The sequence below is a fragment of the Myripristis murdjan genome, chromosome 16, assembly GCF_902150065.1.
Source record: "Myripristis murdjan chromosome 16, fMyrMur1.1, whole genome shotgun sequence".
Classification (NCBI taxonomy): Eukaryota; Metazoa; Chordata; class Actinopteri; order Holocentriformes; family Holocentridae; genus Myripristis; species Myripristis murdjan.
The window spans coordinates 19,836,269-19,902,500 of NC_043995.1; the positions used below are offsets into that span (position 1 = coordinate 19,836,269).

Sequence of the window (66,232 nt, forward strand, 5' to 3'; positions counted from 1 at the left end):
CCGGAAAACAGGAACTCTCCAATTACCTGTGTGTGTGTTTGTGTGTGTGTGTGTGTAGAGTACCTCTCCAAGACACACAGCTCTAAATGGGAGCCATGGCCACACATCAGGCTTGGGTGTGGTACTGAACGTGGGTATGACTTTAATAAAGCAGGAATTTCATTTTGAAAAGAAAGAGATATTTTAACACTTCGAGGTTTTCAGCTAGCCAGTGACCCTCAACCTATAGATCTGTTTCTTTAGACTTGGGTTACAACCTCCAATCCCCCCCCAAGATATTTTGACAAAGAAAAGTCATGAAAGCGATGACAGACAGGGCAGCGGCGCAGCCAAAAATAAGTGAGAGGATACATATAAGATTTTCACATTAAAATATCACTGATGAATTACCCGTGACAGCTCATGCAACTAAACCGACTACAAGAACAGTAAAGGTATGAAACACTAGTAAAAACAGTACCCCTAATTTTCCCTCAAAGCTATAATTTGCCCCATTTTGCTTCTCAAAAAAACCCTTTTTGGGAAGTCAGACATCAGAGGCAGATTGATGGGGTCCTACTGAAATATACATTTAGAAATCAGCACAGATAAACAATGACATACACGACAACTGTGATTATAATCAGAATTTATTTGGATCGCCCAGTGTAATGATTAAATTTAGTATCAACTTTGCATTAGTTGACTTGTAGTCTGTATGTAATGTAATCTGTAATGTAGTCTGTGTAGATACTTAACTTCATATCAGCCTGTCCACCTTTGTATCAGTTGTGTCAGGATTAGATACTATTGATGTTTTTCCATAACATAATATCTGCTCTACTCGCCTCGGCTCTATTTGCTCTACTAGTGCTTCATTTCTGGGCATGTTGACTAGTTTTTCCTCCCTTCTCTGCAGTGTCCCACACAAGAGTTTTTTTTTTTTTTTTTTTTTTTTTTTTTTAAATCAACAAGACTAACACATTCGCTGAGAAAAATATATTTTTTTACATGGACAGATTAAAAACTATGACACAAGTTTTGCGAGTCTCGGGATAGCATCTGGCACCAGATGCTATCCCAAACTTTGGCCTAATGGAAAACCAATAAAACAGGTAGATTCGAGGTTCGAGCTGATACCATGGAAAGGGGATTGATTTGGTACTAAATGGTACAACTAAATGCAGTGTTACCAAAAAACCTACATATACAGTTGTCCCTCGCTATAATACGGTTCACCTTTCGCGGCCTCGCAGTTTCACGGATTTTTTTAGTGCAATTTTGCATGTTTTTTTTTTTTTTTTTTTTACATCACATTGTGTTCTGCGTCCTGATTGGCTAAGGGACTGTAGACCATTGTCAATCAATCTCCTCCATGCCGTGTCTCCTGTACAGTACAGAATGCGTTCATTCTATAATACTGGACTTATTTTTCTACAAAGGTTTGAACTTGGAGAGTGTTTAAACAAGAGAGAAAAGTGAGAAAATGTTAATGCCTGTCTGAGAAAAGTGTATAAAGTGTGTAGTGAGGGGTTTTACAACCTTAAAACATCTATAATAATTGTAAAAAAATAAAGCTGACTACTTCGCGGATTTCGCCTATTGCGGGTTATTTTTAGAATGTAACTCCCGCGATAAACAAGGGACCACTGTACTACACTAAAAGCAAGTCAGTTTGAATACCAGGAAGTTATCAGTTTCTATATCAGTCAGAAAGACAGGAGCAACAGTGATTGACAGGCCTACCAGCCCATGTGGATGGCGTAAGCTGTGCGCGTCTCTCGCCCCTCCTGCCGGCTGATGTTCTTGGCCGCCTCCACCACCTCCTGTGTGGTCTGGTAGTCTTTCAGAGACCACTCATGGACTGCTACCTCACCATACTGCAGTATACCCACCTGAACGCACACAAACACAAACACAAACACAAACACAAACACAAACACAAACACAAACACGTTGCCACTATGTCACATGATTGTGGCTGCACTGGCACACGCAGCGTTTTGGCAATGAGCTTCTGACAATGTGTGTTTCTGGAATGAGCTTTTGTCTTTAACTGCCAGCCCTGTGCCCAAAAGCAGACCATGCATTTGGGGAATTTCAGAATTCGTCCAAAGACCAGAGGTATTTCCTTTTCACCTCACATTGCCTTCTACCCTCCACCCCCCCACCCCTCCACCCTCCAACCAAACCGAAGCCCTCTCAGTCATTTTGTTGTTTTAATCAGAACGATGTCTCTCTGTTGCTGCTCTTAACCCACATCTACTCCTCCCCAAACATCAAGCAAGCCTACTTCATGTCCCCTAACATTACTACAGTCATTCATCCTGGTCATATTTGCCAAATTTTGTACGTGTCGGTCTGTGCATGTTTCCGCTCAAGGAACTGGCTGTGCATGCAAACCCCAGCGTGCATGGCTCAGAGGGGCTCTGGGTAGCTCGGAGAAGAAAATCCTACAGTCCAAAACCACAAGTTTCCATCACCAGTGTAAATATTAATTACAGGCTGTGCAAACACACATATTTTACCTGCATCTGGTCTGGGCTGATGTGAAACTTGCTGAGGATGTTCCTGAGGAAGTTCTGGACCTCGTACCAGGGGTAGATGCTGTTGGAGCCGTCCAGAACGATCACTATGTCCATGTATGTGGAGCATCCTGACACATATTGGGATTTTTAAAACATTTAGTTGGATAAATCAGGTCTGAGAAGCTCGATTTTAACTCTGAGTGAGTGTGTGTGTACGTGTGTGTGGGGTTACTTTGTGATGTAGGAGCGATTGTCTCTCTTGGTTCTAGGTCGTCGCTGACAGAGGCACAGATCCCAGTGCTGAACATGGATGTACCGCACTCCTGAGACCACAGAGGAGCACATGCCTAGCACACACACACACACACACACACAAACACACAAACACACACATTAGCATCTGCCTTATGAGTGCAGCAAATCCAGTGGCATGCTGTCAGTTTGGATAGTTTAAAGCATTTGATCTAGGAGGTTATTTGGTTGTTGTCGATAGGCTTAAACACATATACAAATGTGGCTGGCCGACCCATATATAAACATGGAGAGAAATAAAAAATGAGAGCAGAGAGGGAACAAAGAGAGGACAAGTCATGAGAGGGAATAAGTCATGGAAAAACTACAATCGTGTGGTTTGGGAGTTTTGGGACAGAAAGCGAGGCAGAGGCAAAAAGAGAGAGAGGGTTTGACTATTGTTGACATGTTGGCAGTCACTGCTGTCATGAGCGGTTTAAGAGAGCTGGAACACACTAGACCAGTAAAGCAATTTAAGTGTGATTGTAGTAGATGGGGGACTGGAGGGGGGCGACCAATATTTCTGTCTTCAAAGCATCCCATTTATTTGGCTTTCGTACCAAAGGGAGAAAGGGGGTGGAATGGGGGAAGAAAACGGGGAGAGAGGAGAGCTGCCCCAAAGATAAAAGAGAAATTCATGCATATAGAGAAAAACAAAAGAAAGAGGGGTGAAATGGGGAGAGCGGGGGGGGGAAAGAAAGAGAAACATCCTGGCTTTACTTGCTCTGTCGTTATGGATGGGCCTCTCCGAAGACACAGAGACAGGCAGAGAAGGAGGGATGGAGAGAGGGATGAGAGAAAGGAAGGAGGGAGGGAGAAGGAAGAGGACGAGAGGTGCTATGGCTTTTGGTAGGTCTGTCATTACAAAGGGCCGGAGACGCATTCCGATCCTGTTATAGACCTGACCACTGGGGTTAGGATAAACACACACACACACACACACACACACACACATACACATATAAAAACGGAGTGAGCTGGCTGGAGTTAGTGAACTGTACACGACTCCACACCCGGGTAAAGGAGCAAGGTTCTGGCAGACACAAACACACACAAGCGCACTTGCATAAGACACACATATCCATACACACACACACACACACACACACACACACACACACAGAAACATAGAGACAAACACAGAAGCAGACTGAGTTGTGTGTACTCCATGCACACACTCACTCACACACACACACACACACACAAACACAGAGGATCCGCTGCTTGCTGGCATGGCCACCTAGTAATTCCGCTGTAACCAAAAAGCCTCAGAACTGGAACAATCTGGATCAGAGAGCAACAGCAAGACAGGCATGCATGCGTGTGTGTGTGTGTGTGTGTGTGTGTGCGCGCGTGCATGCACGTGTGTGTGTGTGTGTGTGCATTCAACAGCAACAGGCCACATGAGTGTGTATGCAGGCCTGTTAATGGGAGCCGGCCTCCAAAAGGTATCCAGCGAGCGGGGGATTTGTGAACCACACACGGCCACTTCCACAGTGAAACAAAAACATGGCAAGTGAGCTGATTCATTCAAAGTCAGTCTAACAAACACAACCTGGGCTCAACCACATCCCCTCAGGCTCTGACTAGACCCCGTGCCCACAGAGTAAAAATAGGAAGCCTGCCGCCCCAGTGTTGAGACTGCAGTACGTACCAGGAAGCCGTCAGGTGAGTCCGGAGTGAGGGTCATACCCAGATGAGAGTTCTTCAGGTTCTTCGACACGTTCTGCAGAGCGATCTCACCTGACAAGATAGATCGAAATTGCTTGTTGTGTCGCAGTATAATGTGGAATGATTTGTGAGGAATATTCTCCAGAGTTTTACCAAGATTCACTTTGATGCAGTCTGAGTTCTTCTCTTCTCCCACGATGCATTTGTACACGTCTCCCTTCCTGTTGTTGGGCGGACCGTCCCAGGGAGCACCGACAAGCATCCTTCATGAGGAAAATATGGTCTCACGTCAAGACCGCAGTTTATCACCAAACAACATGATCCCTTCATCATACTTGTATTAATCACACTTTTATGCCTCTTTCTCTCTCTCTCTCTCACACACACACACACATACACTACTCACAAAAAGTTAGGGATATTCGGCTTTCGGGTGAAATTTCAGGATGAACCTAAAATGCATTGTAACCTTTACAGGTGAACTTAATGTGACCTTCTGTAAACTTTTGAATGCACATGTCCAACTGTTCAATGTTTCAGTACTTTTTGCACAAGTTGCTGTTCTCTAACAAGGAGTTTAACGGCAAAATTCACAACAGGTGTTTGATGCTCCAGCTCATCGAGGTCGTATCATTAGGGAACGGCTGCTGGAGACTGGGGTACCTCAAATGGAGTGGCCTGCACTTTCTCAGACCTGAATCCCATAGAAAACCTATGGGATCAGCTGAGTCGCCGTGTAGAGGCTCGGAGCTCTGTACCCCAGAACCTCAATGTCCTGAGGGCTGCCCTTCAAGAAGAGTGGGATGCCATGCCTCAGCAGACAATAAGTCGACTTGTGAACAGCATGAGACGTCGTTGTCAAGCTGTAATTGATGCTCAAGGGCACATGACAAGTTATTGAGACACTGACATTTTTTGTTATGGTATATCCACCACTGTTGTTGGCTTTTGTTTCAAGAAATTGTTTGAGATGAGGAAATCACCAGTGTATGCTTCTACTTAAATGCCCTACTTTCATGATATAATATCACTGTAGCGTGAACTTTTTATATTTTCCATAAATTTCACCCAAAAGCCAAATATCCCTAACTTTTTGTGAGTAGTGTACACACACACACACACACACACACACACACACACACACAAGGATGCTTACGATTTCTCTCCGTTTGCCTCATGCTGTAAAACAGAGAAGCCGAACAGAGCGTCCTCTGGGCCAGTGAAGACGCGGGGATGCTTCACATCGATGTTGAAACACACACACAGCTCTGCGGGGGTGAAAACAGGCAATTACAATGTGGACATGATGAGCAAAAACAAGTCATTTTGGACAGATATTAACTCAGATGTATGTCACTCTCCTCCTACAGAATATAACCTGCTATCAGTGCCTTCATGAGATATTGAAAATTTAAACTGGGAGCAAACAAAAATGGTAATTGACCCTCCGTTAAGTCAGAGAAAAAGTCGCGAAACAGCTGGAATAGGTGGGCGACTGTACACCTTGGGTACACAGTCAGATTATTTTCTCTCTCACTTCCCACACTCAGCCTTGGGGGAAGGAGGGAGAGAGGGAGGAAGATTGAAAAGATGGATAAACAGAGTGACCAAAGACGACCTCTGAGGAAAAAGGGCGTTCAGTCTGGGGGGAAGGAGGGAAAGAAGAGGAGAGAGAAAAAGCGAGGCAGGGAAGGGTGTGGGTTATAAAAACCGTGGAGTATAGTAAGCCCCCTGTTATGATACACAAGCCTGCCCTTTATACAGAGAGAGAGCAAGAGAGAGAGGTGAAGGAAGGAGAGGTGTATGTTTTATAGGGGAGACGGAGAAAGACAGAGAGCAGAAGGATGGCAGCAGGACAGTCAGGAAGCTGAAATACTGAAAAAAAAAAGCATGGAAACACACTGCAACAGTCAAAATAAAAGCCACTCTGCCTCTTACTTATTCACATTTTTTCCAGTAAAGTCTAAACAGCTTCATGCAACACCTGAAAGAGACTGTACATAAATGAAATGCTTCTGTTTGACTAGACTCTTTCACATCAGGTATTAACAGAGGTGGGAGTAAGTAATTACATTCACTCACATTCATTGAGTGGCTTTTTTGTGTAGTTATACTTTTAAGTATTTTTCAAAGTCGGTAATTTCACTTCTACTTCAGTGCTTTTTTTTTCGCTTGAATTTTTTTAATTCACTACATTTTAAATCACATTCATTACAAGAGAACAAATGATCAATGACAGATTGCGGAACCTTTCACAATAAAAGCTCAGTCAGCACAGAACCTGATTCTGCTTTGTTGGTTCTACTTTATGTCGTTTCCACATTTCCAATAAAAGGTGCACCACGAAAAACTGCAGTCAACGGGCAAAAACGTGGCATAAGTGTGGACAAAAAGGGAATAATGTCAGTGAGTTGGCCGGACGATGAGAACCATGTAGACTCATCCAGTGTCTACAGGGTCCTCACTTCAATCTATCCTAGGCAGTTTTGCACAATGTACCTTCAAAAGAATGTAGTTTCAACCTTAAGTACTCTCACCCTTTTATAGCTGCGTGGAAAAGGTTTACTTAAATAAATTCTGGCAGCAGTACTTCCACTTGTACTGAAGCAAAATATCAGCAAATTAACAGATTAACTTTTGCTTGAGTAGCAATTTGTGGTACTCTTTCCACCTCTGGGTATTAATGAGTAAAAATGTTGATTTGTGCGTTTCTACTCATTAACAAAAAAAATCAATCTGGTATTGTTAAGGTTAGTGACTCTGGCGGCACCGTCGCACTTCAGAATAATGAATCACTAACCAGTTCAGTGCATTTAGATATTAAAAAAGTGTTGTGGTAATGATTATGGAATTGCCATCTTCTGTTAAAACAAATCCCAGTGGTCCTTTGCAGCTCAATTGCAAGAGCATGCCATCAATATTGCCAGTGTTTTAGTTCTGCTTGGTGCAAACGTTGACACTTAAACACATAACCTGTTGCACATTGCTTTGTATAAAGCATCTGTCAAAATGCGTCTTTAAAAACCCTATACTCCTCTTTGACAGTTGGTGTTTTACTTGTCCCACTTGTGTATGTATACGTGTTGCTCCGCTAAACAGTTTGTGTTGCCTCTGTTTGCTAAAATGTCTTTCTATATAAATTTAACTTGACTTGATGTGTAATTTAGGAGCACTCAGGGGGCATCTGACTCCGACTACTGTACATAACCCTGTGGATAGTTTTCTGTATGAGAACGAAAGCACTGTAGGACCAGGAACAAGACCAGAACACACCGCTCTGATTATACACCAGCTCCTCGCACACATTCAGATGCTTATCCGCAAATACACACTCATACATACACACACAATTACCTCAGCCAGGATAATCAGAGGGGGATTCCACTTGAGGGAAACTAGATATCTTCGGTCTTTCTCTTCCCTTTCTCCCTCTCTCTCATTGACTCTGCCCTCCTCGCACTATTAGTTTTTTTCTACCTGCTGTGTTTGGCATCTGTCTTCCCTTCTGAGTTTTTTCCCTGTAATGCCACCATGCTCTTTATCTTGCCTTTTTTTCCCAGATACACATCACTAACTGACCATCTATGTCAACAAAAATCTGGCTACCGCCTTGTTTCTTCTGGTTTTACAGATAGGCTTCTAAAAATTGCTGGGTCCATAGACCTCCAGTGGTCTGTGAGGAGCTTCAGCCGCCTATCTGATTCTACACAAACCTTTAACATATTCGCCGATGGAAAATAGGCCAGGCTGGAGCGATTCTTAGATTTTCCTTTACATTCAGCAAACTTTATTCATAGCCAAAACCCACATACGCAACCAGTCTGTTCAGTGTCATTACAACAACTTATTTTAATCTTTTTAATAACGGTCGTCCAACCTCCATTTCACCCCAGTCTCACACTTGGCGCAGTAAAAATATTTGGCCTTGTTTTTTGTGGCAGAATCACGAAGCCTCTCCCATTCCAAACTTCAAACCAGACCTCCAACAACACCCCCCTGGTCCTGAATTTCTCTTTTGTCCTGCTTTTGCGCTCATTCTTTCTCAAACCATAAATTGCCCCTCTCCGCAGTTCTCCTCTCTCTATTACAAAGCCATTCTCCCGTCTCATCCAGTCCCACTCCCAGAAACTGCATCATCCTTCACTGTTTCCTCGTCTTGTGCCGTCCTCCCTCCTCTGGTTCCATTTTTCATTGAGGTTTATATACGGCACAATCCCGCAGCCTGTCTGGCCACCCATCACCATGACAACTGGTGGCAAACATTTATCAAGCCAAACTCGGTCCAGATTCTCTCGACCACAAGTTCGGCTCTGGGCGCTACTGCTGCTAAATGTGTATGGTTATGATTGAGTTGTTTGTCTGAGTGAGTGTGTGCACATGTGTGAGGGAGCGACAGTATCAGCGGGGTGATGCTGCAGCGTTCTGGGTGCTATACAGGAACACGGGTGCTTATAGCAACATGAAGCGACATTGATGTATGCTGTTTTAATTGGACAGCCACATTAAAGTTTCCCTATTCGCTCCCTGTTTCTCTGCCCCTGTAATTTACCTCCTCTGACTTACAGCACCTCTGTGAAATGTCCTGCAGTGGAGATGTCTGATGTCTGTTTCTACCATCTTTGTTTAATTCACTTACAATGTTTCCCACTCGCCGATGCTCTCCGTCACTTTTTCTCACCGCCTTTCACAGATTTTCTCTCCATTATCTCGATCATGTTCTGTTCTCATCCCTGTCATCCTCTCATGGGGAACAGAGGAGATGGAGGAAGTGGAGGAGTGACAACTTAAGTCAGCATTTGGGAAAGGAAGAGAGAGGGAGTTGATTGGGAGGATAATAGCAAGAGTTTATGGATGCCTGGTGTAACAGAGGATGGACGAGAGTGTTTGTGCCAAAAGAGAAAAGGATAAGTGATAGTGGTAATGGTAAAAACACACACCTGTGTTCTACATCTCAGTAAAAGCATAACAGAGTGTGTAACAGACATAGGATGCCTGATGCACGCACCAGGGGAGCTCTGCAGAAACCATTAACATTAAACACACATGCACACTCACCTACATTCGACCCATGCAGAAGCAAGCAAACTAAACACACACACACACACACACAGAAGCATACAAACACAGGCATATGTCAGATCACATGCATATCTCAACTTTGCCTATGCAGTGGAAAGTGCTCTGTACATGCTTGATTCAAACACATAATGGAGTGTAATGTGTAGAACCTAACCACGGGCAACGCTTGGCTGCTGGCATGTGTGTAGGGGGTTTTGTGCATGTACTGCATGTGTGTGCGCGCGTTTGTGTGGTGTGTATGACCTCAGTGCATTCCTCATTCATTCCTCAGCTTGTGGACGAGAGGCACTTTGCATGGCTTGAAAACTAGCTGCTGTGTGGCCATATGCACGGATAATTTTTCTCCGGCTTGCACAAACACATTTGGCGTCACAAAATTTGCCGGCGTCTCCATCTATAGATTAACTTCAGAGGGTAGGGCGTAAAATTTAAAGCAGAAATGAATTTAACACGCCTTGAACAACATAATTTCTCTGCCTCCTATAATCTCACCCTATTGATCTTTATTTGCTTGACGACTTCATCCCCTAATGCACCACCTTAGCCACCACTTATCAGCTGCACAAACACTCAGTTTTTGGTAGACTACAATGGGCTTTTTCTCCTGGTTTCCTGCTGGTGAACAGGAATGGCTCAATGAGGTGTGTGAGGCAGCCCTGCCTGGGAGAACATGAGTAGCTGGGGAGAAAACACGCGTGGCAGAAACGCCTCGTTACGGGAGCTCAGACACAAAGTCTAAGAGGTGGAAATGGCTGATGAGGTCGTGTTACACAGCTGCCACCACTGTAGGGTCAGAGGTGTCAGCTGTAAGAGGAGAGCAACCAACAACCTTTAGGTGGAGGAAACATGGCTGCCTCTCTGGTAGCTCCATCTAACAAACATCTCCTGGTAGCTTCACACAACTTCAGGCCTCCATGTGGTGGGAATGAAATCCCACCTCAGGACTGACATCACCAGTAGATTTACTACAAGAACAGACTTCGACTCAAAAACTATTATTCAAAGGACTCATGAATAACTTTGTATACCTTTGATCTCCTTGGCAAGCAGAGCGTGGCCATGTGTTTTAATATGCCTGCTCTCCTAGTTCACATTATCATTCTAGGAATGTCTATATGCACAGTCACTCACTGTCATACATGCTAAAGCTCCGTGGGACTTGGAGAGACACGGTTTGGACTCATGGATAGTTTGTCTGTGTGAGAGGGCTGTCCAATGCAGAAGCTGCAAGGGTTAATGACCATGTCACCCAGTTGGTCACCACAGGGGAGCAACTGGTCAGTGAAGAGGCATCACTCATCATGCCCAAGAGGATGGATTTACACACACAGGATCACAAGTCAAGATTTAAACCCAGTGACTGAATTTAGCCTCTGTTTTTGACCCGCTTGTACAGACTCCCAAAGTATTTACACCTAAATTACAAAGTGGCAAATGTGTCAAAACTTTTTGATTGAAAAAAAAAAAATGATTAAATTGAAAATGTAAAGGAAAAACGCACCAAATTCTGAGACTGTAAAATAGCTCTTACCTTTGAGAAGGACGATGAACTCCAGGCACAACAGGTATTTTCGCAGCTCCATTTGTGAAAGTGGAGACAGTCTCTGGGCTGTTTTTCTTGTCTGTCTTTCTTACTGTCTTTCTTTCTTTCTTTTTTTCCTCTGTTGACAAAGTGGTTTCCCCTGAGTTGGACTCAATGCAGTGTAACGGGCATACACACACATACACATTCACACACGCACACAGGCGCGCTCTTTCAGCTCTCTCTTTCCCCTGGAGATCCGTAAAATCTGTTCAAACGGGGCTCCAATGGCATTTCAGGTGTGTGGGGGGCAAACTTCAGGATAGGTTCATTTTCAACAGCAGTGTGTTGCAAAGCAAAAAAATAATACTTCATGTGCAAAGACAAGCATTCTTGACTGTGAATATGACTTTTTTGCCCTTCAGCTCACCCACAACTACCGAGGCAGAGCCATAAATCCCTAGATGAATATTATAGGAACATTTTGGTGATGGAGATAAAACACAACACCACGCGGCTCGCTACAAACCCAGAGACTCTGTAAATCCTTTTATCAGTGTTTTAGTGATATTACATCGACCCTCGGGGTAATAAGCGTGTAACAAGCTGTGTTGTTTGTGCCAATAAGTGAGACCTCAGTGACCCATAATTTGGGTGTGATATCCCGGCACCTGTCCCGCGCAACAAAAGGCCAGTTCAGAGTCATTAAACCATCACTAATGAGAAACACCTTCACAAATATGTTCCTGACGCTTGCTCCTGTCAGTCAGCACCCACTTTATCCCTCTGGCTCCGTAACGCTCCTTTGAAAGATTACACTATCCGTGAAAGTGGATCTCCGAAACTTCATCAGCTCAGCCGCTTGGGGTGAACTGCTGTGCGCTTTTCTCCTGGCAAATATGTTCCCATGATCTTGATCCTCTCCGGTGATTGTTGATCGTGGTTCCTTACATTCATGGCCCGTGTCCCGTCAGTTTCTGCCCGTGAAGCCCATATGTGCCCCCCGGTGACGGGCTCCTCTCACTTTGAAATGAAAGAGCGCATTTATCCTCAGACCTCCCCTCTCTCACAGCGTCCTCTTCCATCCAGCAAGCTCCTCTCTGAGCGCCTGGTTCACATCGAGAAAACCTCAAACCCATCTCTCTCTCTCTCTCTCTCTCTCTCTCTCTCTCTCTCTCTCTCTCTCTCTCTCTCTCTCTCTCTCTCTCTCTCTCTCTCCACTAGTTTGACAAATAAGGCCTGGATGCTCATATAACATCTTGAGACATGGGCCTACGTGTGCATTTTTGAATTACTGTGATCTCTAATTATCTTATTTTACCAACCCATAGTTGTGATCACTTAAGAAAGAGGACATGAGCATTTCATGCGCCCATCTATACTCATGTCTCACATTAAGCACCATACCACTGTAACGCTTTGCTTGAGGGATTCCCATCTGAGAACACAGTGTTGTTGTTGGTTGGTCTATGTCGCAGGCCATGAGATAAAAGTAGGGACGGTGAAAACTAACGCATCAAGTGAGCGATAACCTGTGTGTTGGTGAAAATACTTTTAATCACTAGTAAGCACTGGTAATCACTAGTCTCATGGTCCGTGTTTAACTTACTTGCAGACTGCTGCACAGGTCTTGGACGCCCTCTTCAGGCTATGTTGGACGCCTCACATTAGCAGGAGCTGAGAGGGTATTAAAAGTGATTGGGACAGTTTTTAAGTATCTGTCTTGTGTACGCTGCCTTGCCAGTTTATCTATCCATTTGAGGAGGAAATTGTTGTAGGCTAATGGTTGGGGCAGAACGTTTGGGTGATTGGGACGACACATCCTGTCATTGATTTAGGCTAGTTTAAGCAAATTTATTGCACAATTTAATTCAGACTTTGATATAACTTCGCATGCACATTTGTCCTCTGTTAAACTTTATTATTGAATGTTTGAAAATCAGTTCAATACATCCAGGTTATAGTTCTGTGCAGCAAGGTTTATCATTTATTTCATTAATTTCATTAGAAAACCCTTTACCACTGTCCCAGTTACTCAGAATCACGGTTATTCACCAAAACCATGCTTGAGTAGATGAGACAAAATAAAAACAACCTAATTCCAAAAGCATGAACATGATATTAACACATTTTGCTTAATTTGATGCAACAATATATCATATTCGTGTTTCCATCAAAGGTTTGTGCATTACATTGACTATGACAGTTTTGTGACCTTGTGATGAAAAGGAGCCAAGGCTTATGTCGTTTTCCTAAGCTCATGCATTACAGCGTCAAGCTCCTGCTTGATGCGTGCCCCGCCCATCTATGTGATGTAGCATCACTGACGGCATGCAATTTTTATGATATACTTCTATGGTGTACTTTCACAGCTATATGTACATGCATAGCCTATATATACTCATCGGGTGAGAAAATAAACACTGTCCAGTTATACTGTCCCATTTCACCTGATGTCCCACTCACCTGTTTCAACCAGCAGGCCCGCAGATCCTTACCTTCCCTTTAACCCGCGCGAACCCATGTCTAAACCCAGTCATCTCTAACCAGATTAAATGCACTGGATTAAGCATTGGAGCTCACATTATTACTGACCCCTAAAACAGTGGATCTGACTGTCTCCGTGCCTGCAGCTCCATTTATCATTTAATTCTCCAGATGTCCAGAGGGCGGCGCTACATGAAGCTGCACCATGTCAGCCTGTTGCAATGCCAAATGTGTCCGTTGTGTCTTTAACCACTAACCAGCTTTTCTGTAGGGTATAGACTTAATATAATACAGCTGGATGATTGCATAATATCAAAAGACATTTCCATCTGCAGCTTATTTAAAATGCCCATCACTTACTCGCTTTATTCGTTTTTTTTGTTTGTTTGTTTGGTTGGTTGGTTTTGGTTGGTTGGTTTACCAGACCAAGAACTTACCAAGAACTTTTGAAACTACATAAAGTGACAAACTGATCACTGGGCTTTTTTTTTTTTTTTTTTTTTTTTAGAAAAAAATAGCCACGATAGAAGTGAAGCAACAAGAACTTTGGATTTTGTAGATATTTAAAGGATATGGTGTAACCTGCTGAACTGTACATAAATAAAGTGAAGGTGGATTGAAAATCACAGCTAATGCTACTTTGATACTTGTGATTTGATACTCTGTCATTTCTGCTATTTCTAAAACTATTTCTTTTGCTCCTGCTGCTACTGTTATTACTACCACCATTAGTGGTAATGCATTTGTATATTGTTTTATTATCTCTGTACATTTGTACTTATAACTTGTAAAGCACTTTGTGAGTTCTCTCTGGGAAAAGTGCTATATAAATAAATTTTACTTTCTTACTTACTTAATTAGTGACAATGCTACTGCTGTATGCACCTGGGTCTCTTTTGCTGCTAAAACAGTTTTCACTTGCCACCACTTGGGGTCACTATGTTTTAACTAATGTGTATTTCAAGCCTGGCAGCAACACAACCATTGTGAAGCCTTGAACAGCGGTTAACCCCGGGTTGTGTCCCTTTGGAGCTAATTAGAAAAATCATCCACGGTCAGTTTTCCATGTCCTCTAATTGCAAATGTTATGACTGTCAGCTGATCAGCTGATCTTAGAGGTGGAATTCATGTCTATCTTATTTGTGGAAATCTCGCCTTTATCTCCTAAATCAAGTTTCCCAATCAAGAGTAACAGTGTGGTGAGGGATTTTTGCCAGGACCAAGAAATAGCGACTGGTTTTGTTTTAAAAACTTAACCACGCGAAGACATCTTGAAATGAGAAAAGCTCCATTATCGTTGATTTATGACTGGTGGAGAAAAAGGAAAATGGCAACTGGATAATTTACCAGTAAATTGGCACAATTTGTGCTATCACCATAATTACCCCTGCTCTCACCACCTTCCTCCTCCACCTCCTCCTCCTCCTCTTCTTCTTCTTCCTCTTCTTCTCATTCATTATCATCATCATCATTATCATCATCTTCTTTTTCTTCTTCTTCTTCTTCTTCTTCTTCTTCCTCCCACTGCTGATGGATCTCTTTTCCATATCTCATCTCCTCTCCCCCTTCAGTGCAACCACAGCAAATCCAGTGAGCGGCATGTGATTGTATGGTCAGCTGATAGCAATGTACAAAAACAATCCAAACAGACACACACACACACACACACACACACACACACACACACACACACACACACACACACACACACACACACAAAACACTGTCTGCAGCATGCAAACACAAACATTTTGTAAGCACAGATGCACACAGGAATGCTTTAATGCAACAAATTAATGTAATGTCAAGCAAAGTTCATGCAAGCAAACACACACACATACACATACACATACACATACACACTGGTTTGCAGTAATCCACATTAGCATTGTTTGGCAGGTGGCTGTTAACTAGACTGGCAGCATAGTGCTGACTGGCAGCCTCGTGTAAAGTCAGATCAGTTAGTTCACACGCAACCAAGCTCACAGTATAAAACCACAGATTCCTGCACAGAGGTAGAACAAGTGTCAGAGCCAAGACACACAAACACACATGCACACCCACACACACAGCAATCTCTCCCACACTGGTGGAAGCTATACAAGAGCATTCACGTCAAACATAAAGGTCAATCACGCACAGTCAATCATCTGTCAGAGCGTACATCAACACAATGCAGAGTACAAAGGATTAATTGCTGCACTAAACCATACAATAAGAATGCAACAGCATACTTGAGTTCTCTGTGCTCCGTCTTCACTGTCATTTACATGATACACACTATACGCATTTGAATACGGGGTGTAAACGGAATGCCTGCTATGCCTACTACAGTAGTTGGCATGTCTGTGGGATATTTTGTCTGTTGGATGACCTGTAAATCAGCATCAGCCATAGAGCTTGGCTGTGCAGATGGATAGACAGGGGCTATAGGAGCCCATAGCACCAAGGTGTTACATATTATCAGCGTAGCAGGTGTGATGTATGGAAAACTTAGACGGTAGTGGCAGTGCAGTGTTAGTCCAGTAGTAGACAAGCCTGTTCTCTTCCTGTCACTCTTAAAGTGTCACTACTGTTGGGTTTGGCAGGAGATACAGCCTACATTTTATACCTGCGGTTACAGTGATGGTTTTCTAGGCTATTAACGCACAAGGCCTCGCTCTGTTCCCACAGATTGTGCATTGTATTGCTATTTGTTGCAGAAATGTTCCTTTTATTGCCTTGTGCCACATGTACTAACCTGTGGGTAGCAGCTTTTGCTTTCAGTCTTTGGCTCTGTGTGTGTGTGTGCGTGGATGAGTGTATGTGCGGGCTCAGTAGTCACACAGCCAGTCGTTTTTATAAGGTGTGCGTCCTCCACCCCTGTTCCCGAAGTGCAGCACACACTGCACCCAATCCAATCCCACCACAGCACACCTCGGCCAGTGCTGCAGCGTCCTTCCAGCTATGACATCCTCTTCTCCGGTATGCTCTGGCCTGGCCTCTGTCTGGAGCTGGAGAGAAAGGGGGAAAGAGATGGAGAAAGTGAGGTGGAGGGAGAGAAGAGGAAAGGCAGAGGGAGAGAAAACAATGAAAGAGTGATAAACCAAACCTCATGTATCCAGTAATCAAACGCAGACGCTCTGAAACTGTAATTGTCCCACTCCAGTCCAGCTATTATTTTCCCTCTGTCTGGAATTTCTTCTCGTATACTCTTGAGTTTAGAGTTTCTTTTTGCTCTCCCCCAAGTCCGTCAGTGTGTGCTCAGCGCCTGATGGATGCAATGAAACAGTGGGCTGTGTTTATCTTGAGTTTTTTATGTGTGATAAAACCATTGATCTTTGGAAGAAACATAGTAGCTGTGGAGGAAACGGTTATCTTATGAAAACATGCCGTCTGGGTTTTGACTTAGAATTATGTACATGCATGCGTGTGTGTGTGTGTGTGTGTGTGTATGTGTGTGTGTGTGTGTGCATTCGTGAGTGTGTGTGACTTTAAAGTGGGCTGATCCTATAAAAACAGAATGAGTCATGGAGTTCTGACAGTTGATCACCCTGTAATGCCTGATGATCCTCCTGGGCGCCTCCCTCCCCTCCACACCACCTCTCTCTCTCTCTCTCTCTCTCTCTCTCTCTCTCTCTCTCTCTCTCTCGTACTCTGCCACACTCTCCCTCCGTCCATCCAGGGGTCAGTGTTAGAGTCTGTAATCAGGTTTAGCGTCACACGGTTCATCACTACAAAGGCCTCATTCAGTTCATCTCTGAGGGACCATTGATTGGCCCTCACAGGGATGAGTATGATGCTCATTCAAGGCACTGACCTGTGAAGAGTGCGTTCACTCTCCCTACCAGCTGATGTTAGTGCCTGGGCCGCCTGTAAATCTGCAGCTCTCTGAACGCCGTGTGTAGATAACTTTCTCCCCGTTTATTCAAGAGTAAATCAAAACGAAATGCGCAGTTTTCATCCATAACAGTAGACAGGGAAGACTGGAGCTGCCACAAGGAAATACTTGTCGTTACCTCACCCATCAGTCTGTCTCTGACTCAGCCGCTCCATTCCTCTCTTCTCATCTTTGACTTTATTTTCCCGAATGGAAGGATTCTCTGCTCAGATAGACAGTTTTTGAAGGATGGTCTGATTTTGAAAGTTTAGGTGTTCAATGTGGCTGCAGACCGTGACTCTCAGTTTCCGTGGCTGGAGTCTCTTATGAATCTCCCACCACTTTCAACTTCAAAAAAAAATCAGACTTCCTTGCTTTTTGACAAAACACAGGGGTCTGATTTTTAAGATCATGTAGGATCAAATTTAAAACTTTGCATAAGAGAGTGTGCGTATGTGTGTGTGTATGTGTGTGTGTGTGTGTGTGTGTGTGAGTAAGAGAGAGAGAGAGAGAGAGAGAGAGAGAGAGAGAGGGAGACAGAGAGACAGAGAGAGAGGGCCTACTGGCATATGTACATGCATGCGTACATGAGTGCCAAATGTGGTGGTGATGACTACTTTTTGGTACTTTTTCCTCTAGGGAAGTAAGAGTAGCAGAGTGTGTTTGTGTGTGTGAGTGTATGTCTGTGTGTGTGTGTGTGTGTGTGTGTGTGTGTATGTGTGCGCATGCGGTATGCCCTTGTGTGTACTATTCTTGACCAACATTTTACAAGGGACCTCAAAGGTTCCTGGGTGGTCTAAACTAATGCACTTGCCACAGGAGATTGGTGTACCTTACCTCACTGTATGTGTGTGTCCATGTGCGTGTGTGCGTTTCTGTGCGCGCGTGTGTGTGTGTGTGTGTATTCACTTTTGGGTGGAATTGCTGGTGCTGCAGATGTAAATCAATATCTCTGACAGAAGCAGCACAGTACGTGTGGGTTTTGTTTAACGGCACTTGCCTATCATCAAACTGTCTCATGCACACACTGTCAGGGAATGTGTGTGTGTGTGTGTGTGTGTGTGTACGTGCGTGTGCTACTGTATAACTAGCTGCCATGAACACTTCGCATTGTGAGGGCAAGTACCCGTCGTGCTCTACTGCTTATAGCCACCTGCGGCGCATTTCTCCTCCAGGCCTTCCCACTTCTTTACTATCTAACCCAGAATGTACTTGACCTGTGTGTCAGTGATTGCTTCAGACAGAATGCAAATCATCCATCATGGCCTTTGTGGCATACTCTGACGCAGGCAGACACACACACACACACACACACACACACGCATGCACAGACTCCACTCCTCCTCCGTGCACATAAATCAAATATCAAACTGCACCTCGAGACAGCCATGACTTCAGGGCACCTAAACTAACCTGCTCTCACACAATCTTCACAGCTAGTTCTCTATTCAAAGATCTGCTGATTGCTAGTAGTAACCTTGTTAAGCAATAAAGCCTATCAGATTCCCATTGATCTTCTGACTGATTAGGTGCATCAGATGTTAATCTTGATATTGTGTCCAACTGAGTTATTTCCTCTGCTCCGTGTGTGTGTGTGAACTTTCTTGGTGAAGCCAGTGCCCTGCAGGAGTGACGGTGATGTGCTCCAAACATCAGCAGCAGCCCTCTCTTGGGACTTTTGTGCGCTTTCTTCGGGTGTTTTTTAAGGTGAACGCACGCATCGGGCAGTTTGTCGGTCTGCCTTTTGGGTGAACCAAAGGCGTGTTTTATGAGCTGCACGTACAGTGTGAGTGTTTGATGGTATGTGTGAAGAGTTCACAGAATGTGTGGATTTAGTTCGGTATGTGAATGTGTGTGTGTTTTTACGGGGGTCCGGTGCAGACGGAGCGTTTTGAAGGGGGCCAGACAGCTGCCTTTTACTGCCCCAGGGGGTAATAAACAGGGAGGGAGGGGTAGTTATTTACCCCTTTTATTAGGGCAGGAGGCAGAGGAGGGGACTTTATTGGGGTCACACTGTAACTACACACAGCTGCAGGGTGAGGAGAGAGAGAGAGAGAGAGAAGAGATAATGTCGAGGGAGCAGTTTTAGTATCCCTAAATTCCTCTGTCAGGTACCCCTCTATCTAGTTATTACTTGTTGTATCTCTGTGCTGTGTATGTGTGCGTGTGTCTGCATACCTTTGTCGTTCCTATACATGCATGGGTGTGTGTGAACCACAGGTCACCCATCTCTCTCCCCCAGTCCTTTTTCCATTTCCAGGTCCCTTAACAGCCCACTCCTTGTTAAGCACATCTGCTGTCAATCAACTGTACCCTGTAATCCAGCTGGCATTTCCTGCCTTTGGTGACACGCCCACTGACCCCAACTCTCTGGACATTTGCTGATTGGTCAGGCAGCCAGTGTCCGAAGCTAAAAAAAAAACAAAAAAAAAACTCCCAAGTTCACCTTCACTTCGCTCATCATCCTCTATGGTTACCTTAGCAACGGATGTTCTCCAAACGAGGCTGGGATGTTCCAAGTCTGGCCGCGTTTTAAAGGCCTTCCAGAGAAATATACGCAATCGCTGGGTGAAAAATGGAAATGAAATGTCGAGGGCAGAATCTTAAGCCATCATTTCCACAGGCCAACTCGCTGCTTCTGGCTTCACATGCCAGGGAAAGTTACAGGATGAGCAGATGCATATGAAATTGGAGATAAACGCGCACAGAGGGAGGAAAAATTGAAGTGGAAAGTCTTGCAGCAGAGAAATATAGCGAGAGAGGAATGAGAGGAAGAATGAGGGTATGTAGCAGCAAGATGATTGACAGAGAGAGAGAGAGAGAGAGAAAGGGGGGAGGGATGGGAAGACAGAAAAATGGAGACAGAGAGGGAGACTCGAAAGGGTGGAGGGTACAGACAAGTTATTCTAGTTGCAGACAGCTGACAGAAAGCCTAAAATAAGATGGAGCCGTCTAATGTCTGCATATTCCACAGCTACACTCACAAACCATAAAATGTATGCGCTATTAAGTGTTGTTTTATTTTTATGTTTCTGAGGGGTCTAAATGTGTGTGTGTGTGTGTGTGTGTGTGCGAGCAAAGAGCCAACATCAAGCTGAGTCATCATTGTGCTTTATTGTCTTCCCATACAAAGTGTTGTTTTCTATGATCACATTTCATATAAAAGAGACACAAAATAAAAACCTTAGCAGTACTGTATCAGGCTGTAGTGTAGTAATAAATACAAAACTTTGTCAAGAAGATAGAAAATGGGGGAAATTGTGGGGGAGTTGGGGTGGGGGGCTAAAGAAACAGAGAGCAGGGACACATCAAAACTGACCTGGACGTGGAAGAGCTCACAGATTGGTTTACACATCTACAAATATAGTCACATATTGACAAGTACGCACACATGCACACACACACACACACACACACACACACACACCTCCTCCTCCTCCTCTACAGCACACACAATGTCGATTGCATGAACCATAGCCTAGACGGCCACCTGTACAACACAACACACACTTTTATGTTTACAATCCTAGGGAGTCACGTTCGGTGGACTTGGAAAGACAGACTGATAACTCAGCGACTAAGAGCAAGATGTAGACATATGACATACTAGATCTGATGCCTGGACTAATTATATAGTGAAGCTAACAGAGATACTGGGGCAGACTCTAGACTCTATGGACTGCTATCACCCGGCACTGCCTTGACAAGTTACTGACATTAAGTGGTGGTGGCGGGCAGAGGGAGAGGGGGGCGGAGGGACGAAAAAAGTGAGAAGTGCTCATGTTCATTCTCGTATGTAGACTCTGGTGCATATCACGTCATCCGCACTCATGGTCTGAAAAGAGAGGAGAAGACAGATATTTAATATGGATACACATGTGTACCTTGCCAAAAAGTACGGATTAGGTATTGTGTGGAATGAAGCAGAAGAAGAGGCCCTCACATTTTCATTCTGTGTCAGCCTCCAGGTTATTTTTAATCAATGACTCCAGCAATGAAGACCAATTTAAGCCTCCAGCGCTGATACTTTTTTTAAAGTGCACCCGACTACACTCGCTGCTGGCTACTAAGCAGCTCCATGCTGAAGCAGTTGCAAGTTTTTGGTGCCTAGATCAACAGATTTTTAGTCCGCCCTAAATCCCCTTTTTCTCTTCTCTCTTCTCTCTGGACCACTTAGGTTCAGTCTCTTGAGATCACCAGAAGAGACGGCTCTCCCACTCAGAGTCTCCTCTCCCCCAGTTCCTCCTGTTTTCCAGCCTCCAGTCGACATCAGCCAATCATTGTACTCCTTGACCCCTCCATTCTAAACCCTTTTCCTTCCCTCATCCCTTTAACTTTCTCACTCCATCCTTTCATCCCCTAATCCTTAATTCTCATCCCTTCATCCCTCGAACCTTCATACCTTCATCTCTTGACCCTCATCCCCTCAGCCTTTGAGCATTATCCCCATCCCTACATTCCCTCATCCTTCTCCTCAGCACATCATCTCAAATCTCGTACAATAAAGTATTTTGAAACTGTATCCTACTGGCATGGTCTTTTGTTAGTGAAATGCCAGTGGTTTTTACTGTCTTGTCAATTCACAAATGAATAAATAGGGACTCTGCAGGATTGTCGGGTATGTGAGTGTCATCTCTGGTTGAACTAGTTTTGTGATATCAGGTGCTTTGGCAAACCCTTTTACAACCTTCAAAATACCACTGAAATCTTCTTTATTATTTATACTTGTCTCTCTGCTGTTTGTGGAATGCAGATTAATCACTCACTTGCATGACTTTGAGCTTGTGTCGGCACTTGGTAGGATGCCTCTCTGCATTCTGACTTTGTGAATTAAACAAGAAAAAAGGAGCCATTAGTATGTGACTTTTACCAGGATTAGCTCGCCGTCATTGGTTATCTCACGGGTCCAGGAGGTCTTAGGCCCCTCCCCTTTCTGCAGGGTCTGCTCACAGCTGATCTTGCTATCTGTCTCCCAACGTGGAAAACTCTGAAGGGAAAGAGAGAGAGGGGAAGGGATTGGGATAAAGGATAAAGGATAAAGGGAAAGGCTACAATTAGTAACATGCACAGTGCTGGTTAAGGGACCAAATAGACAGATGGGTGGATGAATGGGTGTTTGGGACTTGTGCTGTCTAGTGGGACAGAGGGATAATGAGGGAGTGGCTACTGGACGGAGAGAGCAGAAATGGGAATGATCCAGGAGGGGAATCACTGGGAGGTGATAACGTGTGATGTGCTCAGCATTAGTAGAGCAAAGCCCTGGCCGGTTGCATGTGTTTGCTTTGGAGACGACCAAACAGAGGCCATCTATGGGAAAATGGGGAGAGCAACAGGAGGAGAAAGGGAGGGATGCAGGGTGAGGGAGGGCAAGAAGGGGGGTGGGGGGCGGGGGGGTGCAGAGGGAAGTAGGGAGGATGAAAGAGGTCGTAAAGTGTGTGTGGGAGTGGAGCGTAGTCTGATAGGCCCTGAGAGACCATGGGAGGGGTAAAGATATGCTATCAGTCTAAATATGATGAAATGCCAAATTAAATAGATTGATGTAATGTGGACAGCCCACTATATATAATCCCATTCCCACTGTGTGTGTGTATGCGTGCACGTGTGTGCATGTAGTGAGAGAGGAAGAAAGACAACAATCAAGAGTATGTACATGTGCACGTATGCATGTGTGCATGTGTGCATGTGTACCGTGCAGGGGCGTCCGTCCACCGTGGCCTCGTTGAATTCCTGTCCCACAGTAAAAGTAACATGGGTGGTTCTGACCGAGGTCGAGGTCTTGATGGACAGAGTCTCTCCGTCCTGAGTGATCTCCACCGACGGCTTAGAAGCCGCTGCCACTGCGATCTTACGGAGCATCATGTTCACACCTGAAACACAGGCACACGCGCACGATAATAAGACACTTATAAAACTAGAAAAAAAAACATGCAAGGAGAAATCAAGGGTCATGAAAAGGACACCATGCACAAAAAAACAGGTAAACACAAAATATTGCGGTCAAATGAACTTTGATAGATTATACACACCTACACTGGGTAAGTCACGAACTCACTTAATGAAGACAGATCACTTTTGTTGTAAACTGCTGTTGGTTTATATGATATGGCCCAGAGGAGTGAGGCAAACCAAACCTGTTTTAACCAAATCGTGCGAAACCACAGGCTTTAGGCCCTGTGTGTGTGTGTGTGTGTGTGTGTGTGTGTGTGTGTGAGGCCTGGCAGTGTTCCTAGATGTGTGTGCTGGTGTAGCGTGGTGTTGCAGCTTGTACTCAGTGTGTCTGTGCACAGTCAGGGTAAAAGGAGCAATCTAGCTATGCATCGCTCTGTCCAATAATGATGACAGAGGAAACAATGAGGTCATGTGTCAAAGCTTGCCCAGCACATCTGCACTCTCCCCAGACTTCATCACTGCACGCGCACACACATACACACACACACACACACACACCAATATGAAGGTTTATACTTTTTCAATATAATCACCAGCACCCTCATCATCATAATTTGCAAAAAAGTCACATCTGTTTTGGTGAGAATATATTTGGCTGACTCCCTAAACCTCTCCCAAACACAGACACACACACACACACACACACACACACACACACACACACACACACACACATTCATATGCTAATGTTAAGCTTGCCTAATGACAATACAATATATTGCAGCCCCTGGACAAGAGACACACCATTAAACAATATTTTGACCACTGGGTGAGTGAGGGAGGAAAACAGTGACACCAGGAGCAGAGTGCAAAGGGGGGAAGTTATTAGATTTGCCCCTGGGGACAAAGTAATGTGTTACACCTTCCTGGCAGGAAGCAGAGTGAGAGAGGGAGGAGGAGGGAGGGTGACAGAAAGAGGGAGAAAGTGAGTAGGAGGAGGTTGGAACAAATGGAAGGAAAAGAGATGGAGACAAAAAGGTTAACAGACTGTGTTAGAGAGCAGAGGACAGGGACCTGAATCTTTATTAAATAAAGTCATGATATATATCAAAGTAAGCAGCATCAAACCACTGATGATGAAGCAATGTTATATTAAGATAGGGTCTTTTCAGGTGTAAAGTAATATAAATGAAGAGGCAGTTAATTTTATACGTAAACATTTAGGGTGATCCCCCTCCTACCAGCCACTACAATTATGTACCTATATCCTGTGAGTGTTAGCAGGCAGAGTGAAGAGTAAAGGATAGGAGCAAAGGCCATGGTAGAAAATCAGAGAGGAGAAAGAGAAGTCAAAAAAATGATACCTGAAAAAGACTTTGGGAAAAATGATGACACAGTGGGAGAAAAGGGGGTAGGGGATTGGGTTGGGGGGGGTGAAGTAGAGAGATGAGGGGTCAGTGTGTGTGTGGTGTGTGAGGGCCTCTGTCTGCCTAAGTGTGAGGGGAAGTGTGTGTATGTAGCTGCGCGTCGTTGAGTGTGTGTGTGTGTGTGTGTGTGTGTGTGTGTGTGTGTCTGCTGTCGAGTTGGATTTCACACTTCTCACCTCTCACACATTCCCACCTGTCACCAAGGGTAAATATATACACACCAAGAAATGCACAGTCACATACAGCATGCAGCGGGATATCCACGCTACACACACACTGCACACACAGCAAGGTATGTGCACTGTCATTCTCCCACAGCATGGAGATCAATTCTGAGCTGTATAGAGTGAAACTCAAGGGAAAAGCATTTTCCTTTTAGAAGAAGATTTCCTTTATTTTAAGACATAAGCAACCGTTACTGTCACATTCATTTAGTTTTTTTTTTTAACCTTTTATACTTTCAATAATATTTTCAGTAATATTTTCAATAATATTTTCCACTTTTTTTCTGCATTGATTTGTGCTACTTCTGTTAAAATCATCATGATTTTGAAGCACTTTGCAACTTTGTGTTGAAACATATTATTTAAAAAAAAAATTATTATTGTTTTATTACTTGTTTGTAAAAAAAAAAATGTGACAAATTGATTTTTAATTCGTTATTCTGGGGCACAAAAGACACCCTTGTGTTTGTCATAATGAGATGAAGTGTCTCAAGTGGCTGTTCCAGTTGTTATGCAGAAAATGTACAGATGTTTGTGTGACACTGCAGTGTTTGAGAGTAAAATGCCTGAATTCATGCGCAGACCTGGCCACACACACACACACACACACACACACACACACACACACACACACACACACACACACACACAGTCAGGGTCAGGGTTACAGGTCAAAGAGCAAAGGGCAGAGGAAGCATTTGGGACAAGGGGAGACAAGGGTGCAGGGGAGGAGAGCAGCAGGAGAGTGAGTGAGTGAAGGAGTAGAGGATGCTGGGATGGAGGAGGGTGGGTGGTTCTGGAGAGAGGGCCAGGTTGGAGGGGTGGGGTGAGGGTGGGGGTGGGGGTGGGGTGCTGACAGGCTGGGTCCAGCTGCGCTTTGCCCCCTAATGAAACCAAGGATCATGGGCCATTCTTCTCTGTCAGTCACGGCGATACAGAAGCACATTATAAAAAACCATGTGGGTCGGTGATACTTGTCTGTATGCGTGTGTGTGTGTGTGTGTGTGTGTGTGTGTGTGTGTGTGTGTGTGTGTGTGTGTGTGAGTGTGTGTGTGTTATCGCTTGGTTGGATTTAACTTGCATTCTTTACATACAGTTCCTGTTCAGTGGCACTGTTCTACCCCCCCCCCCCCCCCCCCCCCCCCCCCCCCCCTCTCTCTCTCTATCTATCTATCTATCTATCTATCTATCTAGCCGTTTCACTCTTGTTTAAAATTGATATGCACACATGAATGCAGTTACATGTACATGCAATTCTGTCTCCCTTCATGGTGCTCTGTTCCACTTCATCATATATCCCTCATCCCCTTTGCTGTACCTCTCTGCAATCTACCCTCTCTCTCTCTCTCTCTCTCTCTCTCACACACACACACACACACACACACACACACACACACACATTCACTTATTAACAAGAGAAAGACAAAGAGATAGATAAAGTGAGATAAAACGCTAATTGGTGCGTCAGTCAAACGGGAAAAGTGGAATGCGCGCGCGCTCCCGCGGAACAATGATGACGAGCCACGGGGACTCCAGTTATTCCAGCCGCCAATAGAACAATACTGGCATTTATATCTATTGTGCTAGACTAGGCACGCTCTACAGTACAGACAGAGAGAGAGGGAGGGAGGGAGAGAGAGAGAGAGAGAGAGAGAGAGAGAGAGAGAGGTCATACATCTCTCTGTGCTGATATACATGAATTCCAGGTGCGCAGTGGCAGTGCATCTAGTGATAATTGGCTACTAACGACAGACGGCTCTCCCTCTACACACACACACGCACACACACACACACACACACACACACACACACACACACGCACGCACGCACGCACGCACGCACGCACGTACGCACGCACGCACACGCATCCTGACGCATGACTAAACCAGATGAACAGGCGTTGTCTTTATGGTGCAGACAGTTGTGTGTTTTATCTGGAGAGAAAACGGTGTGAAACTGTGTAGAGAGTTTTTTGTCCCAATTTCTGACTGTCACCCCAGATAATGGTCCAACTGTCCTGCACTGTATCACATCATAACCCCCCTCCCTTCCTTCACCACACACACACACACACACACACACACACACACACACACACAATCTCAGTCTGGGACACAGACAGATGTGCCGCCGTTTGTCTCTATTGTGTTAGGACGAGAGGCCAACGGGGGAGAGATGGGGAGAGCGGGGTGAGGTTGGCTGGGGGCCAGGCACTGAGTTTTGGGTTCTGCAGAATGACAAAGACCCCCCACTCATGCGGTACAGAGGGTGAACCTCGCTGATGCACGAACACAGAGGAAGATCTGACCTATAATATGCCGAGAAAGCTATATCCTACAGTTTGGGCTGACACATCTGATCTGTGTCGTTACGCTGAGAGAAAAAAAGCTTTAGAGATCCACTCTTGCGCGTAAAATCAATCAATCAACCATAGCACATTAAGCATCGGAGAGGTTTTCATAATCGTTTTGGTCAACTCCCATCACTTACCCAACGCTTTCAAGAGTTCCTCGAAGTTTTCAGAGCTCTTCATCGTCCAGGTGCCAGAGAAGTCGGGGATTTTGCGCTCCATAGCTACTGCAGGTAGTTTGCGGCTGGATGTAGGTGAGCTGTCAGGCGTTGTACTCTCCAAGTCTGTGTGGTTCGGCTCCGTGTCCTTCTGTCCTTGTGTGTTTGTGCACCAGGAACTTTCCTGTCTGAAACGTGCTTAGCTTTGATTTAGGTGTGTATGCGCGCCGGGAGAGAGGTTTGCCTCTCCCTGTCCAGTTACTTCTGCCCCCTTATTGGGATGACTGGCCGACTGTCTGAACTGTCAGTGCTCTGACCCAAACCAGCGCCTTGTCTCGTTCTCTCTCCCGCTGCCTCTCTGAGTGATCCTCACCTCGCCTGTGTGCCGGCGCGCGTTATTAGAGGTTGCGCTACGAATGAATGGCAAGGACGGCAAAGTTACTTAGTTAGTGCAGGGATGCAAACGCCCCTTTCCATAGGGCCACACCCCTTAGGCCACCAGATTAAAGGCAAATGCCCCACAGAGCTTCATCCTGACCACGCCCCGAGACAGCATGTGCGCTTTGGAACCGCACAGCAAGCGTTTGGAGACGCCTCTGAGCCAGTGCGCACCTTGGATGAGTCAAATCAAGTGACCGCGCCCTGGCCATGCGCGCACAGGAGAAAGCCTCGTATGCTTGATGTAAATTCATTCAATTATTATTATGTGTTTTACTACTTGTGATGTTGTCAGTAATGTGTGGTCGACGGTTGTTTGCTGAATAACTTGAATGTGGTGAACTTTATTAGTGCAAAATGAGGTGCATGCCAGCCAGCCCAGAGTGTTGACAGAACATGTCGTCTTGGCAGGGCGGTGAGAAGGAAGAACCAGTCAACTGCCTGACTGAATCAATGGTTATCTGGAGAGAGGGAGAGAGAGGGAGGCCAAGTTCACCCCCAGTCTCCTGTGCGCCACGGCGTTGTGTCATAAAAATAAAAGCAGGGGTAATGGGATACAGCTTCTGGCCTCCACCGGTGGGCTCCATTTAACGGGGCCTGCGTCAGAGGAAAAAACATCCTGAGCCGATGAGGGAGGGAAAAAAGGAGAGAGGGAGATTAAAATAAGAGGCAATGAACGGTCCAGACCGGCTAATGCTCGTCATCTACTGCCTTTGACCCCCCCACCCTCACCCACCAACCCAACCGCACACACACACACACACACACACACACACACACACACACACACACACACACACACACACACACACACACACACACACACACCCCTGCTACTCAAACGGACAGACGGAAGAAAGGGGAGAGGGCGGAGAGGAGAAACCATGGGGGCATTTGGCACAGCGCGTCAGACGGGGCAGTGGGGCAGGGTCAGGGGCCCGCGGGGTCGGAGGTAGTCCCATAAAGGACACACGCGCGCCCGCGCACACACATACACACAGACACACACTCGAACTGTATGCGCGCACATGCACACAAGCACGCACACACCGATGATGGATGGCAAAGGGACAAAGCCGACGTTAACTATTGACTCTTGATGGATGATCCCATCCGCTACACTGCACGGCGAATTAGCGCGAGGTAACCGGGGCGACTTTGGGAGGAAGAAGGAAGAAGGAGGAGGACAAGGGGAGGGGAAGAGAAGTGCCTCCAGTAAACCATATACTTTACATGTAGTCTATAGGCACTTGGATCCCAGATTACACCTTCTGACTGTCAGATTTAAAACAAAAACATAAAGACTAACTTGACATGATATTGTGATCTGATCTGATATTAGTTGCTAGTGACAAGATAATATTAAGGGTTTTACACCCAGGCCCTAACCCTAACCCATATAGTTTGCTTTTATGTGAACATAGCTAGATGACTGATTTCTTCATTTAACCCACACACTCAAGTATGCACACACACATGCATGCACACACGCACGCATATGCAAAGGCACTGAGGCACACTGCCTGCTGGCCACACACACACATCATGCAGCAATAGCAACATGTCTTCACAAGTTCTTCCCGGTCCAGAGGTGAGCCATTAGCCAGCCATATCAGGGCTGTAATTTCCCCTTACATCTCCTCTTTTTCCTCCTCTCCCTCCCTCACTCACACTCTGGACTTATCAACTCTTGAAGGACAAGCTGATGATCGGTTGTGAAATTTGCCTAACCATAAGAGAAAATTACAAAAGCGCTATGATTGACAGCATTTGTATAATGCAAAAGGCAAGGAGGGCCCACATGTAAGCCGCAGTTTCCATATAAGCTTTCTGCTGCTATGGTGGTCTGTTAAACATGGCGTGCTGAACAAGAGGGCATTGATCATGCACCCTGTTGGAAAGTGACTGATGCACGCACAAAGGTTACAATGGAGAACTGTCCAGCTTTGAGAAAATTCATCTTCGGCCTCGCTGCAGGCCATTAGCATATCACCCTGACATAACAACAAAAGTATCAAAGGCCACTGAATCAAATAGGCAGGCATGCAATCTACCACAGTGACAGCTTCACCCCTTTCGCTGTGCGTGCTGTGCGGGAGGGGGCTTGATAAAGAGTTCTAAATGTGTGTGATGCTGCATGTCAGCACGTGATGACAAAGCACCGCACAGCATTCATAGGCAGTCAACCATGCACTGTTCCTCTCAACCTCTCTCTCATTCCTTCTCTCCATACCCCCTCTCCTTTTCTGCCTCTCCTTTACCTCAAGCAACCCTCCCTTCTGCTCCGGCTATCAAGCTTTTGTTCTTTTGTGCTGGTGTGACACATTCCTCAAGCATGTTGAAGAGAGGGAGAAGAGGAAAATGGAAGAAAAGAGGATAAAAAGGAGAAGGGGGGGTGGTTACTGAGAAAGTTAGAGACCAGGTCATTTTTTACCTCATTGTTCTGGAGAAAAGGATAGGGAGAGTGAGTCAGCAGAGAGAGAGAGAGTGCATGAGATCAAAGACAAATAGATGGTGACAGAGATGGAAAGGTAGAGAAAGAGAAGAGGGAGAAGGAAGGTGATGACAGATAGGTAAATAAAGACTCCTCTGTCTTCGGATGTGTAAAGAAGTATTACTTTGCTCCTCCACTGCCAACTTGTCATCACCCCTGTTCCTTTCAAACCGTTACTGTTCACGTATACTGTTCGCTCCTTTTGTTCTGCCATCTTCCTCATGCCTCTTTCTTTCTCTCTTCTCACCTATGCCAAGAACATTGTTGGTAACTGATATCCTTAGCCTGCCAGTGCTAAGATCCACAGGATCCTCCACGTGCCAGAACACACAATCACAGTAAAATGACTCTTGTGACTTGTTTACAGTGATGTTGCCAGTCTGGGTTCACAGCATAAAGCACACCCAGTGACGCCCGAAACAATAAGAAGAGAATAAGAGCAGCAATAACAATGCCATTACCCTCTATCTGCCTTCATAAGTCTTAATAATGTATCTTCTATATCCGTTTGTCTCATTCTTCTTCTTTCTCTGTATCACCACAATTTAAACAACCATTTAATGATAGTCTAGCACAAAGACACAACAAAGACATCCTTTTGAAGTGGTAACTAAACGGGAAGAGAATTTCAGTAGCAAGAGAAAGTTATTGGTTGTAATTATAAAGGGTGTTATTGTTTCTCTCTCTCTCTCTCTCTCTCTCTCTCTCTCTCTCTCTCTCTCTCTCTCTCTCTCTCTCTCTCTCTCTCTCTGTCCGGGTCACAGGCCCTCTGGCCTATTCAAATCAGTTTGAGCCTTGTGTCAACACTCTCACCGGGGTGAACTGTACCATATCTCTGCTCTCACTTCCTCTTTTACTGCATATTGTTTCCTATTTCCCCCTCCCTCATTCAAATGACACAGATTTGAACCCCAGGCACAGAACATCCAGATTGTCCACAGGCTATTTATTCGGTGTTTCCAAACAGAACTTTTCACATTCATTTTGCATTCATTATTTTTGAAAAAGAGCAGCTTGCCCTCACTTGTGGGTGTGTAATGTGTGTGTGTGTGTGTGTGTGTGTGTGTGTGTGCGTGTGTGATCAGCCTGTTGTAAAGTCACACTTCTGTGGCATTCCTCACTTTATCATTCAGATGACCTCCAATAAAACCACTCAACCCTGTAACCTTGGCAACCCCAGATGTGAACTTGACCCTGACCTTTCCTACTAGCAACCTCTGGAAGTGATTATCATTGGCCTTTACCCTCTCAGGAAGCCACTGGACAATATGCACACACATACACACACACACACACACACACAACACACACCACATGCATGAAGATTGCAAGCAAAAGGAATGTCAAAAATAGCCACAGCACCACATCCAAGCACCATCAGTGCAATCAGCTCACCACAACTTATGATGGAGGTGGAGGTAAGAGCGGAATTATAATTCAAAACATGAATAAACTGTGCAAAAAATGTTTACATGTACAACCAGCTATTGTTAGAAATTTAGACAACCGTCATGATTACGTCAGAATGCCACCAATCAAGAGAAAAGGCATTTCTAAAGCAGTATTAAAGAAGAGATACTGAGAGGTTACAAGTGCAAGCCAGCTGAGCGCACGCAGCAGATAGATGTGGTTTGCAGGTTGTTGGTCAGTTGTTCTACAGACAGGAGATTAAGGTTAGTAGAGACAGACAATGGAAGGGGTACAGGCAGACAAACAGTGCTGGCAGTTAGCACAGCGAAACTAGCAAGCAAGGCAGGACAGGTAAATAGAGACGCAGGATAAGTCAAGCAAAAAACATGCAGGTACCAGTGTGAGTAAGTGAAGCAAACATAAAGACAAGTAAATGAACTACAAACACATCATTCAACTGAGCAGCAAAGAAACAGCCCATTTTCAATGACAGTAAAAATCAAGTATCACAAGCTCCCCATAAATATTTATAAAATGAAGGACCTTGTAATCTCCAGCCAAGAGAAGATCATGTGTTTGATCCTGTCTGTGTGTGTGTCTTAGTGCATGTGTGTCCACGACTAATCTCGGAAACTACTGGGTCTATCAGCCTAAAATTTTCTTGGTGTCCTTTTGTGTTCTCTCTGATCACACTTGGACACGTGTTTTGCGTTTTAGGGGTGAGTTCACACACTGCTGACAATAAAGCCAGCAAAAAACAGAGCAGACACACAGAAAAAAAAACAGTGTCAGAGCAGGGGGTTAAAATAGGTTACATTACCTGATGCATCACAACTGTAAAAAATGACGATAAAACAACCATCGCTATTTCATATGAGAAAGCAAGCCATTTGCCCTAAAGTGAGAGAGAGACACGAGTTAAAAACCAAAATGTTGGTACCAATTGGTATCATTTTTGTTGTCTTAGTAGTGGGTGAGATTTCCAACCTATTTGCAAAGTTTGGTGACTTTTGCTCTAATGGTTTCAAAGATCCAGATACTTTTAGCAGAGGAGCAATAACAACAGGGTTCCAACACTTTGTGCTTGACCACTAATAAAGTCTATTTTTTTTTTTTACTCAATACTTTTTAGTCATCGCAATCATTTTTTTTTTTTTACACTGTAATGTTTACAGTGTTTTGAATGAAACTTTTTCCATCTGACCGGATCTCTGCCTCCTCCCAGACTATTAAGACAACTGTAATCAGCTAGAATTAGCAGCTGTCCTGTCTTAATCAACGTAATGATGTAACAATTAATGTAATAATGCAAGGTTTCATGTGTGGTCAACGGGAGCACATCATCTCCTTATTTGCCACTGGGAGTTTGGCTGGCAAATCAGGGGACTGTAGTCAAACCCAGTTCCTCCACTGGCTAAAGATGACACCACTGAGATACTGTGATGTGTGTCTTTATGATAATGAACGTGTTTAAGTAGCAAAACTGAAACATCGATGTGCGCATACACAGCAGAATAAAACACCTAGTATTGACATGAACATATACAAAAGCATGTACAAAACGCTTTACATATAAAAGCATTTGCAATGTTGAGGAGTCTTTTCGGCCGGCATACTTTTTGGTTGCTGGCATGCTGACCCACCATGTGGGTTTGATTAGAGGAGAGGAGATGGCAGAGTTTAACTATGTACAGGGAAATGAGCGAGCTGAGGGAGGCAGAGAGTGATGCAGGGCGAGTAACAGAGAGAGAGAAAGATAAGGGAGCAGAGGAACTGAAAAAGAATTGAGAGAGGGAAGACGGAAAATCTGTCACATAGTGTCTGAGCTAAAGATGGTGACTGGACAACTACAGTGTGTGTTTGTGTGTGTGTGTGTGTGTGTGTGTCTGTCAGCGTGTGCAAATGTGCATGTCTCTTGTTGCCAAAGTACCATTTTTCAGTGAATTGCAAACTGTAAAAAAATGTTCCTTCTTCAGGGCTTCTTGAGAAGGACGAAGCCACCTCATTGTGAATGCCATAAAAGTGAATGTTTATGTGTGCATGTGCTCTTGCTTGCCCCCACATGAATGTGTGGGGGAATGTGTGTGTGTGTGTGTGTGTGTGAGTGTGTGTTGAAATCTTGCTCTACCAGACATTTGTTTCTTGTTTATTTTCCCTCTCGGGGTAAAATCTTATCTTACAGGAATTAAACCGAGACAGTCAGAGAAGAAAAGAGCCTGTTGCATGGAAAATCCCACCCACAGAAACCGCATAACCTCACACCAGCATCTTCGTATTAGGACAAAAAAGTATTAATACACCATCGAGCACAAAGCGACCGTGCATGTGTGTGTATGTGTACCTGTGTGTGAGACACTAAACTTCCAGATGCGTGGGCAGTTGGGCCCAGACGCCTGTATTACTCACACTCTATTCCTTTTACTGCCCCCCCCCAAACATCCCCCTTCCCTCCCCCTAAGTCTTTGTGGTTCTAATTATCACGCTCATTTATTATGAGTCGGTCCGGACAGAGGGAGAACTGAGAGAGGGATGGGGGGTAGGCTATGTTTGGGAAAGAGGAAGGAGAAGTGATGCACTAACTGAAGAAGAAAGCCATGTCTTTCTGCATCCAGGACAAGCTAATCTTGAATCAGAGCCGACTTTGTGCTATGTTCATATTCATCAGAACTGCAAGGCTCCCTTCCTGCCGCTCTGCCAGTTTGTCCACCGAGACGCTGCCACCTACAGTTTAACGACCTGACGGGCCTCTTCTGAACGGCTGCGTGAACGACAGCATTGTAAAACAGCATTGTGCGGGTTGGAGTATGCTGAATCGCTTTACACTCGCCAATGAGGCAATGACAATGAGACGGAGGACAGGACTGAGGAGATGGGGGGGTTTCGGGGGGGTGCAAAAGGTGGAGGCTCTCAGGAGAAAAGAGGCAGAAGACAGGGAGGTGAAGCAGAGTGAGCCAAAGAGGACAGCAGACGAAGGCAAACTGAGAAGAAAAACAAGCGCTGTTTCTCATGCTCTCATCTTATTTTACATGTTTTTCCCTCTTCCCTCTTTCACTTTTTTTTTCCTGAAATCTGAAAGTTCAATAAAAGCGCAGGTCGGTTTTTATCACACTGCCCTGCACCCCTCCTTCTCTTTGCATCCTATTGCTCTGCCCCTCCACCCTTCCATTGCTTTTCACTCTGCACTCATTCTTTTATTCTTCTCATAGCCTTTCCTCTTTGCCCTTAGTCAACGATGTTGTTAGCTTTTGCTTTTCCCTGAACCATGGCTGGTTGTGCCAGAGTGTGTGTGTGTGTGTGTACCATGTATTACCAATGTTATGGGAACGTAAATCTCTTTACACAGTCATGTTGTGTGAAGTTGCCTCCCATATGGGGACAAAAAGCTAAAGTCCCCTTATCAAAAATTATTGTTTTCAGGTTGAAGACTTGATTTAAAGGTATGCTAACTTTAGGGTTAGGGTTAGGGTTAGGCCTGTCGTGGTTTATTGTTAGGGTTAGGCTAATTCTCCAGGAAAGGAATGGAAGTTAATGTAATGTCCTCTGAAGTTATGGAAACATGACTATGTGTGTGTGTGTGTGTGTGTGTGTGTGTACACATGTGTGAAAGTGTTTGTGTTTGTGTGTGTGTGTGTGTGTGTGTGTGTGTGTGTGCGCGCATGCGTGCGTGCGTGTGTGTGTGTGTATGTGTGTATGTGTGTGTGTGTGTGTGTGTGTGTGTGTGTTTGTGTGTGTTGCCCCATGATGTCATGGATTTGGAATGGCCATAGTTAACTTCAGCCTGCTTTAAAACCTCATGGGAGGTCAGGCTATGGTCCATGTTATGTGACCAAGTGTGTGTGTGTGTGTGTGTCCTAGCATGCTTGCCTGTAGTATTACCAGACTGAATGGTGTGAATAACGTTCAAATGCAAAGTTTGTGTTATCACAGTATAATCATGTGTAACATTGTTTTGGATTTGCTTGCATAGCAAAGCATGTTATTCCCTTGTGCTTCCAGGCAGAAAACAGAAAGATAACATAAACTTTGAGTGGGTCCTGTGATTTCTTCATGAGCATGTGATACTGCCAGGGGCCTGTGGGAAAAGGATGTAAGTGGACAAAGAGTCAGACGAAATGAGAGATTAAGAAAAAGAATCAGAAAGCTGAATTATGAAATACAAAACATTCACATTCCTCTGATTCTGCAGCAGAGTCACAAGGAAGAGAATGATCGAGGTTAACAACTGGGTAAAGGAAAAGATGGAAAATGAGGGATGGAAAATGAAGCACTGTAGCAGAGTAAAAAAATGTGACATTCAGGATTATGTTCCTTTCCAAGTAGCTGATTCCTAAGTGCATCTTCCACCTCAGACACACATTCAGTAACCCACTCTGCTGTGTGCCAAACACCAGTTCGACAAACTCCAGGAATCAAAATAAAGTCACGATCTTCTTTGCTCATAAAAATCAGACATAGTCAAATTTTAAAAGAACTTAAGGTGAACAGCACTTTCTTTGCACTGATAATGCAAACATCCCACAACCTCCCCCAAAAAAGTTACCTGCCTAGCAAAAATTACATCTTAGGTAGACTCCATGCTCCATGCTACACCCAATTGATATTAAGAGCTTTCAAAACTTAAATCTAAATTAAATCTTAAAGCTATTTACACTGGGGGTTTCCCCTCGATATGCATTCTTGGCGGTTTGTTTTTGCTAAATAGTGAGGATGGAGGATTGATAGACTGAAGATCCTGTGAGCTTAGTTGCATCAGATGGTAATGGTCATAGTGAATATACATGAACAACACGTGCAAACAACGCTGCAGTCAAGCACAGAGTGGGTTGAATCAGTTGGGACACGTAACACCAGTGTTTCTAAATTGACTGGATAAAGATGCACAAACTCTGAGGATACAGTTCATGTTCTTACATTCTTAACAAGTTGGTTCTGTCCAAACTGACATGGGAGGAATGGTGCCCACAAACTCGGATCTGAAAATTCACAGTTTGTCACACTTGGCCAGTCACACAGAACGATCCATAACACAGAGCAGGTACTGCTGGAGCCCTGCTGCCCCCTAGAGGCCTCTGTGGGATGTTTCCAAACCTGGATATGGTGGCTCAGGCAGGGAGCATGGCATTAAAAAGCTTAACATCAGTGGAAAAAACAAAGCATGAACCACAGAGTAGGATAAGGAAAAAGATGGTATAGAAAGATGAAATAATAATAATAATAATAATAATAATAATAATAATAATAATAATAGAAACTTTATTGTCTGTTCTTCAATAAAAACAGAAATTTGTCTTTGACACGGCTTCATCACAAACAAAAAAAAAAAGAAAAAAAAAAAAAACCCAAAAAACATACTAACAACCACATTCACACACAACAACAGATAAGAACAGTGCAGCCTATTTTGTGCTATTTAAAACAGTTATTGCAGAGGGGATGAATGATTTCTTGTAGATATTTTTCCGGGCCAGTGGGGTTCTGTATCGTCTGCCTGATGGCAGCAGCATGAAGGAGTGGTGCAGGGGGTGGGAGGGGTCCTCAGTGATGAGGGTGGCTTTCCTCACCACTGAGCGCCTGTACAGTTCAGTCAGAGGTAGTTAGGGTGTTCTGGTTATTTTACTGGCCTGATTTGACTTTATGCATAAAGTCAAACGGAGGCTGAAGTATATAACAATAATCATAGGTAGGTATAGTGAAAGAGGTGCTCTAACTACCTGATTCTACATCCATTCATGGAGGCTGAAGGTCCGCAGCAGTAGGCTGAGCTGCTGTTTTAGCCTGCTTTATCAGCAGTCAAAATGCTGCTTCTGAAACATGCACAGTCTTTGAGGAGACACCTGAACTCATCTCTGAACTGTGTTACCATGTGACAATACATTCCCTACCCCTTTATTCCTCCTGATGATGCATGATTCTTACCAGAAGCTGTAAGGTTTTGTGCTTATTGCCCTGCTTTTTGGCTCCATGTAAATTCAGGTAGCACCAACGCTTGTAATGCTCAGCTTCTAACTCTTTCAGTCCAGTTTTTTAGATTAGTGTTGTAGATTTGTGCTTCCTGTCTATAATCTGTTTCGTGTTGCATTTTCCAGTTTTGGCGCAGTATTGTGCTGCAACTGCTCAAAGAGATCCACTGGCAGAAATCAGGGATTACAACTATGATGTGGACACCCCAGGTTCATCTGTGATTGTCTTGGGTGGGACCAGGTCTTGTAGGGGTTGTGGATAACGGGTGCTGTATGTTTGAGGTTTATTTTTCCATAGGAAAGTCAGCAGCTTTGATAGCAGAGTCAGAGCAGCTTTGATGACTGGGGATCTGGTTTCAGGATATTTGGGTGGGTTCAGATATGTTCAAAAATAACTGTAGGCTGCAGAACAGTAATATGTGAAATTGAATCTCTAAGATGGAGAAAAACAACTTTGGGGACAAACAAACAAGTCTTTCAAAACAGATTAGACTCAGTGTTCCATCTTGACAGAGGTTTGACCATTCGACCCAACAAAACAGCCTCACTTTGTTCCTGATCCAACAAGAAACTCTCCTGCCACCTAGTGGTGAGAAAGTCTCCAGCACTGAAACCTCATGTCTGAGCATGTGAAACTCTGTCCTGTTGTACGTGATCAAACTATTGTAGTCAGTGTTTCACACAGACACAGACCCGCAGGGAAAGGTGCAGTCAAAGGTGAGATGAGAAGTGAGTTGTACGTTTGTCAGAAAGATGTTGGAAAACTGTTACTGTGTGTATGCATGTGTGTGTGCGTGTGTGTGTAGTAGGAGAGATACTTAGTTGTTTAGCTGCAACATTAACTTAGCTTCAGATGAATACCAGGGAAATGCATAACACCCCTCACTGAAAGGTAGATCTTCTATCTCTTTTGCAACTGGTAGATTAGATTGTGTGGCAAAGAGAGAGAGAGACTGATTATGATGTCAAATTTAGAAACCACAAATCAAATCAAATCAAATTTTATTTGTTTGGCACATTCAATACTTTGAAATGCAATGCAATGCATGCTGACGGCTAAATATGAAAAGAAAAAAACAACACAATGCTAAAAAGTAGAGTTAAACTATAACAATGAAACACAGGGAGTAATAATTCTTTTGTAAGTGACAAGTCAATGATAACAAAAGTAAAATGGGGAAATTTCTTTAAAATGTGAAACCACACATTTTGAAGAGGACTTCCAGCAAATTGTGTTTCATCTAGGCTACTTAACAAGCTTCAAGCTCACAGCTGGTGAAAGGAACTAAAAACTAATAGTAAAGCTGAAGTGCATTTTGAAGAGGCAGCACACTGAAATGACGGCCAGTAAGATGGTTCAAGTAAAAGTGAGACCGCATACCCTGTGATCACATACGTCCAACCTTTCAGATCATAGGGTCAATTCTTGGGTCAGATTTTAGTTTATTACAACATACTGTAAATATATTTGCAAGTATTCCTGTAAATACAAGTGGTTTTGTTCATGCACATGTGCTCCATAGTAGTAAGGAACCACAATTAAAAAAAAAAAAAAAAAAAAAAAAAACTCTAAATATTCAACTTATCTTAAAATCCAGCCACAAAACTGATATGATGATGATATTATCTGCTGGTGATTTTTTAAATAATTTTAAAACCAAAAACTTTTGAAAATAAATTTCAGTACTTTTTACAACATTTTTCTTGTAAGCAAAGTACCGTACCATGCATAAAAAGAGCACTTGCTCAACATCTTTGGCAAACTTACTTTACTAAAAATCCAATCTCCCATTTAGTTCATCCAATAAAAAAAGATACCTCCAATAAATATGATTGCACATGACTGAACAAAGGACTCTTAAGTTGTGCCACAGGACAGTTAATGGCCATAAATTAAAACAACAAAAATAGAGAGCAACCAGAGCCAGGTCATTTTAAGGCTGGGAGCGCCTGCTCTCCCTTGCTGGCAGGCCCTGGCGTTGTTATCAGGCTTTGCATTCTGAGGGTTCCCCTCAAAATGGACCGGCAGGCACTGGTTGTCCAGCACCTCGCAGGCCAGGATCAGATGTTTGGTCTCTCGATGGATACTCCTGATGCCACAGGTTCCCGGCTCGCTCCTCACTGTGACAAAATTAAAGGGCTGCCGGCTGATGCAGAGGTTCTCCTGGTAGGTCTTCCCCCCTCCGCTCGTGCACACAGCCTTCACCCTGTCCAGGTCACTGGGATGGAGGAAGGACTGGGTGGGTCGGTTACAGCCCCCGTGGTTCCGGATGTACTTCTCCCATTCGTTTTGATCCAGAGAATCTGGGGTTCCTGAGCGAATGTGCCGCTTGACAAAGGTGTCAAAAGCAGTCTTCCATTTTGATTTCTGGCAGGGAGAGTCATTCTTAGCCACTGTCTGTTGACTCAGCAAGAGACATACAGCCAGCGAGAGAAGTGCCCTGAGATTAGCCATCCTGGACTGGAAGAAAGAACACACTCGTCAGGCAAGATAAAAGCCTTACTTGTCATTCTAATAAAATTTTACAGCCTGCTGAATCTCCATTACAGCTCCTACTCTTTCACAGCCATATAAAAGCATTTCATAGCATATAATCCAGTAAATGGGTGCTGTGTACCTTTTTTAAAGAGTTTATAGCTTCTCCGATCCTTTCAGACAAACCCCTTCTCCAAGCCTTTCAGACAAACCCCAGCATGCAATGACTCATTAAGTACACAAAGCAGGACTTCATCGTGCCACAGCCCTCTGTGCATGTTTCAGCAAGTAGTCTGTGAAAGTGCGACTAGCTGGCAGATGCCCTTTTTCAAACAGCTGGCAGATGAGAGAACTTCCCTACCTTGTTTTGAGAGCAGCAGACAAAGTATCCGTGTGATGCAGAGGCTCCAGCTGTGTGATATTTCTATGTCCTTTTGTGACCGGTTCCACATTTTCGCTTCCTGTGAGTGTGAGAGGGCGTGCGTATGTTTAGAGTTGCATTACATAACTGTGTCCACATGGGTGGGCTTTTGCGCATGCGTCACGGCAGATGGAGATCCAGTTACTACCGTGGATATTAAAGGTCTAGTGGGGCGCTATATTTGGATGTCCAGTGTGTGAGTGTATATTGTGTGTGTGTGTGTGTGTGTGTGTGTGTGTGTGTGTGTGTGTGTGTGTGTGTGCCTCAGCACTGATATTTCTAGACCTTTTGTGATCTACTAATGATCCACTGTCCTTTCTATCATTATTTGAAAGTCATTGCTTATTGTGTTGGCTTCATGCTCCCATAAGTTGTGTCTAATTAAGTAAATAAGAAACCACATTTGTTTTAGTTGTCAGAGCTTAGAAAATATCTTGGGACAGACACAAAGATAGATATATATATATACTGACTATATACACTGAAAGTACAAAAATAAGCTCCGTCGATCTGAAAAGCTGTACAGATTTCCATATTTCCTCCCGTGAAGTTAAAAAATTTAGTTTGAGTGAACAGTGCTGTCAGCACTAATTTTGCATTTTGACGACCTGTATTTACAACTTTTGGATATATGTATGTAATATTTTGATATTTATATACTGCTTTGTTTATCTTATGAAATATGAAGTGTGTTATTATGTGTGTGTGTGTGTGCGTGTGTGGGTGGGTGTTTGCTTTGTGTTTTATTGTTTTTATCTTTGTGATTAACTTATTTTATACATGGTCCATGATATAAATAAATTTAATAAACTAAACTAATATGCTCAGCAAACTGCAGTAGTGCATACATTGGCCTCTGACATTGTGTGCAGTCTGTGTCAGTAAAGAATAGTAGAAAATATATTTGATAGTCAATACAAAATTTAATACAAAATAATTACAAAAATAAAGCAAAATAAAGTCACCATTATGTCATCACTTGAGAGCAGACAATACTACTGTTACAGAATCCTGTTTCAAAAAGTGAGAACCCTGAAACAAACTGTTTTTGCTTTCAGAAAGCAAAATTATAACTAGAAAGCTTCCTCCTGATGTTTCTGTTCTGACTTTCTCAATCTCTCTCTCTCAAGCACTGACTCTGGCCCTATACTGATGTGCTGTCAAACAATCTGAAATGATACAATGATGATTACAGTGATAATACTGTATAATACTGCAAGCCTCATCCCTAATTCTTGACTGTCTTTGCCAAAAGATAAACAATCAGAGTTTCAATGTTTAGGCCATTAAGTAATAGAAAGCCAGAGCCAGCAGACAGAGCTGGCCTGCAGCTCTTATCATGAAGCTGTGTGCCAGAATAGGGCCAGCTGTGACACAGTCTGGGTCCTCCTGCCTGGGCACCAGGTTGTTTCGGTTCTCCTCCAGATGGGTTGGAACGCACGCGTGACCCACCTGAGTACACACATACAGAAACACAGAGAGAGGAAGACAAAGCGTTTTATATGATTACTGTTGTGAATCCTGGAAGTCATTAGAGGAAAAAAAAGTCTTTATAAGGTCAGGAGGAACAGCTAAAGAACTCTCAGTTGTCCTAGTCACATTTTTATATGCATGTATACATACATCTACAAATACACCACCACACACATACATAAAATACAATAACACCAAGAAAAGAAAAAAATGAAAGAAAAAGGAAGGACTGGAGGACTCTTAAAATAGCAAAGCGGGGCGAGTCAATTGCAAGAAGTGCTGCTGCTCCCTGTATGTGCTGCAATCTCAGTGAATGAAGACGTAGCCCTACCATGTCACAGGCCACGATGATGTGCTGGGTGACTACAGCAACATTTCTGACGATGCAGGTGCCCAGTTCACTGTTGACAGAGATGAAGGTGAAGTTGTTCTTGCTGATGCAGTAGTTCCCACTCTCTTGCTAAAGGGGAATAATGACAAACAGTATGCACGTGGAACGCATGACCAAGTTTTGTGCCTGACCGAGCCTTTCATTAGGCTATATGGCCAGCCTGACAGTAAAATGCTATGAGACACCACACAAAATAAAATATTGTGGAAAAAACTGCCCTAATGCATCAAATCCCTGACAGCGCTACATTCTGTCTTCACCTTCCCTGCAGCCGGCGTGCAGATGTTCTCCACTCGGTTCCTGTCAGAAGGGGAGAGGAAGGACTGGAGGGACTGGTCGCAGTCTGTGTGCTCCTTGAGGTACTTTTCCCAGGCCTCATACTTTAGACTGGCAGGGACATCAGAAGACAGGTGGCGCTTCAGGAAGACAGTGTAGCCGTCAACAAACTCAGCTGGTAGACATGGAGATGAGTTGGCAGTGGCCAGGTGGATGACGAACAGGTAGGCAGAAAATGAGAGAAAAGCAGAGGGCAGCATCATATTGCTCTGCCAGGGAAGATGAGAGAGATGAGGGAGATGTCAGAGGGATGAAGTCAGTAGCTACGCACACAAACACACAACTAGTCACAACTTCTATGTAGTGTAAAACTTCAATTATGATTAGTGCCTTTTTTCTTTACCCCAACAAAAGAGTACACCAGATGACAACACAGCCCCAATTAAGGATTATGTCACTGAATGATTTTCCTAGGAACTCCAATACAACTAGTGCAACTTGCACACAACTTAAAGCTGCTGTAAGCTACTGGGTTAAGAAGTCAACCTACATTTGTAAACAGACATCTTGGTTATATAAAACTGAAAGTTAAGGTGAAAAAATTCTCTATCTAAATTTTTCAGATGGAAATGGAAGATAGAGTTCACTCTCACAGGGTCTTGTTGGATTACCTGGGCTATTTTGTCTCTAAGCTCCAATTTGAAAATATGGTGAAGCTGCAGATATTTCAGCTACAAGGTAAGCTGGTTTGAATGAACTTTTTCTGTCACCGCAGTCCTGATTGCATCAAAAGAGGCACTCCCAGAATTTTCTGTCACCGCAGTGCTGATTGCATCAAAAGAGGCACTCCCAGAATTGAGACTGTCTGAAATACAACTATCTGCAGAATATGCGGTTTCAGAGACACCTTAAATGAAGTTGAAGAGGAGGGCAGAGGGGGTGCTCATTCAGATGGATCAGGGGCTACAACAAGGAGATAACAACCGGCTTTCTGTACACTGCATGGTGGAAACAACTCCCACACTGCAATTGGTTATTTTACTTAAAAAAAAAAAAAAGAAAAAAAAAAGCATGTAACATCAGTTGCTTAATGAAGCTTTAAGTTGCATTCAAGTTGCACCATGTAGCCTGAAGGCAGCATAGCCTAACAAGCTGGAGGGCTGTGTAATGATTGAAGCAGTGGGCAAGGTATTGTGTTTGCTTAAGGAATTTCAAGGCTTTTGCACCAGCTGGCTAAATGTCTCTATGGCAACAAGATACATGACAGGTCACTTAGTGGCTGCATGCCACTGTATTTCTGTAACATTGTAGTCATTTGAATTGCATCTGTCTGTCTGTCTATGTATGTATGTATTTATCTATCTATCTGCCTATTCATCCTTCCATCATTTTCAGTCATCTCATAATAAACAGAGCACCGTGACCCTATCGAGACATTATTTTTTATGCAAAAGGCTTTCAGGGTTTGAGGAGTATTTGTAGTCTAGACCTTGAGGAGCAAAGAAAAAGCAAAGAAAAGCACATAAGCCAAGATCACAGCAAATGCACTATTTTTCTCGTACATGTGCCTGTTATTGAGAAAAGCAATCAGTGAACCGAAATTAATAAGGAAAAATACAAACACGTTTACTTACTTGGTATCGCTGCATGTGTCGAAGCGTTTTCCAGACACCGATCACGGCACGCCCTTTTGGAAGTTTAGGGAATAATTTGGGGATTTTTTTCGTGAATATTGCAGCCCCCCCTCCCGCCCCCTCTCTTTTCTGGACAACAACAAGAGACACTGACTTTCAAGACTTTTACTGTGTCGTACACATTGAGGAGCTATTTACAGCAGAATTTGAACACGTATACAGAGCTGACTGAAAGAAATATGGGACCAAATCATCTTACTGAACAGAAATACAGCACCGCCAGTGACAGTATGTGTGTAATATATTGATTTGAGCGCAGGGCCGTGTTTTTGCGTATACAAACTACATTATTACTGTATATCACATCCATCTAGGCCTCCCAATTGATTACTGTGTTTTCATGCCAATGTACTTCCGTTCTGAATAGAAAATAATAACGTTTCTCTGGAAAATAATTCAAAAAAATATACCATTTCATACAGTGTTGATTTCAAGGCAAGATAAAATAGTAGCAAAACGTGGCAGAAACAAAATATTTCCACAAGTATTTACAACACATTTCATGCATCCAAGGCATTGCACAGGCAAGCACAGGCAAACACAGGATTCAGAGCCAGAGAACGGCTATATTTACACCAAGCTCTCCTTGTGCAAACTTAGGATATGTCTGGTACCAAGTGCCAACATGACTCAAGTTGAAAAAAAAAAAAAAAAAAAAAAAAAAAATCAAGACAGTAGTACAAGTAGGCAGGGCAGCACAGGTGGACAACCCTGTTTCTAGTTCCCTTCCTCCCTTCAGTCTTCACAAACTGGCTTTCCCTGCCACTTGTTGTGACTGATCAGTGGATGTGCTGCCTTGCTTTCAGACCTCTAAGAAGACATAGATCAGTGATAGCGCCAGCGACAGGAGGGAGGAAGCATGTGTGTGCAAGTGTCTGGGCAAGGCCTGTATGACTATGGCTCTGAGACGGACCACGAAGGGTCTCCGATGAGCTAGGGTTCAGTCTGAGGAGACGGCGATGGCTCTTCTTTCTGTCCTGCGTCCGAGGTGGAATTGAGAGCCACATCCTGCTTCTGCTCTTTGTCTTTCTCTTCCTCCTTCGTCCTGAAACATCAGAAGACACTGTCAGCACGGTAAACACAACAACTGACACTGCAAAGGTGACCACACAGTTTATCTCTTGGTGTCAGTGTAGTGTGGTGTACTATCCAGCAGAGGTCCTCATTTGCTAAAAATTACACTGAGGTTTGTGTGGGCATCAGTACAATGTCGAGCATCAGTGTTGGGTATGTTTCTCAAAAAAGGTAATAAACCACCAAGACCAAGTTATGCATATACCCATAGAAAGATACGTCGGTAGATAAGTTGGAAGCCAGGCTTACTAAACAAGGATAAGGAAGATCACTATAAAAACAAGTCAGTCTGGGAAATCACTGAAGCTTTACAGGTTGAAGAATGGATTAGGATTCCATAGGAAAACATGTGATGTTTGCTCAGTGAGAGAGACAGAAATAGAAAGAAAAAGAACGGAAAGGGGAAAAAAACTGTCACTACTATATTTTCAGTGCTTTGAAATTATTTCTCAAGTACAGGGTTCTCAAGGTTTCCTATCATAAGCCTATAAATGTAACCACTACCATTTAACAAGAGTTATTTAACAATGCTAATGCACTAATAGTTGTGTTAGAAGCTAAGGGGAGAAGTCAGTTTGGATGGATGGTTAACAGCAAAGGGGCATGGTCAGGATTGTAAGACTGATAAGGTGAGGTTAAGGATTTGAGGTCAAAGGTCATAATTTTGAAGGGTGACCTTGGCATGGGAGCAGGCCGGTTACTGGGTAGGACGTCCCAGCTAGAGGTAGAGCTGTCATGAGATCAAAAGACAGAATCGCGTGACTGAGAAACAGGAAGAAGCAAATCACAGAATCAAAATTTCAAAGAGACCGTGCAAATGTTTCAAAACCTCACACCTTCTCCCTCCCCGGTTGTTCAAGGGTGGATGGATTAAGGATGACATTTTAAAGCAATTGCACAGGGCTGATTCACATCATGGAAGCCAGAGGTTCCCAAAATGGGGGTGAGGGACCCACAGCGGCTCCTGACAAGGTTCCACAGGGACCCCCAGTGACTTCAAGAATAGTGTAACTTTGCTGTTATCACATTTAATGACAGAAACATCATTAGAGGTTTCACTCTCCATGCATGTATCTCCCCACCAGCAGCATAACAATGAAAAACTAATGTGACGCTTTTTGGGGAGCTGTGACATGGAAATGTTTGGGAACCCCAGATCAAAGCAATGGGAAGGTAGAATGACAGCTTGTGTCAGAGCAGCTGTGATTACACCTTCCACAGTCACTGACTGGTAAGACACACATGGGTGCAAAAGAAACCCACCTTGCCCTCTCAGTAATCAGTGGTAATTATGAAACAAAGTAATTATAGCGTGTTGAGACAGAGCCACAATCATGTTATTGCAACAGAAGCCAGAGGGGTTCATAATGCCCACAGCGCTGATCTAGGTTCAGTTTCTCCTTTTTTTTTTTTTTTTTTTTTTTTTTTTTTTGGTGAAACCTTACATGGCAGAGAGATGGCCAAAGCCTCTTGGACAGATCATTCACATTTCTGTCTATCAGACTTTCAACAAAAATCTCAAATGTCCTTTGCACACAAATAACTGAGGGTGCCAAGACTCTTTATGGTGATTTTACATTGAAATGAAATGGTAGACTGAAAAAAAACTGTTCCTGTCATGACAAAATCAGTGGCTTAAAATCATGTACCATATACTTCATTTATCATGGCATTAATTGATCCAAGATCTGCGCTGAAGGGCATCCCCTGCCAAGCAAAAGTAGTACAGTTTTTAGAGGTCACACACAACAAGGTCAGTGCTAGTTGTGATCAGGTATGCCACCTGTTTACCACGACTGTTTCATTGCGGAGGAGTGTAAAAAATCTGCCAAGAGATAGGATAGAGAATGAGAGGAGACTGGATGCCATGTTGGATCTCAAAAGTGACGGCTGTTGCCTCTGTCAGAGCAGAAACAGAATGGCAAACAGGGCACCAGGGTGACCGAGGAGCAGCGCGGAGCCTTACCGTATCGTCTTCACAATGAAGCGAGTGATGACTGCCAGACCCACACAGCCGCACATGACTCCGATCACTATAGCAGTGACTTCACCTGTGCAGAGAGACATAAAGAGGCATGAGAGGGGGACAACACTGAAATGTCTCTATTATTATGTGAGACACAAGCGTTTCCAAAAATACAGCACTAATGTTAATCTTGATACCAAAATAGATCTCAATACCAAAATAGTTTTGTGATGCTCAGTAACATCAGAGTCTGACTATAACAAAAAATGCGGTTCTTACCAGAAGTCAACTCCTTCCCTGATTCTACAGCACATAAAAGATTGAACAAAAATTAGCAGACAGTCACAGGAGATTGCATCAGTCCGTGTCACGCAGTTCATATCACAAATCATTTGCTGGTTTATCTCAACAGAATTTGATGTTCAGCTGATTGAAATGTGTTTAAAATGCCCATTCAGTACTGCTGCCTTTGCAAACACTGTTGATATCACAGGCCTTCCAGTTCAATCACTCACTACAATGAGCACTTCACACAAATTCTTTCTCTTTTGTCTTTGTCTGTCACTCCGTCTCCCTCTTTCACTTCTCTCTGTTTTTTCCTCTCCCATTTTCTCTTTTAGACTCGCGTGATAACAATGGAGTCAGTGTTTAGATTTTGCAAATCCTTTTTCTAATCAGCTCGCAAACAAACACGGCTGTTCCCCTTATTTGCCCCCCTTTCTCTCTCTCTCTCTCTCTCTCTCTCTCTCTCTCTCAGCACTCTCTCTGTAGCTCTCTCTCCCACAAAGTGATTGCTAATTTTTGATATTCCCACATTTTCCCCACATTCCACTTTTCATTCTGTACATGGCTTGCGCTAAATGCCAACTTTTGCTGACGTGCCTGCCCATTGGCCTGCTACTGTGATTAGGTTTGTGAGCAACATGTTTGCTCTGGACTCCACCAACATGGCCGTGCTATAGGGATGCAAGACAGCAGATTGGAAAGGGCACATTTGTATCTAAAAAAGATAAACAAAAATATTCCAATAATGCATTACTAGCCATTATTAGGCTTTCATTCTAAAATGCTGTGTATCTATTTAGTGAAAAATACTATTGGAAATATTTGAAAACCTGACATCCTGAAATATCAGCTATTTTATGAGCAAATCTGTTAAAATGAACCATAACCCACTATGGGCTTAAAGGAACAGCTCACCTTGACATGAAAATGTGATTATTTCCGCTCCTTTGCGACAGCTGAGACACAAGTGAAATGCCTTTTCCATACGACATACAGAGAGGCAGCTAGCACACCTCGGTAGCAGCTTTTTCTAAAACAACCAAAGTCAGTGGGTGCAGCTTTTTAGAGCTCCAAAAACAGCGAAAATAAATGACAACCAACTAACGCCATACAGCATGTGCAGCATGGTCCAAGTCTTCTGACACTGAATGATCACATCATGAGTTGAAGAGACCTGTGTTTATACTGTTCTTTAAGGCAAATTTTCACTTTTGAGAACAGCAGAACAGTCCACGCTAACCTGCACCCAGTCCTCATGTAGTCCCCTCAGGATGTAATTGTTTGGCTCCAGAGGATCAATGTTGGTGTCATTTTTGCAACTCTAAAAAGTGGTTTGTGTTCAGTTGTTGTTTTGGAGAAGGCAGCTACAGAGTTGTGCTAGTGTGCTGTATAGCAAAGAGACCTCACCTGTGTTTCAGCTGGCACAGGGGTGAACACATGACAGTTTTCATTTTTTGCCAAACTATTGCCGTGACTTTCATGCCAGGCTGTTAATATTGGAGCGGGCATGATATTTGTCTTTTAACGGGTGGATTTCTACTTCTGGAACAAAGCTGTTGCAATGCAGATGAAAAGCAAAGGAAGTGAACGCTGCTGGATCTTCAGTTGTCAGTACAGGTACTCTCTGGATGGATCACAACTCATTTGCTGTGTGGAATGGCCATCTCCTTGCATTAACTGTGTATTCTCAAGTGTAAATAGGCCGGCCTCTTCCAATAAATTGAAGGCAGACCACAGTTGTCTTGTGAATAAAAAGCAACTGACTCTGATGAAAACTGCTATGTTGCAATGCTTTTTTTTTTTTTTTTTTAATGTTTTCCCATGCAAAATAAAGCCTTTTTACTCATTAATAGGCGACCATGTTGTGCCTTGGATTTACTGGAAGAGACCAGCCTTTTACAAAGCAGGGAAACAAGTCATGTTATGAAAGTTATGAAAACCCTTGGATAGCTCGGCCTGCCTCCTGTTTCCTCTGTCTCTGACCTGCGGTGAAGGAAGAGAAGACGACTCGGTGGTTGAGCGGCTGCGTTGCGCGGTAGTTGTCCTGCAGCAGCATTCTGTCCGGATCCTGAGCCTTGCTGGAGTAAAGCACCGTCTCCAGCTTCAGCAGCTGGGGCGGGGAGGAGAGGGGGAAAGGAGTAGGAGGGAGAGTTACACTGCAAAATAAATGAGTTTCCTTGCTGCTTGGACATTATAAGTTGATCAAAACAGTACCGAACAGTTAGAGATGAGCAGCAGCTCTAATGTGGTAAAGGTCATTGGGTGAATTTAGATAACATGACAAAATGTTCAATGAGCAAATGCCTTGTCATGTTGGCATGCGTTTATTAGCTGAATCAATGAATGGATGAACTGCTGTTTATGTAAAACTGTTGTATGCTGCGATGCAATGTTTAACTCTACACTAATGTGAACACAGGAGGTAGATGTATTGAGTATTGCAGGTAGGGATGGAGCTGGTTATGAATTTTAATCATGATTTTTAGGATGTTCTTTTTTCTTTATAAATACAAATTCATAATTCATATCCATATAACAAGAAGGAAGGGTTTCTGTTGCATCAATAAGCTAAACACATTTCTTATGCTGCATTCATGTCACACCGGAATTACCATAAATATCAGCTGTCGACTTTGTGTTGGGAAAAAATGTTCATGTCAGCCTCCTAGTGTTAAATACAAGTTGACAGGAGGGATTTTGTTTATTTTGGCTCCAATAACTCCCACTTGGCATCATGACTTGCAGAAGGGTATCAACACAGGTGGCAAACATGGCAGCATATCCACTGATGTTGGCAATCCAGAGAAAAAAATCCAAATTATCAGTCATATTCACATTAATTTGATCAGCTCTATTAAGGAAAATGTAAGAAATATCCGCTGCAATTTGGTGATGGTTTACTTTGAACTCAAGTAAATATGATTTGGATGTCAGCTCTTTCAACTTGGAGCAGTGAGATCCAATTCCCATCCTTCCGATTCCATTCGTCCTCTTACTCCAGTATGACCTCAATGCAGCATTTATCAGTTTAGTAAATGCTTTTAACTCATGACTTAGTTAGGAAGTTAGGGAGTTAGGAAGCCAAAAACAAGGAACTTGCAAACACATATGTATAATATAAATACACAATATAAAAAAGAATTTAAAATTAGATTAAATATTCCACTGTGAGTTTTTCCAGTCAAACGGGACTGGTCCTGACAGTCATCACTGTATTGGTTTCTCACTGATCCCAGTATCTTCCCTCCACCACAGTAAAGACACGATCATAACACTAAACATTCATTTATGTTTAGATTTACTTTACCTTTACCAAATACAAAGCATTTATAAAAATGGTAATGTGTACATCAATGCATGAATGGAACAAACTGCCTCTATCTTTAACCCAGACTAGTAGCAAAGCCATCTTTATAAAGAAATTAAGAACTGCATGTCTTAATTTAACTTAACAGGTCAGCAGATAAATTTCCTCCATATAAACATTTATATCTTCTGCTGATGACTCATGATGACTAATGACAAATTGATTGCACACTGGTGTCTCTGTACGGTGTAATTCCACCATTTATTTACTGTGTTATGTTGTTGGTGTTGTCGATTTCATATTGTGTCTAGACTATAGTTTGATGATGATTATAATGATAATGATAAACCAGTGAACCCCACCTCCACCTCCATCGCTAAATCCATCTCCGAATCTCACCTGTGCCTTTGAGATTTGAACCCTCTGGTGGAAGAGTGTCCACAAAACGCTCTGGTGGCAGGGCGGGGTGGTGAGGGAGCCGTTGTAGCGATAGTAGCGACCCAAATCCTCAGGGAGCAGCAGCTGGATGTCAAAAGCTGGGATGGAAACTTTCTGGTCTGCCAGTGGAGATAAGGAGGAAGAAACACAATATATGACGTTTAAAACAAAACAGATTACAACACAAACACAGACACTTATCCTCTTAGTGTCTGAAATATGTGACATCGAAAGAAAACCACCACTTTGTCTTCTGTTTCTGCCACTTTGTGTTTTGATTTACAAAGAACGGCTTTTTAGATTCATGTAATTCCCCTTTTTTTTTTTTTTTTGGACTGCCACTTGTCATCACATGTATGTTGATGTGATGAAATGGGGAGTGTGGAGAGTCAATTTACTCTCAGTTCAATCAGTCCAAAAGGAAAACTGGAGCTGAACATTAGTATCATCATAGGAGTGTCCAAGTCAAGTCACTATTGCCTTGAACCAATGACAACTTTTCTTCAATTTGTTGGAAGATAAACTTCCCCAAAATGCTTGATTATACATAAATTAGGCTAGAAACTAATTTAACCCTTATTCTGCTTTAAGTCTTTAAATGACTTAATGTTTCTTAGAGTCCCCCGGGTTAGCTCAGAACTGGGGAAGACTGCTTCTTCTCATGATGGCCCAAAATCCTGGAATGCTCTCCAAAGCACCTTAAAACTGGAAATTCTACCCTCTTATGCTGAATTTAACTCTATTATCACCAGCCACTGTGTTTCTAATTGTAATTATTTTATCTGAAGTCCAGGTGCATCCATATTCTTCATATGCCAGTTTTATAACTTTTATTAACGGTTTATTATGTGTATTTCCTGTCATTATAATGTATGAGGTATATCTTATTTGTTGTTGTTTTATTTCAAAGTGTAATCTCGGCGGCATTGTAAAAGAAAGAAACCTCAACTGTCTCCTGAGAATAAATAAAGGTTTCAATCTATCAATCAATCAGTCAATCAAGTCAATGGATAAATGTGTACGCTACAGCTGTCTCAGATATTTGTAGTTGTCTTACCTGCATGTCGAACACGGCTCAGGTAATTGAGGATGTTGTCAAAAGCCGGGTTGGCCTCCTCACCTGTCTGAAAAAAAAAAAAACCCACAAGACTGTGCTGAATGCTTATTACATTTAAGAAAATCAAAGAATCAGTGATCGAATTGATCCGAAAAGAGTGAATTAATGTCATGTGTGTGTTCTCACCTCAATGAGAATCCCCAGGACAGCAAGGCCATTCCTCTGTGTCATGGCCGCAGACAGGTCGGTGTAGAGCTCTGAGTTGTAGTGCACCACATGGAGCTGTGTGAGCGAAGAGAGAACAGGCTTCGTCTGTCCATTCATATTAATGAGAATAAGAGAGAAAGAGTAGGAGAAACAGAGAGTGGGCTATGCACTGGCCTCTTTTTCGATGAATAAAACAGTTTGCAGTGCGAGAGAAACAGAAGGAGACACAGAAAAGGACAGACTATAAAAAGGACAGGAGGAGGGAGTGCTGTGTACCAACATGGAGGATTTTCCCTCTGCGTGAATGACCGAGGAGAAATGAGGCAGAGGGAGGTGGACTGATGTGGATGAGAAAGACGTTAATTGTTGAATTATGTAATGAGACCAGGTGCTCTTTCAGGTTCTCTTAACAATTGTTGTTCTTCTCCATCATTTTACTCATTTCTTTTTTCTTTTTATTGGCTGTTTTTTTTTTCTGCCTTTAATCTGCTTAACTCTGCTCTCCCTTTTTCCACTCCAAGTCACTCCTGGGGGCGCCGGCATGTTGGCATACCTGTACAGTGACAGATGGGCAGGAAGTGAGACGCTGAGCCCCCTTACCTTCGCTCCTTGTCCTTCTCCTTGTCCCCATTCTCCCCTCTAAAGTTCATGCCACTACTGCCTTTCTATCAGCAGCACTGTTCCCATGCACTTTCTTTCTCGCTTTCTGTTCTTCTTCTATCCCTGCATCCCTCTATCAGCACAGAGGGGTGCTCAGAGTCCCTACATATCCCACAACAAACCAGAACAGGGATCCAAGCTGACTCAGCTGGAACACTGTGTGTGTGTGTGTGTGTGTGTGTGTGTGTGTGTGTGTGTGTGTGAGAGAGAGAAAGAGAGAGAGAGAGAGAGAGAGAGAGAGAGAGAGAGAGAGAGAGAGAGAGAGGGAGAGAGAGAGAGAGAGAGAGAGAGAGAGAGAGAGAGAGAGAGAGAGAGAGAAAGTGTTCATGAGTGATTATGGCAATAGAAACAAACAATGAGGGAAGACAGGATGAAAAAGAAACAAACAAAAAACAAACAAAGTTATATTTATAGTGTCAAATCAAGCTAATTCATGCATTAACTGGCAAATATTTCCATGTCAACATGCCAACATACCACAGAGGAAGACTATTAATATGAACTCTGTATTAAGGAGTTACAGCTTTGAGGAAACTCATTAATATGCAGATTTATGCAGCAAGGTGCTCCAATATCTAATCAGATCATCTAATCTATAGGGGGAACCTGAATGGAATTTATGTCATGCATTTTTGAGCAGTTTTGATTGAAATGTGACTCACACACACACACACACACACACACACACACACACGGACAGATGCCCAAATGCAAATTTATCTCCCTAAAAGTTTGAGAGTATAGATCTCAACTAGCTGACCATGATTCCAAAAAATTACACCTTTAGTCCAACATGTGCGTATGTGGAGAATGCCGAGTTGAAATATGATATTTTCCTAATCCATCAGATTTTTTTTTTTCTATTTTAAGATGTTAAAGTCTGTGTAGGTAACTTTTTAGAGCAGGCGGATTGGGGAGAAAAAGACCAGAAAAAGAGAAAAAAAAAAAATCAATAGCAAATGTCCTGACTTGACCCCCAAATATCTGCCAGGTTTGATTCAAATCAGATAAAAAACAATACACCTGTTTGCTGCACTTAGTTAGGGTGTAATTAGCCCAACTCTAGTTCAGTTACAGGATTTATACTCAATTGTGAGGAATTTTGTTGTGGGAACAGATTACGGGGGTCTACTCGGCACAAGACCTTTAATCTCCCTCACTTGTTCACTATTCTGAGTGCACAGAATAATGCTGAGTCTAGATATGTGAAGTGATAAGTAGATGACCGTCTGTGTTTTATCCTCGTTGATTAGCCTGATTTTGCAGTCCTATTGTGTTATACCAAGCGGATCAGTGTGTGTTTATGCTACCAGTTGTCAGGAAGTCACGGCACCACGAAACCAAAATCAGGTCTCTGCATATTTATTATCCTTGAAAAATAAAGTAATTCTAATTCTGATCATTCTAATACCTGAAATATAACATTTGGTACAGCTACAGTGTCGTATTATTAATTTCTGAAACAAAATATTATACTTTATGTCAGAAACATTGCATCCTTCAATCTTTTACATTTACACATCACTGACATTATTGCTTTTAGGTCAAATATTTTTCTTCCTCCCCTCTAGACAATCACAAGGCCTGTTGATTTGACTATAGCCTCATTTTCATTTTGAGATGTCTATCTTGTCTCAGACACCAAAAATCTATTTTTAGGTTGGTTTTACCTTGGTCGTTGTGCTAGATCTAATTTTTTTTGCCTCAGGCAAATGCAGATATGTCAAATTATAAAATGTTCTCTTCTGCAGAAAAGCACCATGCAGTATCACCGTCACAGCAGTCGGCCTCAAACCCCTTCTGCTGTTGGTCTTCACTCAGCTATGCCTGATCCTGATGCGTCTTCTGCTCATCAGAGGTGGACTTCACTGCTTACTGCTAACACTCCCATATTTAGACATACCTCTGCATCTGCACTCAGTCCATTGATGGTGTGTTCACTGCCTCCATGACTCGGACCGCCGCTGCCCCAGTGGAGATGCATCTGTACGGCTGTGAAGAGCCACGGCAGCCCCCCCAGGCCCATCCAGTCTGGCAGCTCAATCACCACTGATGGAGAAAAGGGTGAGAACAGAGTTTATTTTTGTCTCTGGGTTAGACAGAGTGACAAAAGCGAGAAAAAAAACTAGGCAAGAAATGGTAGGCAGGCAGTTTAAGAGAACTACAATTTGCTAAACAGTGAATAAAAAGGCAAACATTTTTTGAATATTGCCACTTGTTACTTTATTTGATTTATCAAAAGCCTTGCAAAAAACATTGCCCTGAGGTTGCAGCCAGGTTACCTGTGAGGAGGCCACAGAACATAAACAGACAGGATAGTCAGGTTGCTAGTACACCCGAGAGAGTGTGAGCTGGAGATCAGGCGGTTGCCATAGTTACCTGTGTGTCCATTATTGTAAATGGTAAAGGGGTTGTTGCCGTGCTGGCTGTAGCCCAGTGGGGTCACAGGTTTCAGACTGGGGTCATATTTGGTCTGGGTGGTTACCACGTCAACAGGGGACTGGGAAGTGCCTCCACAGTCAGGGAAATACTCTGACCACTCAGACTGACCCACCAAGCCTTGGGGAGAAGAAAGAAACAGTGATGTCAGCCAATCACACAGTCCGCTGGCTTCCAGTCATCCATTAATAAGTTTTCACTGATCAGTCTCTAATTATGCTAGAGAAGTGTTGCTCAATGTGTTCTACAGGTTCATATCCCCATGGGCTGTAACTAAAAAGCACAAAGTTTCAGTGTACACGCCTGGGGTCAGATAAACAGATTAGAACAGGCCATGACTGCCCCTCTAACAAAGGCCTGTTATTTTAAATATGCTCTATGCAAAATATCAGAGGTGCGATTGAAGTGTGGACCCTTCAGGCACAAATGGCAAGTGAAATAAGCATGCAGTCTATAAATGAGTTAGATGGGCAATGAGAACAATGTAGACTCAATTATCAAATTATGGGTTTCTTTTTACATTTTTGTCAGTTGAGTCTAAAGGGCTCCTAACTTCAATCAACCCTCAGCAATTTTGCATAGCACAACTTCAAAACTCTGTCTGTGAAATATTAGGTAATATGCACACCCCTCACCTATCACTCTTGTGGTGCAAAGAAAATTGCAATCCCTATATTAGTAAGAGCCAAACATGGAGGAGTGCAGGTATCCATCACCACATATACAATCTTTTTATACATCATCTACTGCTTAACTCTGTTGTGGCACTCACTATAATAGGAACATCAGCCAAATCTACTATTAAAAACACCAAGGCATGAGCGGTTTCCAGCAACATGTTAATAAAAGGCAATCTAGACCAGTATAATAGTTGTACACTTTGTTATCCACATTTCAGCTTGACCACAACAAAAACACTATGTAGGGTGTCAGCTCACTGCTGTCTGGCTGTTGTTTGGTGTCCTGATGTGCTAAGATTCAAGGATGAGCTAACAGATATCTTGTCCTGTTTCCATACAATATGGAAAGTTGTCCAATAACAGTATGAAATTAAAATGTTTGGGTTAGCAATGTGCACAGGTGGAAAAATTTGGTTGCCATCAATACTAACCAAATGGGAGTCATATCACTCGAAGAAAAATCATAGTGTGAGTCGTGAAATGTTATTTTTCATCAAACGTGGGAAAAGCCTGTCCATGGAGTGAGAGAATATCACTTGTTTTGACTATAAATGAAATTGTGTTGTCATTCTTGAATTATGTGTTTTTTTCCTGACACCAGCAGATTGATCTGTCTTATTCCAGATATTCCTCCTATTTTTTTTATTGACAGTAACACTGAAAATTAATAACACTGTGTTGGAAGCAAGCGTAACTGTTGCACCTCATTAGAGATTTCCTTGTTCGGCAAAATGTAAAATGGCTAAATTTATTCTGATGTTTGAATAGTCTGAACTGGAGGATAAAATCACATATTCCAGTTTTATCCGGCTCTAAAAAGGTATCAGACTCACCTGAATATTACATGAAAAATAGAAAATGAAGAATCTCATCCCTGAATTGGACTTCAAGCATTTAAAAACCTGATAATTGAATAAATAAAATAAAAAATAATGCACCTAAAGCAGTGCTTATTGTGGACAACATGGTAAGACTTGACAGACTGGGAGGACAACATTCTGTAAATAATTATTAGTGACGTGCATTGAATTCTTAAAAAAAAAAAAAAATAGCTACATTTTGGAAATTAACTCTTCATCCATTCTTTTACAAAGATTGGCACATAAAGAACTATGTGGAAAGGCAGGCAGACAGAGTAAGATTGGACAAGTAAGTGAAAGTGGGGAGGGGAGAGTGAGTGAGACGCTGGTACACTGAGTAAAGAGACTTGTCTGTGCAATTGAATAATAAAAGAAAGTTGGAATAAAGAGTCTAAAGGAGACTGACAAGTGAGTGAAAGAATCTGAATTTGAATTGCGGGGAGACGAAGGCTACAGAAAAGAGGCATGCTGGTGACATGTTTTTTTTTTTGTTTTTGTTTTTTTTTTAGAAAAAGAAAAAAGAAGAAAAAAACAAATTTATTTCCTGTATGTACTTCTTTATATAACATGCTTATGCTTACATGGAAGGACAAATAAAAAAGTAAGAAGGCATAGGCATATAGCTTGTACTGTGTAATGGACAATGTACAGTCTTAAATGGCTTGGATGGGACTCCATAACACTTTTATCAAGAATAAACAATCGACAGCGAATCCTCCTCTGTAAACCCAATATGGGCCACAGCCATGCCCCTAATTCACCTCTCTCTCTCTCTTTTTCTCTCCCTCGCTCTGTTTCACAGGCGTACACACTCCGGAGCCTGTTTCTTCAGTGAGGAATGAGTTTTACATTACATTAGTGATGCATACATACACATCCCTTCTTCCGCCGGTCTCCCCATGCCTGCCTGCACCCCCCACCTTGCACATCTAATCTGCTCTGTACCCCCCTCCACCACACCCCTGCTCCACTCCACTGCGAGCCCCGCACCACAACCAAACTTCAAAAGCGTGTCCCGCGCCCCCCGCCATTGGTCGTCATGGAGGTCGCCATGGCAACCAGAGGCCGAAAATTCTGACCCTCTGCGCTGCGCTACCTCTCATAGCATGCTATCCCTGTCCTGAATACAGCAAGGAACAAAGCCACACATACACACAAACACACACACGGACACATACTCAAGCAATGACAAAAAATCTCTGTGGCTCATGATGAAGAAAATGGATTGTAATGCAGCTTGGAACTAGCTGCGTTACTGCATTAACACCCTGTCTCACCTCTCTCTGAGAAAGTAGCATTTGCCATTTCTGAAAACATTGAATTCTGTATTTTTGTGTGACAAAATGCTGCGCCTATCAAAAGTGTCTTTCCACTTCAACTAACAACTCAGCAGCACACAAAGCTATGACACACACAACATGCCTCTCCCACCAGTGCTGGGCCTCATTCATTAATTCATGCATTGTATGGATCATGGATGAGCCATTCGCCTCATAACAACTTCAAATGCTGACAGTGTTGCAACAAAAAAACAACAAACAAAACTAAATTTTAAAAGAATTGCTTTGCATGTTATAGCGGTGTTTGGCTCCTGCTTTGAGATTGCACCACGTGTTACTGTGCTGTGGACTCTGCAGCCCTGTAAGCCGGCAAAGTGTAATGCCAGTTTGCTCCTGGCACAGCCACGACAGTTTGGTGTGTGTGTTTTGTATGTACAGCGGTGCCGCTTTACTGAATACATACAGAGAGTGGCAGTGTGTGTGCCCATTCATCACCACAATGTCATTGTCCACGGGATAGGCTGCTAGTGTGTGTCCACAATACAATAAACACATAGGTTATTGTGTGCTCCAACAATACAGCTGAATCACAGGGCACTACTTTACTATCCTTCGGCTTCATCCCGTCCCATCTCCCACTATCTGTCCAAAACGCACGCTCTCCCCTGTGCTTCATCCAAATGCACCTGCCTCTCTCTCCCACTCTCTCTCTCCCTCTCTCTCTCCCTCTCTCTCTCTTTCTCTACTCCTTCATCATCTCTGTGTGACTGTTCGGCTCATGCCAGCTTGGTGAACTGTAACTAATACAGACAGAGAGTGGGAGACAGGAAAACAGAGGGGTGGGGGTGGGGGGCTGGGGGTACAGGAAATTATACACATCCTACTGAAGTTAGCTTTCATAATTGTCCTAATGATTTGGAAATATAAGGTTAACATGTATACAGTGAAGTCAGGAGAAAAGAAGGTGTGCTCTCTCACTTTTGTATCTGCTTTTCGCTCAGACAGTTGCACTTACCAGTGTAGGTCCAGTAAATTTCCTCTAAAAAAAAGATTTAAAAAGAGGAAATCTTGTTATTCCTTCATCCAAGTCTTTTTCTTTTACTTCACAGTGATTCAAACTTTGATTTTCACCCAGAAAGTGGTGATGTAAAAAGGTATCATAACTGGGAGACTCCATGCATAAATCATATTTTTCCTTTGACACTATAAAATTTGATGTGTTCATTAAGTCTAATATTGCATGTGCTACAGTTGTGGTTCCTAATGCCATCCCAATATAACTCCACAGTAAATAACACACATTTGTCAATACACTGAATTTCTCTAATAGTATGACTGGATTTTACTCGTGCTTGGAGGCTTACACTGAAACACACAAATGCTCTACAACACTAAAGCAAGAAAAAAAAAAAAAAAAAAAACATGATTCACATGATGCTGATTATTATGTTAATGAAGATCTTACCAGCAGCTGGGACAGCTGTCCATTGGCAACACAGAAGCATGAGAGGGAGAAAAAGACCTAAAGAGTCCATGCTAGCCCTCCTCGCCCATACACAGAAATGAATGAAAGTGGACGGAAAGATGAGGAGCAATGAAGAGTGAATGAGTGAGAGAGAGAGAGAAAGACAGAAAAAAAAGGAAAGAGAGAAAGAGAGGAACAGAGTAACTGGTTCCACCGATCCCACCTGCTACAGCTCACTTTAACAGCCTGAGTGTGGATGTTACATGCTGGCTCCACACTGGCATACAGGACACCAGTGCGGTTCTCAGTGAGGGACAGATGGAGAGAGAGAGAGAGAAAGTGTGAGGGAAAAGAGAGCGAGAGAGAGGGAGAGAAAGAGAGAGAGAGAGAGAGAGAGAGAGAAATTAGAAAACAGAGAGAATCAAGAGAGCAAAGGGAGAGGGGGGGTGCAAAGTGGGACTAGTGAGTGGGAATGATTCCAGTGTTGCTTACTGAAAAGGGAGGGTGACACAGAGGGTGAGAGAGAAAGAGAGAGAGAATGTGGAGCTGAGAAAGCCCGGGGGTGGGGGGTACTGCATGGGAAATAGTAGAGTAGTGAATAGGGAGAAAGTTGGGGGTATGGACGGTGAGGTAAAGTGATGCAGAGATGGCAAGAGACAAAGCCAAATGGGAGAAGTGTCTGACATGCCAATCTGTGTGGTGAGATCTGAGCTTCCAAAAATAGGAATCCTTTTTTTCACTGATAGATGAGGAGACAGACATTGTTCCAGTTTGACAAAATACATGTCATTCGTATTTATTATTGTTAAATATGAGGCACCAGAAGTGAAAAAAACAGAGAAAAAGAGTGAAAGGAAGAGGACAGGACCTATCACATTGGTAAGCAAGATGAATGTATTATATATACACAGTAGTTCTGCCAGTTATATTGTTGTTATTTTCACTCTGAGAAGCCCCTTGTTGTTTTCTTCCTCATCCGTGCTATAGCTGTACTGCCAACAATGGCCATCATCCTCTAAAGTGTGATATGATGAAATGTCTGTTTGCCTTAAGAATATCTGAGCATTAGATACACATAGGCTCCTTGCATCATTTCATGAGTTATTTTATTATTTTTTTTTTTTGTTGTTAGTATGCACAAAGACTGGCTATGGATTACCAAAGACTTAGGTGTGCAGTTGCTTGCAGCTTAAGTCTCAAACAAAAAGATTACATAAACAGAATTTTACCAAGTCTTGATGCTATGGAGGATTTTTTTTAAACGTTATGATTTTTGAACACTAGGGGGAGCCCTCTCCATGTGACATATCGTGGGCTGATTTCTCACCCCTCACAACAAGAAGCAATCCGGCCAAGAGTCTCTTCTTGATCTAGATTACATCACATGTTGGAGTCCAGAATAGAATTCAAACACTAAAATAAAACTACGGAAGTTTCAACACGGGAGTGCTGTGGAGTACTGAGTTTACTCTATGGTGCTTACCAAAATAAATGTTGGTGGGTGGAAGAATGGAGGGATGGATGGGTGGATTTACATCATGAACAGACAGATAAATAAATGGACTGTTATTGTTCACGAGGCCTATAGGTGAAAAATTATGAATATTTATTTGTATTCCACTTTAATTAACTTTTGTTATTATTTACGGTTATTTTTCTCTCAACGCCCAGAGAAGATGTAATTGTCATACTAGCTTATCATCTGATACAAATATTATTTCAGTATATGTTTAACAATGATAATCTCTCTAGCAGCTATAAAAAAAAAAAAAAGAAAAGAAAAGAAAAAAAAAATCCGCGGCCCATCTGTAACCTATTAGGCAATTTCGTTGTCACATCACTGACATCCGTTTTCGGGAGTAATGTTAAATATTGCCATCATGACAATAATAATAATAAAGCAGGTCTGCGACTCTACTTGGCAATAATAAGGTTCACTGATGATAGATACTTAAGTCATTAACTCACAACTCTGCCTACACAATTCGCAGCCACTGATGACAAATACTTTATTGTTCGCCATCTCTTCTGTCTCTCTCCCCATCCTTTCAGACCGTGTACCGGCCCGCTCAAACGTGAAGCGCTTGAGCAACATTATGCAACAGACACAACCTGGGCTGTTTTCTCATTGGTCGTTCGGCCGGGCAGGGGGCGTGGTTAAAATCGATTTTCGAGCGCCGTTGGTTGTATCTCTGCAGGGGGCGTGGCCGCTCGGTTTCATTCACAAATCTGCACCGGATCATCAGTTCGACATGTGAAGAGCCCTCTGTTTATACTGCCGGGCACATGTCTCCTCTCGGCAAATGTGAGCGGAGGAAAACACTTTGGCTCTTGGCACAAGATGGAACATGACAGATTTTTATCGACGTTGCTGCGGTGGTTTCCACAATGTAGACCTAATTGCCGTATATATAACGTTTTGGGGTTTTTTTTGCTCTACAGGGCTACAACTAATGTTTTCCATGAAGTAGAGCACTGCTCTAGACGGTATGACTGCTAACAAGGGACAATTATGAAATTGATTCAGCAAGACCATCATCACGTACATCTCAATAAGGCCATCTTCTTAGGGCTGATTGACATTTTGAAGTTGTTTTTACACTGCTATAGACTGGAGGGTATGCATTAAATTTGACTGTTTAATATAGACATATGATGAAATAAACGTGATGATATAACTGTTTGTTGGTTGAATTTTATGTTTTGGCAATACTGACAGACAGAGAGAGAAAGCAGATGTTATACTGTTCAGGCATTTAGGCACACATACAATTACACACATACATGGCCAAATGGGACTGATTAAAATGGTTGATCTTATCTTATCTTGGCGCTTTGTCAAAAATGATCAACTTTCATGTCGGTAATGGGAACTAAACTTAATTTAGTTAAGAGCGAGCAGGATGGAGGTAGAGAGACTGCCAGACAGGCAGACAGACAGGTGCGGCGCACGTGAGAGAGGAGAGACAGCAATGTGTAATTGTCTCCCAGCTGTCCTGGTTTCCGGGTGAAATCTGATACAGGGCTAGGCCTCTGCAGACACACACACATACACACAGAGTGGGTAGACAGTTTACATAGTTCTCTCTTTAGGCCTCTGTCTTGCCTCAGGTGGATCAGTTTTCTGTTGTGGTGTCTATCTCTCACAGGACCTGCGTATTCATTAGGCCATACCTGAACTCCTGCATGCTTTCACTGTGAGCCAGCCTTTACACATATGTGTGCCCCAGCTAAGGGTCATCAGAGAAACATTAAAAATATGATGTCCAACCTGCTGGAAAAAAACAAAGCTTTCTCAACTTCCATCTAGCAGAAAAAACACCACCGCAGGCTATTTATACTCCTTCGTTGTTCTATACCCCACATGTCAATTGAGGATTCAAGCTCCAGCGGTCGCCTATATTTACAGCACCTTTACTAATAATTGCAAATTGAAAAATAAATTCTTTTAGGAGTTGCATTATGCAGTCTACACTCTGAGAAGCTCATCTGAAAATTGCTTAATTCTCTCAAATTATGGATCAGCTTAACTTCCAATGTGATGCATGGCACTTTGACCCAATTCATCAGTGAAAGCCCTATCCATGGGTGTACTCTTAAAGCCGGGTGTGCTATTGAATTCTCAAGCTTGTCAATACGAGGGAGGGAGATGAGAAGAGGACAGAGAGGAAAAAAAAAACACAGTTTCCAGGTGGGGGATGGGAGAAAGGGGGATGGAGAGATGGAAATGAGGGGGGTGGTCGTCAGCACCCATGAACCCAGAGGAGGTTCATTGAGTTCATGTGCTGCAGAGGAATGCAGTGGGGGGAGGTAAAGCCTTTTCTGTCGACTTGGTGCCTGTAACATACGTACACAAACAGAAACCTTTTCCCTTGGTTTACAATTACCAAAGGTTAACCTTCCTGTGTCGTGACAATAGGAGGGGTAGGTTTGCTCACCTGGTGTTGAGGTTACTATATGACTTTAGACGGTTGTGTCTATGTTGAAAGACAAGTATTATCAAACAAGGACATAGCCTGTTAGGTATGGTGAGGAGAGAGGTCGTTGGGTTCATGTGTATGTTGTATGTATAGCGGGGGAAGGGAAGCCCACCAACCTTGACAGTGTGCAAGAAGCTTAGAGGCGTTCAGAAGTCCTCATGCCATCGCCTGGTATTTCACATCTAAATATACGAGTAAATCCCAGCACAATGTCTGACATGCAATTAAGGTCCTATAAGGAGAGTAGGTACTGATGCTTGCTTCACATACTATTAGTGTTGGACAGATGATGTGTGTGAGTGTAGCCTACACTGGTGACATACATGTAGAGCATGCTGGGGGTTATTGAGTTCACTCTCGTAACCTAGAGGCAAGGCGTAAGCTCAGATGGCCATACATTAGCCTATGGATCTGGAAGGCGAGTCACGCCATAGCTTAATTATTGTTAAATTCATCATCATCATCAATCATTTATAGGTTTTAATGTATTAGTGATTTTAATTGAACAATACAGTATCCATGATGTCATGATAAAAAATGAAAAATAAAACATTTCACAAATTAGTTTTTCCTCCACTTATCAACTATACTGATCTTGTTTTGTGACGTGAAGATGGTTCTTTTTCCAAGTACAGAGAATATATTTAACATATTCTAAACATCTTTGAAAAACCACTAGGGTGGTGGAATATTACTGACCTATAGCCTATATGTTGGCCACCAAATCCGTTTGCCTGTTAAACCAACAAACAAACGCAGAAATCATCGTCTTAAATGAAATATGCACAGGGTGAAAAGCAAGGCAACAGCCACACATCCAGCAGGATGACTGACTACAAACATCACAGCAAAAATTAAAATTGGAACATTATTGGAAAAATTACTGGAAAAATAAAGGACGCATTGCTGGCAATGTATTGTAAGAGTTGCATGATCTTTCACTGAGGGATTAACTGCTTGCTTAATCTGCTCTCTACATAAACACAACACATATCTGATATATCTAGTTTGCCGGCAAAGCCTGTCCCTTTTTAAAAGCGAGAGAGGGATGGAGGTGTTTATGAACAACTTATTTAACACTGATGGTGGAACTGGAGTTCTACTACTGACCTGTCAATAAAGGGAAAAATAGGACTGTTGTATATCGCCAAAAATAGTGCATTTCTTTATAGCTGTCACTAGGTTTACAGTTCAAAGCCACCCATAGTTGAAGTTCAGGTCCACACATCTAGGTCCCAGCGATTTGGGCGTCACATGATTATAGCCTACTGATTTGTGTTGTATGGTGAGCTGTCAGACGGATCATGTGCCCGGCATTAACGTGGGTGCATCCCGGACATCCAACAAATCAACTTCTCTTTGAATGAGGACCATTTTCCTCTGGATAGTGGCATTGAAGCCTGTGTAATCAGTACGAACAATAAAAGAGAAAAGTGATTTATGCCTGTCAAGAGGCTGAAACCCACTGTTTAGTGTATTCACATGAGTACAATTCAGACAAACTACATACTTTTGTGTTCAAATCGGGCTCATTGTAGCTGATTTGAGGGGCATTCTCTGCCTCTGTATGGAAGATGGGCAGCAAGGGTGGAAAGTCGTCCTCATGTCTCTCGTGCCCATTTGTTCTCACTGCGCCTATTGACAGTTTCTTCCTTGAACAAAAAGTCATCATGATCAGTGAGCTGCAGCTGCATGAGGATGGTTTGTGGGGCGTTCACAATGTGCGTGTTGGGGGCGCATAATTTTGTCTATTGTGGGTGCATAGAACATATTGTACATCTCTCGGGCCTACCGGGGCTCAGCAGCCTACAGTCATGCTGTAGCGCGTGCGTGTGTTTACACCCGCTCGCCGTAGTAGAGCAGCCCTGCCCTACACACACGAGCGACACGAGTGGGCAGGGCCTTGAGTGCCCGGACCGGCGTCCAATCCCCGGCTAGTGGAGCAATCACTGGCTGGAAGGGCCCACCAATGGCGTGCGTCGCTGTCAGCCCGGCCGCCAATGACAGGCGCACAAAATGTGGGCACGTGGATCCGTG

General features: G+C 43.2%; 5 protein-coding genes across 7 annotated transcripts in view; all 5 read right to left on the reverse strand.

Moving 5' to 3' along the window:
- Positions 1-11,509, reverse strand: part of itga10 (integrin, alpha 10) — a 28,300-nt gene extending 16,791 nt beyond the window's left edge. Inside the window, exons 1-7 of the mRNA XM_030071932.1 lie at positions 11,080-11,509; positions 5,626-5,737; positions 4,623-4,732; positions 4,453-4,541; positions 2,740-2,854; positions 2,508-2,635; positions 1,726-1,874 (exon numbers count right to left, since the gene is read on the reverse strand). Coding sequence (XP_029927792.1) covers positions 1,726-1,874; positions 2,508-2,635; positions 2,740-2,854; positions 4,453-4,541; positions 4,623-4,732; positions 5,626-5,737; positions 11,080-11,131 — 755 coding nt within the window. The 5' untranslated portion in view covers positions 11,132-11,509. The remainder of the gene's footprint in view (positions 1-1,725; positions 1,875-2,507; positions 2,636-2,739; positions 2,855-4,452; positions 4,542-4,622; positions 4,733-5,625; positions 5,738-11,079) is intronic.
- Positions 11,510-20,511: 9,002 nt separating this feature from the next.
- Positions 20,512-27,867, reverse strand: crabp2a (cellular retinoic acid binding protein 2, a). Its single transcript, XM_030072416.1, has 4 exons — positions 27,447-27,867; positions 23,105-23,283; positions 22,287-22,403; positions 20,512-21,251 (listed from the first exon to the last, which is right to left on the reverse strand). The coding sequence occupies exons 1-4, from the start codon at positions 27,526-27,528 to the stop codon at positions 21,201-21,203; spliced, it is 429 nt and encodes a 142-aa protein (XP_029928276.1). The 5' UTR covers positions 27,529-27,867; the 3' UTR covers positions 20,512-21,200.
- Positions 27,868-38,762: 10,895 nt separating this feature from the next.
- On the reverse strand, positions 38,763-40,771 carry LOC115373829 (angiogenin-like). The gene is made up of 2 exons (XM_030072415.1): positions 40,604-40,771; positions 38,763-40,227 (listed from the first exon to the last, which is right to left on the reverse strand). Exon 2 carries the CDS (start codon positions 40,219-40,221, stop codon positions 39,646-39,648), a length of 576 nt encoding a protein of 191 aa, XP_029928275.1. The 5' UTR covers positions 40,222-40,227; positions 40,604-40,771; the 3' UTR covers positions 38,763-39,645.
- An 866-nt stretch (positions 40,772-41,637) lies between these two features.
- LOC115373828 (uncharacterized) lies at positions 41,638-44,485 on the reverse strand. Its single transcript, XM_030072414.1, has 4 exons — positions 44,438-44,485; positions 42,788-43,072; positions 42,468-42,596; positions 41,638-42,115 (listed from the first exon to the last, which is right to left on the reverse strand). The coding sequence occupies exons 1-4, from the start codon at positions 44,450-44,452 to the stop codon at positions 41,942-41,944; spliced, it is 603 nt and encodes a 200-aa protein (XP_029928274.1). The 5' UTR covers positions 44,453-44,485; the 3' UTR covers positions 41,638-41,941.
- A 102-nt stretch (positions 44,486-44,587) lies between these two features.
- On the reverse strand, positions 44,588-60,521 carry ca14 (carbonic anhydrase XIV). Of its 3 annotated transcripts, XM_030072411.1 has the most exons (13): positions 60,216-60,521; positions 59,766-59,789; positions 55,871-56,050; positions 55,395-55,540; positions 52,811-52,906; positions 52,625-52,691; positions 51,529-51,686; positions 49,806-49,932; positions 47,817-47,840; positions 47,538-47,622; positions 47,355-47,396; positions 46,248-46,301; positions 44,588-45,542 (listed from the first exon to the last, which is right to left on the reverse strand). In XM_030072411.1, exons 1-13 carry the CDS (start codon positions 60,283-60,285, stop codon positions 45,431-45,433), a joined length of 1,185 nt encoding a protein of 394 aa, XP_029928271.1. In that variant the 5' UTR covers positions 60,286-60,521; the 3' UTR covers positions 44,588-45,430. The 3 variants fall into 3 exon arrangements, with proteins under 3 accessions (XP_029928271.1, XP_029928272.1, XP_029928273.1); XM_030072412.1 differs by lacking the exon at positions 47,355-47,396; XM_030072413.1 differs by lacking the exons at positions 46,248-46,301; positions 47,355-47,396.
- Between the last annotated feature and the right edge of the window lie 5,711 nt (positions 60,522-66,232).

What these genes read in the sequence shown, in the direction of transcription:
- crabp2a (XM_030072416.1), bottom strand. Translation starts at nt 27,528, where the DNA reads ATGGAGCGCAAAATCCCCGACTTCTCTGGCACCTGGACGATGAAGAGC. An exon ending in TGGACGGACGCCCCTGCACG is followed by an intron (nt 22,404 to 23,104) that starts GTACACATGCAC and finishes CTTTCCCTTCAG; the next exon opens with AGTTTTCCACGTTGGGAGAC. An exon ending in ATGACGGCGAGCTAATCCTG is followed by an intron (nt 21,252 to 22,286) that starts GTAAAAGTCACA and finishes CTCTCTTTTCAG; the next exon opens with ACCATGAGTGCGGATGACGT.
- ca14 (XM_030072411.1), bottom strand. Translation starts at nt 60,285, where the DNA reads ATGGACTCTTTAGGTCTTTTTCTCCCTCTCATGCTTCTGTGTTGCCAA. An exon ending in TTACAATAATGGACACACAG is followed by an intron (nt 55,541 to 55,870) that starts GTAACTATGGCA and finishes TTTCTCCATCAG; the next exon opens with TGGTGATTGAGCTGCCAGAC. An exon ending in AGGGAAGGAGTTGACTTCTG is followed by an intron (nt 47,623 to 47,816) that starts GTAAGAACCGCA and finishes CTCTCTGCACAG; the next exon opens with GTGAAGTCACTGCTATAGTG.
- LOC115373828 (XM_030072414.1), bottom strand. An exon ending in GCACGCCGGCTGCAGGGAAG is followed by an intron (nt 42,597 to 42,787) that starts GTGAAGACAGAA and finishes ATTCCCCTTTAG; the next exon opens with CAAGAGAGTGGGAACTACTG. An exon ending in TCATCGTGGCCTGTGACATG is followed by an intron (nt 42,116 to 42,467) that starts GTAGGGCTACGT and finishes GTGTGTACTCAG; the next exon opens with GTGGGTCACGCGTGCGTTCC.
- LOC115373829 (XM_030072415.1), bottom strand. Translation starts at nt 40,221, where the DNA reads ATGGCTAATCTCAGGGCACTTCTCTCGCTGGCTGTATGTCTCTTGCTG.